This window comes from Syngnathus typhle, linkage group LG15 (assembly GCF_033458585.1).
Source record: "Syngnathus typhle isolate RoL2023-S1 ecotype Sweden linkage group LG15, RoL_Styp_1.0, whole genome shotgun sequence".
Classification (NCBI taxonomy): Eukaryota; Metazoa; Chordata; class Actinopteri; order Syngnathiformes; family Syngnathidae; genus Syngnathus; species Syngnathus typhle.
Window position 1 is genome coordinate 8,373,942 of NC_083752.1, and position 60,948 is coordinate 8,434,889.

Genomic DNA, 60,948 nt, shown 5'->3' on the forward strand with positions numbered 1-60,948 from the left:
GACAAATACTGACATCCAGCATGACTGCACAGATAAACCTTCTGAAAATGATGAAGACACCGTACAAGCCACATCGATGGTAACTAAGAGGATTACTTGACTTGAACTCCATTCATCACCACCACGGGCTTATTCTCAGGTCATATTTATTTTCCCTCTCTAATTTTGCTCTGTTTTTCTATTCTTGAGCGGGCATGCCCAATGGCACACATTTTTTAATTTTTCCCCTTTTCTTCTTGTTTCTAGTAAGCAATGGAGTCCTATTTTTCCATCTATTGTTCAGCAGTCTGACGTGAGCATGCATCTCATTTAAAACATAACTTTGGTATTCATCACTGGATGAATTTATTAAAATCTCATAAGCTTAAATGTTGTGACATGTTTTGGCACACCTTGGGATGTGAGTGCTGGTCTTTTCAATCACCTGCCAAAGATGAGACACGTGCTGGGAAAGCATCCTTAAAGATTTGTGCCCTCAGAGAGCCATACAGCAGCAGATGTTACATTCTCATTCATAGTGAATCGATCCCCTGTTTGTGGACAACTAGTCTTTTGTGTGTGTGTGTTTCTTTTCTATACACATTCTGTTGACTTTTCCCCTCTTTTTAAATTTGCCCTTAAATGCAATACTACATGTGCCCGATGTAAGTGTTTGTGGAGGTGGGGCAATGCGCTCCAGGTGCAGTGTGTGATAAGAGGTTTGAAAGATGCAAATGATCAGAGATCACAGCCATACCGTGTGTTACTCTGAACTCATATAAAAGAAAAAAAAACTCTCATGGGTGGGTGGAACCGCCATTCGACCTATGGTGTTTGTCAAATTGAATTATGTGAATCACCTAGACTGGAGAATTTCACAAAAAAAAACTTGGCAGCATATGCTTTGACCGTTTATCTGACATACAATAATCTGATAGTTGTAAGTAAGGGTTGGGAAAAAAAATAAAGACACATAGATATATAGATATATACATAAACATACATATATATATACACAGTATATGTCTATGTACATGAATGGAAAAATACTAATATGTAGAGACTAGGGGTGTAACGATTCATCGATACACATCGATTAATCGATTTAATGCTCTACGATTTATCGGCATCGATGCTAAACGTAAACATCGATTTGTATCGCCGTGTTTGACCTCGGACATTAGACGCAACTTTATTTTGAAATCCAGTTCATTGTTGCTTGCTTCCTCTTTCCGGGAGCAGTGAGCGGCGTGTTGTGTTGTGAGCAGAGCAGGCACGTGAAAGGGGAGTCGACAACTAGTACGCGGCTCCTGGGCTGGTGCTATGGCTAGTGTCTAAAAAGACGAGGAAATATGCTCCCCTTTAGGCTTCAAGTCATTCGTTTGGAAGCACTTTGGATGGATTCCAAAGAAAAGATGGCTCAACGGACAAGACACGTGCAGTTTGTAAATCCTGCCATGCGGTGATAAAGTATTCAGGGAGCACAAATCTCGCCGCACATTTAAAGAAAAAACACGACATCAAAGTTCAGTGTTAAAATAAGCACTTTGTATACTACAATACTCTTGTAATTTCCTAAATAAAGAGTTTGCAGTACCTTGTTGATTTTGCGTATGAATTGTTATAAATCAGGATGTTGTTCTATATTTTTTATTTAAAAAAAAAAAATCGATCGAAGAGCACTATATCGCGATGTATCGTGAATGAATCACAGCAGGCTTTAAGATATCGGCAAATATCGTATCGTGGTTCTGTGTATCGATATGATATCGTATCGTGACAAAACTCGCGATTTACACCCCTAGTAGAGACACTTCTTGAAACAGTGGCACCTGACTTCTGCGTGTACTCAAAGTAAATTTAATTACACGGAAACGCCACCTTGACAACCTGTTTTAATGAATGCTGCTGGAAACACTTGCATGACACAAAAGTGTTTACACAGCAGCAGTGTAATAATAATTAACGTCTTTTCACTGAAATGTCTCAGTTGAATGTCATTGTTGTTGGGCGTTGAGTTGATGAGATGCACGGACACACAAAAGATAGCTGTAGGCAGAGAGACAATATGTATTTTCTGATATGCATTTCTCTTTTGAGACATAGGCAAGGACCACCTGAGTCAAATGCTTTCATATTTTTAATACAGCTGGTTAGGAGCAGCTTTGCAGTAGTAGTGCTCTAATATGATTGGCTCAGGGACATGGTAAGCCTGAGTGGCAGCCCTTAATGGGTGCCCTGGAGAAGTAACCCAACATCTGTGTGTTTGCAGCTAATGAGAGATGGGGGGGGCGTAAAGAATTTGAAAGTCTATGATAAACTCAGAATGGGGGGTCCGACAGGAAATTTAATTTTCTCCAGAGGGCACCGCTCAAGGCTTCTGCATTGAGGCAAAACACTGTTTGTCTCATTTCAGTTCAATACTTATGACTAAGCATTTATGATCATTGCCATTAGTGTTTGAGAAGGAAGAAAGGAAGAGAGAGTATTGTGGTGTGGGGTGGCTTTCACTCCCTGTAGAGAGACATGCTGGTTTCTAGCCTTGAGCACAAGTTTTTATACTGGTGCCATTTTGCTCCGTGACAAACTTACGTTTATTTGTATTGCTCTTATCACAAAAGAGTCTCAAAAGGGCTTCACGAGTCCACAAATAATACCGATAGTCCCTGATCTAAACTCCCCAACATGGCACGGGAAAACGTAAATGTAATAAGAACCAAGTCCAGATTCAAAGACCTATTGGTAGTCAGTAACATGGTCATTGAGTATACTGAACCCACCCACGCTGCCAAGAGTGAGAAGAGCGGTGGAAAAGCTGGCATAGGGATCTAATGATAACATAGCCCATTGATAAATTATATATTAAAGTAATAACACTCAAAGTGTGTAAATTTATTTTGAAGATTGTTAAACTTTAAATTTTGCCAAAAATCCTAAATAGGTTCCCATTATATTGTAAAATAATTTTCAGTGAATGGCCTCGTTATAATAACCGCCTGAAGGTGGCGCCAAATGAATAAGGAGTAGCCTGTGCCAATGGCTTCCTTTTTCGGTCCTCTCACGTTCAACATGGAATGCATATCAACAAGTAAACTATCCGCGCTCGATACCTGTTGTTATTTCACATCCAAACAAGTGACATCATCATTTCCATCATACCTAGAACACTTGCGTGCGGGAATTGAATGGCGTGCAAGAGGCAATTGAATTAGTATGCTGATTTAAATGAAGTGCGTTTGACCATTTCAGGTGACCCAGTTTGATGGGATCCCGTTAAAGTGCAGGAATCAAACAATTTCGTGGTAGGCAGCCGCTTGCAGAACGTGATGTTGAGTGTGAAGTTGCTGCGTTATGCAGCTGATGGGAGCCCCACCTCCCCCTCCCACCTTCTGATGAGAGGAGAGAGCCAGCGAAGGGAGTAAGTCAGCCACAGCATCTCACCACCACTTGCTCTCTGGAACTGCTTCAGATGGGCTCTTTTATGTATTTTTGTTTTTTTAAGCTGTCCTTCCGTCCGAGTGACAAACGCGTTGATCTCATTTAACCTCTTGGTGCGCCTTTAGAGTGCGCTCCCGCACCTACTTTCTGGTGGACAAACTTGGACCGAAAAGGATGCGCCAGCCAGTGCATTTTGTCTGAGGACTGAAGATGGCCAAGAAGAACGCCGCCCCCAATGGAACGAGGCCACTCGTTTGCCAGTTTAATCGTCAAATAATTTAGAGCAATCCGCAAAGTTATATTTCTGCCGAGGGGGAAGAAAAATCAATATCCCTTGACCACTGTCGGGAGGGCAAACGAGGTTGCACGCTTCTGAATTTTAATGCGGTAAAGTTATACCCGGATTGAGTGACACCTGAAGTTATTTTCCTCCTCAAAATATTGGTTGGTGGACGTACCCGCTTTTGGACGGATTGTGACCAAGCTCTTTCAGGTACTGTACACTAAAAATAAATAAAAAGACAACTGTTTTTTTGCGTTGCTTTTTGTTATCATGCGCTGTAGCGTTTTGGGAACATTTTTTCCATCTCCATGGTCCAGTAACAAGTTGCCCGCACCAAACGCATCAGTCTCGTCTGAATGTGAATGATTAGTATAGCTACATTGCGAGTTAAAAAAAAAAAAAAAAAAGACCCGAGCTCCGAGCTCTTGCAGGAATGCATGCGCGCATACCGTTGCAGTTGCAGCCTCAAATCCACAAGTCAATTTCACCGAACGCTATGCGTAATTGCACTCTATAATAGCGTTATTATTCTATGAAGCAGAAAATCCGATCAATTTGAAACATTTCTCTGCGGTCCTTTCTTTTAAGCAACACATTTCACACTAATTGCGTGTATTAGTTAGGTGGGTTTCCTCGTGAGTAAAATTTGAGCCCAAAATAACAAATGATCAGGCTGTAAATGGCTGTGCGTCCATTCGAAGAAGAGAGCAAGTGTGCGCGTTCACATGGGAAATCTCCCCCCCTCGCGCTTCAAGTGAGAGTCTTGGGTGTTGTTTCTCCCCACTCCACAGAACACTAGGCTCATTTTAATAGTCTGCTAGACACATAGTGTACACACTACAAGGCCGTCAAAACAGTCCACAAACACAACAGGGTTGTAAAGCGTTCTAGCTCATATCCCACAAACTGCCTGTAACATGAGCCCTCTCAATGTGGTGATCTCATCTGTGAAGAGCTCAAGGCAGTGGGCATGTTGAGAGATGAGATTTGGCCGAGCTTTGATGATGGGGAAAAGTCCTTTGGCTTAATTTGATGTGCTACTGCAACTGCTTGAGATAATAATTAATTAAGATTTTGTCTTGCACACAAATGAGGGAAAAAAAAGGGGGACAAAAGTTTGTGTGTTGACTAGAAATGCTCTTGGCCGCATTTAACATGTTTTAGATGTGGCATTACATTGAGTAGCCTACATAAATAGCCAGCTGAAATATTGAGTGACACAATGTGCACCGTCTCTAAAAAAATATTTGGAATCAATTATTTGCAAAGATCAACCATTTGAGGTCACTCAATGTGATGCCAGCCATTATAAACTATGCATGGGGGAGGGTAATGGATTTTTAAAAAAGGCAGCCAATGTAGAAAATGACCCTATTTGAGAAAATCATAAAATCGTCCATTATCATTATGTCTTCCAACCTGGGAGGAGTGGACCCCCCACAAGAAACATGTGAGATTGGAACAAGTGAACCTTTCCAGATGTGGACAGAACTCATCATACTGTAGTGTGGCTGCTTTAAAGCAACAAAAAAGTACAAAATGATGAATCCATTATTTTAATTATATTTTCCAATGCTAGTCCACCCGTTTGCAACGGCTTATTGTTAATTCACCGTCATGTCTTGCTAGATTTTCCGCTTGAGTCATTTTGTCTGTACCTGTAGCACAGCAAATGTCAGCCAGTCAGTCACTGCGTTGACTCAGTCCACAGTCATAGATCATCTGTCTCTATGGTAACCAGGACAGGTGCACAGGGGCTGCAGCATAATTATCTTAGACTTTCTTTTTATTACCTCTGTTATGCTCTTAAACAAAACAAACTACACATTTATTTAGTATATGTGAAGGCGAATGGAACTGCGGAATGGACATAAAGATTTGGATTGTTTTAACAATTTAAACAAACAGTAATATATTATTGGGAAGACACACTGATACAAAATGTCAATACTACTAATAAAAAGGTGACATTTGTTAATATATTTTTACATAAGTGGAGGTTAAAGTATAATTTTGTAAGTAGGTCCCAAAGTGTTCCAGATCCCCAATTCATGCAGGGTTTGTACTGTTTACAAACTTGGCTGCTATATCCTTTTTAGAGGACCTTGTTAGCACAAGGTCAGCGCTGTCTGCACAATAAGGCTTGAAAGTGCACCTCTCTAGGGACTCAGACTGTGCAGAGTCTGATATATTGCTAAAAGTTGATAATAGACTTGTCGAAGTTGAAATTTGCTCCTGAACCTTGGGGTCACAAAGGTCACGCACTATGTGAGGGCTCCAGGTGAGAATCAATCACTTTGCAGTTAAACTGATGTTTTTCTGTTAGAAGCTTTGGCTTTTAGTCACGGAACTGAAGGCAATGAAGCCTTGAGGGAGCGCAGCCTAAATGAAGGCTTGCGGTCAGACGCTAAAAGCAATTGGAGGAGTTCACTGTCATTCAAAATGACATTGCAAGCAGCAGAAGTAAGAGGAAAGGAAAGAATCTTTCGTAAAGCATTTTCTACAAGGTACCATCTTGGTAACTCGACAAAGACCTCTTCATGGACTAACCGACAGTTCAATCAGTGACAAATAATGTGGATAATAATGAAAAATGAAATCAAATGACTGTATAATTTCCTATTATATCAGGACATTATTTTATGAGAGGAGCGGTGTTATATTCTTCCTATACACAATGTAAAACCTAATATGCTGTGTGCTCCAGCGATTGTTCAAAATATATAAGTTCTGATCATTTTTGGCACCTAATGTAGATCTTATCAGTGACACATAGGTGGGGAGTGAGAAAACACTTCTACTTTGAGTGATCCTTATCTATTGATCAGTGACTAAATGTATTTGGGTGACCCTCTCCAGGGCCTTGCTAGGTCAGCAGAGCGACGGCTGGGCTGCGCATGAATCATGCGACGGGACCTCATTTTCTCTTTAGGCTTGCCACCCTGATAGTCTTAATAAGTTGGCTTTTAGCCAGGTACGTTCTTTCTGCGTGACAAGCCTCTTCTTTTCTTTCCTAAACCCCAGTTTTTTTTTGTTTTTTTTTTAGCCTTGACCGCACTCTTTTCTTCAAAGCCTAACATCTTTGCAGAAGATAAAGGACCTAGCACACCGATTTGGCAGTTATAGATAGCCTTTAAAGGTCCACCAGCATGCTTCCACATTGTTTTTCTCTTTTTAAAAGGAATCGCCTGGACTATTGCATGATCACACCTTGAGATTATACAGTATGATGAATGTTAATCTGTTTTGGGATGTGTTGTTGTTTTTATTTATTGCTTAGTAGCACTTTCTCAAGAGAAGACAAACAGTTACAAGAAACTGTGCCAATTTGAGCAAGGGTAACAATTTTTAAATGTCAATATATCAACACTTGATGGTTAATAAATGCAGTCACATTTTAGTTCTTGTGGTAAAAGTAAATTGCATATTCCTATACATATATTAAATATTCAAATCATGTTCGACTGAAGTCAATCATCATTAATGAAGTACAGTATATAAAAATGGTGATTATCCACAGCCTTATGTAAGTCGCCGAACTTCTACAAACAATAAAAAAAAATCTTTTATGCTGAGTTATGTAGCATAATTTGCTTGAATCAGCTTGTTGCTGTTCAGGTCGACCATACCATCTGGGTCGGCAGATGATAATCACATTTTTAGGGAGAAAAAAGTGCTGAGTTGTATGAAATTGCAGTCCTTGCAGTTGTTGCAGTTTTAATGTTACCATTTTGCATTAGGTGTCATAATTTTACTGAAACAAAGTCCACATCTCCCAATTATATTCTCAAATCTACCTCAACTCTTAGGATGGGGGCAAATAGGATTTTGATCCTTTTAGAAAAAGATTTGTGAGATAAACGAGGCATGTTTTCGAAAAGCTAACACAGAACATACTACACAAACAACATGATGTTGAATTCAACTGTAAACAAAGGGGAAAAAAATAAGCTCAATTTGCTCTGACTGCAAGGCATGGTGCCATCTGGAAGACAGGCAAGAGGCCAACTGGAAGATATTAAGTCACGAGTGTCATCAACCATAACAATCATGTCACAATCAAGGCACGCCTATTAGTTACGTAAAGAGATGGAACAAAAACGGGCATGATTACGTCATTACTATAGTGAAAACCATAGCAAGACACAATTTTACAGCAAAGTGTTTAAGATACAATAATTATGGGTTTATAAAGAACAATAGAGCCACAGTTTAATAAACTATGAGAAAAAAACCCCACTAATCATGAATTTGCCACAACTTACATGTTTTTGTCTTATTATTTTCCTTTAATCTTTTATTTACACAGTATACAATAGGCCCATAGTGGTATTTTGTAAATGATCGGTTCTTTCCTTATTGATTATAGCCGTTCCTTATCTCATCCCCTTTCTAGCATATAAACACACTTAGAAACCACACTCCCTTTTATGGTACCTGTGTATTGACAAGAGCTCTCCCTCTAAAGAATAAAACGGGACATATCGATAGCGAAGCGTTTAGCCCATCAATACCTACAATTTCATGTTTTCAAAGGGACCTGGATTTCTTGGTCAATTTTGTATGTTTGTGTTTTGCTTTACAGCTATACAAATATGTCTCTAAAAAAAGGGAGTCGATTTGACAAGAGGTGCCGTTTACTTAGCACAATTCAATGAAATACCAGCACAATTCAATGAAATGCCTTTGGTCCCGTATTGCTGTCATATTAACAGAAATGCATTTTATTTTCATTGCCTGATTAATAATTTATTGTATTGTGTGGTTGATGATTCAAAATGGGGGGGGGGGGGGGGCAGCAGTGTTACAGCTTGGACAAATCATTGACAAAGAAGCTGTGCTTATTGTAGGCAGGTCGATTATTTCCCCCCCACAATCATTTAAAGGACTAATGCATCACTAACACAGAGTGCTCAACTCAAATGAGGTAAAATCAAGTGCAATGATCCGGTGATTAAACAGCTCACATGCACATCCAAATCTGGCGAAGTTTTCTTTCAGCACTGAAGTTCGACTCAACCCCAATATGTGCTCTTATTTAAATTTTACAAATAATTCACTCACACGGAAAATCATTGCAATTATTTTTTAGAAAAGAAGAATGCTGGGAGGGAAATGGATCAAAGACCGCCAAATAACATTCTGTAATTACTATTAATTTTGAAAGGTTAGAATTCAAACAAAATTATTCCAGTGTTTGAGTTTATCTGTAGCACTGGAGCATGGAAAGACATTTGAATTGTACTACGGGCTAAGACGTACTAATACGGTGGGGTGTAATCTGTAAAAGAGGAAGCTCTCACACCTCCACTGAGTTGAAATTGTCATGGGCCACACTCAAAATGAAATATATTACATGCAACTTTCTGTCATAACATGGAAGGTTAGCAAGGATGTCTGGATATATATCATCTCTACCTACCACATGTTTTCTATATGTGAAAGATGTGACTATTGACGATCTAGTTGGATATGTAAGACACAGCTATGCCTTTCCATTGAATGGACAGTAAACATTGACAGCAATGATCTTTGTTGTTTTACAGGAAGAGCTTCTCATGTCCCCATGGATCAAAATTTACAAGTGATGCTGTTTGGACTCGTAATGCTGCTCTGCAGCTCTGCTGAAGGCAGCATTCTGTACAGGGTCCAGGAGGAGCAGCCTCCCAACACTCTTATTGGTAGTCTGGCTGCAGATCAGGGGCTGCCAGATTCAGGCCATCTGTACAAGCTGGAGGTCGGTGCCCCTTATCTACGTGTCGATGGAAAGACTGGAGATATTTTCACCACTGAGATCCCCATCGATAGAGAGACGTTGAAAGACTGTCGGTCGCTTGTCAGGGGTAAGCCCTGCTACCTGGAATTTGAAGTATCCGTAACAGATCTGATACAGAATCAAAGCCCGAGACTCATTGAAGGACGCATTGAGGTGCAGGACATCAATGACAACACCCCTCAATTCCCTTCTTCGGTGCTGACCATATCCGTCCCTGAGAACACAATCATGGGAGCGCTGTTTGCCATACCTATTGCAACTGACAGGGACTCAGATAGGAACGGGGTGAGTGATTATGCCCTGACAGCGGGACAAGATGCAGCAACACTCTTTGGTTTACAAGTGGCCGATGACAGGGGTGGCAAGCTACCGCAACTTATTGTTCTGGGCAACTTAGATCGCGAGGTAAAGGATTCTTATGACCTCACCATCAAGGCAGTGGATGGAGGAAACCCGCAGCGCTACAGCAGTGCTTTGCTGCGAGTAGTCGTCACCGATGTCAATGACAATTCACCAAAGTTTGAAAAGTTAACGTATGAGGCAGAAGTCTTGGAGAATAGTCCAGTAGGACATTCTGTGCTGCAGGTAAGACTGTTTTTTATTTACCTGGCTTTTTTTAAAGTAAAAAAATCACAAATTCTGCTATAACGATATATGTAGTCAGATTACATAGGACTTCATTCTTTCTTTGTTAGAAATCCCGATTATTGTTGGAACGTTCTTGTAAAAAATTCACATAAACGAACCATTGCTTTGTTTTTTGTGTGTGTTCTTATTGTCGTTCTTGTAGGTCAAAGCAAATGACTCTGACATGGGCCCCAATGGAGAAATTGAATACACACTTCATCAAGCAGGAGACCCTGTGCCAAAACTCTTACGAATTGATCGGTCCACTGGTATCATCTATGTCAAAGGACCGCTGGACCGAGAGGAGATTGACAGCTTGTCCTTCTATGTGGTGGCAAGGGATAAGGGTCCACAGCCAAAGAGCTCAAAGACCTTTGTCACCATTGAGGTGACTGACCAGAATGACAATCCACCAGCTGTGGAGATACGTGGGATTGGTCTTGTGACACACAGTGAAGGAATCGCTAACATTTCAGAAGACATGCCGGTGGGAACAGCTGTTGCTTTGGTCCAAGTCTCTGACAAGGATGAGGGAGAGAATGCCGTGGTCACGTGTGTGGTTGCAGGGGATGTGCCCTTCCAGCTTCGTTCTATCAGTGACTCATCCAGTGACAGCAAAAGGAAATATTTCCTGCAAACCACCACTCCCCTCGACTATGAAAGGGTGAAGGATTATCGAGTGGAGATAGTGGCTGTAGATTCTGGAAATCCAGCGCTCTCCGGTACCAACTCATTGAAAGTACAGGTAACTGATGTGAACGATAACTCTCCAATATTCTCCCCAACGTTGTTTGAGGTAGAGTTTGCTGAAGAGAACCAAGCTGGAGAAAAAGTTTTGGATGTGATCGCTTCAGATGCAGACAGCGGCACAAATGCAGATCTTATTTATAACATTGTGGCAGACACATCCATCAAGGGTCTCTTTGAGATAGATCCAAATACCGGGGAAGTCAGAGCCCGGAACCCGCTTGATCGTGAGCACAAAGAACACTATGAGTTTAGGGTCACCGCAGCTGATAAAGGCTCACCTGTCCATAAAGGAACCGCAAATGTTGTAATCAAAGTCCTCGACCGCAATGACAATGACCCCAAATTCATGCTGAGTGGCTACAGTTTCTCAGTTTTAGAAAACATGCCTCCCCTCAGCCCAGTTGGCATGGTAACAGTCATGGATGTTGACAAAGGTGAAAATGCTCACGTTCACCTATCTGTGGAGTCAGATGGAGGAAAATTTGTTGTTCAAAATGGAACCGGCACCATTCTATCAAGCATATCTTTTGATAGAGAAAAAGAGAGCAGCTACACTTTCCGTCTAAAAGCTGTGGATGGAGGACAACCACCTCGCTCTTCTTATGTGGGTGTAACCATCAATGTACTGGATGAAAACGACAATGACCCCGTTGTTACAAAGCCCTCCAATTCTTCCTTCAGACTTTTGTCACCCCTTGCTTCCCCCGATAGCCATGTGGAGATGGTGGAAGCTGAAGATTTGGACAGTGGGCTCAATGCAGAGATGGTTTTCAGCATTGCGGGCGGTAACCCTCACCAGTTATTTCGTATCTCTCAATCCAGTGGAGAGATTACGCTAGCAAAGGAAATGGTCCCAAAATATGGCGGACTACATCGCTTGGTGGTTAAAGTGAGTGATAGAGGGAAGCCAGCACGTCATGCCACTGCCTTGGTCCATATTTATGTCAATGAAACCATTTCAAATGTCAGTTTAGTTGAAGCTCTGGTTGGACACAGTCTTTACACCCCGCTAGACCGGGATATCGCCGGTGATCCTGACAACGGCTTTGCTGCACAACGGAGCAACATTTTGTTCGGAAGCCTCGCTGGAATAGCAGGCGTCGTTATGCTCATCTTGGTGGTAGTTTTTATACGACACCGCATTCAAAGAGAAACAAAGAGTGGATATCAACCCGGCAAGAAAGAAACAAAGGACTTATATGCACCCAAACAGGCACCAAAAAATGCCAAAGGGAAGCGAGGTAGGCGAGGAAAACCTCCAAAATCTCCCAAACCACTTGGGGAAGAAGAGGAGGTCGGCCTCCAAAAAAGCCTCAAGTTCAACCTTGATGCAGTCAATGATAGCCCAAGGATACATCTGCCCCTGACTTACTCACCAGAAAGCCCTGATATAGGTCGGCACTACCGCTCCAACTCCCCGTTGCCCTCCATTCAGCTGCAAGCACAATCTCCCTCAGGCTCGCAAAAACATCAGGCAGTCCAGGACCTTCCGGCTACCAATACCTTTGTAGGGACCGGAGGAGATGACAACTCTACTGGGTCAGACCAATACTCTGATTACAGCTACAAGACCAGTCAACCCAAGTACAACAAACAGGTAAGGTCACAGAAAAATATTGATACATGTTATAGAAATAAGTTGGTGTGATTCTCAAAAGCATAGCATAGTAAATACATTTTATACGACTGTATTACTTGCTTAATCCTGTACATTGTTAAGAATTTAAAAACCTGTTTAACGACCAATTTGTATTCGTTGGCTTTGTTGTTGCAGTCTCACTGTTAGGTAGTTTGATACCTTCAGCAGACCTATCTGACATGTTAGGTGATCACAAGCCATTGTGGATTGTGTCAGTTCAGCGAGCAATCACCATGTTCACCTTGAATGACAATATAAGGGAACAAAAGCCACATGGAGTGTCAGCCTTTGTGCGTAATCTCTCTCTTAGCAAAATTGTGTAAAATGAAATTGCAGCTCAAATATAAACGCTAAGCACGACATTACTTTTTTAATATGATAACAAAGGCATAGGAAAATATGGCCAATGATTGACAGGCTGTAAAATTTCAACAGATGTTGAAGCTCTGTGACATAACTCTACAGATGTTGTTTCATGTAAGGCATCTCATCTCCCATCAGGAAGAACAGATTGACCAAAATATATAATTAAGTAATGCCAAGTAATGTGACAGATGTAGCCTGGTGCCCTTTCACCTTAATTTTTAACATTGTTGTTCTCGATAGTGGCTTTTGCTATAGTGAATTTGCTATTGTGCTTGTGTGTGTGTACGTGTGTGTGTGTGTATATATATATATATATATATATATATATATATATATATATATATATATATATATATATATATATATATATATATATATATATATATACATATATATATATATATATACATATATATATATATATATATACATATATATATATTTATATTAGGGGTGTAACGATACATCGATACACATCGATTAATCGATACAATGCTCTACGATTTATTGGCATCGATGCTAAACGTAAACATCGATTTATATCGCCGTGTTTGACCTCGGACATTAGACGCGACTTTATTTTGAAATCCAGTTCATTGTTGCTTGCTTCCTCTTTCCGGGAGCAGTGCGCCCGGCGTTGTTGTGTTGTGAGCAGAGCAGGCACGTGAAAGGGGAGTCGACAACTAGTACGCGGCTCCTGGGCTGGTGCTATGGCTAGTGTCTAAAAAGACGAGGAAATTTGCTCCCCTTTAGGCTTCAAGTCATTCGTTTGGAAGCACTTTGGATTCCAAAGAAAAGATGGCTCAACGGAAAAGACACGTGCAGTTTGTAAATCCTGCCACGCGGTGATCAAATATTCAGGGAGCACAAATCTCGCCGCACATTTAAAGAAAAAACACGACATCAAAGTTCAGTGTTAAAATAAGCACTTTGTATACTGCAATACTCTTTTAATTTCCTAAATAAAGAGTTTGCAGTACCTTGTTGATTTTGCGTATGAATTGTTATAAATCAGGATATTGTTCTATATTTTTTATTAAAAAAATATATATATCGATCGTAGAGCACTATATCGCGATATATCGTGAATGAATCGCAGCAGGCTTTAAGATATCGGCAAATATCGTATCGCAGTTCTTTGTATCGATATTATATCGTATCGTGACAAAACCCGCGATTTACACCCCTAATATATATATATATATACCGTAATTTTCGGACTAAAAGTCGCACCGGAGTATAAGTCGCACCAGCCATAAAATGCCCAAAAAAGCAAAGAAAAACACATATAAGTCGCTCCGGAGTATAAGTCGCATTTTGAGTCGCACCAAGAACAGTCACGAACGAGCAACAACAGGCTACGATAGCTACCGTTTTTTTCCGTGTATAGTGCGCCCCCATGTATAATACGCACCTTAAAAATGGCATGCTGATGCTGGAAAAAAGCCTGTACCCATGTATAATACGCACCCAATTTTTATGAATTTTCTTTTATGAATTTTTTTAATTTTTTAATTTTTTTTTTTAAGTCCCAATGATCGTCACACACGCAGGGAGGCAATGGGTCCCATTTTTATAGTCTTTGGTATGGTCTTAACTAGGCTGGATGTATTTTTTTTTGTTGGCGTTGATTTCTCCGACTGCCCATAAACGCACCACCGCGCTCCGTGCGCGCACGGGAAAGAGGCGTGCGGACGTGAAAAAGGCGGCTCTGTATGGGAGAGACGTTGAAGAGGAATAAAAACACCCTTGAAAACCAAAACTTGGTGATTTCAAGTTTCATTTCGAGGGACATTTGTCACGTCTCGTCCCCAGTTTTGCTATGTGTCTAGGTTGCCATAGTTTCTGTTCGCGTCGCCCCTCTCTTCCTGTGTCACCTCAATCGATGTAACGTGTTTTGTATTTAAGTCCTGTCTGCCCCTCGCTCACCGTCGGATCATTGCATGTGTTACTGTCATGATGTCTGTTTGCTTTCTGTTCCTGTCTTTGGTAATGTCACCCTGTCTTTTTGTTCCACGACTTTGTCGGTCAGTCCTGTTGTTGGTTTTGTTTTCTAAAAAATAAATAAATAAAAAAATAAAAAATTAAAAAAAAACTTTTTTATTTTTTTTTTACCCATGTATAATGCGCACCCCAGATTTTAGGACAATAAATTCGTTAAATTTTGCGCACTATACACGGAAAAAAACGGTATGCTAACGTGACATAAACACAAACTAAGAGCTGAGAACGGCCCTGACGTAAAATTCAGAGTTATTCAAAAAACTATTACATAAATAACACGTTAATAAAACCATCTGCGTCACTCCAATTCATTAAATCCATCAATTGTCCTTTGTCAACAATGCGTGCGCGCCGCTGACGGCTCTTGCACTTCAAAATATTCCACAGGCCCATATAACGATATATAAATTATATATCAAATAACTTTTATATAAGCAATAATGTTATCAAACCATCTGTACACTCTAAATCATTAAATCCATAGATCAAATTCCTCGTCCTTTGTCAACATCGCCGCGCAGATGGTTTTATTAACGTGTTATTTATGTAATAGTTTAGTGCTAATCGGACGTCAAACGCTGCGCGTTCGCTTCTCTTCTGGGGGGGGAGGGGGGCGCTGCTAATCGGACGTCAAACGCTGCGCGTTCGCTTCTCTTCGGGGGGCGGTGCTAATGGGACGTCAAACGCTTTGTGTGGCGGGCTCCATCTAGTGTGAGCTCAAGCTTCTTGTGCGGGCCATATTCAATTATGTTTTCAGAATTTGCTGCGGGCCAATAAAAACTGGACCGCGGGCCGCAGTTGGCCCGTAGTTTGGACACCCCTATTGTAGCCGATAAATTGACCTCTTAAAATATGATAGCATGAAACCTTAGGGCATATTTTAAAACTTAATCCGTGACTCATTTTATGTGACATTTTTTTTCAACTGCAGTTTCTTCTTAGTCATCATGGAAAATAATGTCACCTGAGGTGATCACACCATTGCTGTGTCGTCATATCCAAAACACCAAAGATTTAACGACCATGCTTATGGCAAACATCCTCTTATCGTTGTGCAACTTCATTTTTTTCCTTTTGTCACATTTGAACGTGTGATATTGTAAGATGGTTGCTGCAGGAACCCATGACTCACATCAACAATTAGAACCCGATAATTAGCCCTGTCGGGCCCAAGCGCTCACACCTTTTTTCACGTGTCTAATGAGAGTTTGTGTAAAGCATGTGTTCCGTGTGACGTCATTAAAATCAGAAGTCAAAGCTTTACGTTTCACTTTGGATGTTCATTTAATATCCTTTCTGCTCGTCCCCAAAGCTAATCCAGAGGATTCAGAGAGCCTTAGAGGGTAAAGAACGAGTCTTAATTAATCTGTCCTATAATTAACAAGGTTCATCCTTTATGAAACTTGGGCAGTCCTAAAAAATGATATTATATAAAATTTAGACCAACGGCTAAAGGTGGCTTGAATAGTAAGAGCAAGATCGAGTAATAAGGTATAAGTGTCTTTTTGTGACATGAGAAATACAAGATTAAAAAACATCAATTCGAAAAGTATAGATTTCTCTTGTCTCTTGGATTTATTTTGCAAACAGTATGAAAATAACAGTATATTCAGTTGAAAATAAAATATCGCCAGTGGTGCTCTGTTAGAACGTCATGCCATTTTAATTCAATTTTAACAAATATTTTTTTTACATATCTGTTTAATCATTCAATCATTTTATGGCAAGTTGCTGCACCACAGAGCGGGGGTGTAACTCTGCCCTCTCTGAACATCTGAGTTCACTTTGGCAAAGAGCTAGGAGTTCCTCAAAGAGTCCATCATAAAATTTGTTGGCAACACTTTTGATGATTATTATTTTTTATCAATTTTATCGATTTGATGTTGCAGCCATTCGTCATAGTAAGTAGATTTAAATGAAGTATTCGTGACACATTATTGATGTGGTGTCATCTTTATTTGCTTTCTCCAAGAAAGGATGGCATTGAGGAACAATCATTTATTTTCTCCCAACATTTGTTCCTCCTCAATCCTCTCCTGATACAAACCTTTTGGGATTTTAATCTAATAACTCTGAGCCCAAATTTAACCAAACAATGGTGTTGCTGCAATTTATTAGTTGAAGTGGTGAACACCCCCCATTGAGACGATAGAATAAGTTATCCGCAAGAAGACAGACTAAAAAAAATGTAGGCAAGCTCGTTTTCTTCCGACGAAATCCTATACGCCTTCTGGAATTGAAAGGAAAATTACAAGGTTTTAATGTGATACCATTGACTTCTATCAGCATCTACCTTTCAAAACGTTCTATCAAGCCCGATGGAAAATCAGAAATCTCAAATGGGCTTCACTCCCAGAATCATATGCACTTATATAATTGCCACATGTCAGATCCCCTTTATTTATGTTAAAATATATCTCCACTGAGCAACTCCTTTTGGTAACGCTGTGTGAAGGCTCATCTTTCTGATGGCGTTTTTCTCAGCCGCGATATTATATCACCACACATCCCAGCCTCCTTACCTTCTGCCAGGCAGATTACTGCTTTTATCAATAAGCAGCTTAGCACCAAAGTGTCCCTCAATAATACGCCGTGGTATTTTTTTCTTCCTCTGGCAGCTTTAATGTCTCTTTAGGTGCCCCCTCCCCTCATCTAGCCCATCCGCCCCACCACCCAAGTATTACAAATTCTCATAACCTTCCATTTCTGTGTTTTCACTCCCACAACACTTTCCACTTTATTTAACCCTCTCACCGAGAGAGAACCTACTGATACATTATGTATCCTTCTCTTCAGGTCACATTAGGAACCTAGAAAAGGCTCAGGAGGGCCAGAAAGGAGCATCCCCATCAGACATACTGCCCCATTAGAAGTCTGCACCGCACTATAAAACCCATTAAGGTCCATTAGGGAAGCGTTCTGGTCCGCAGACACCTGTAAGGCCAGTCAGCCTCAAAGGTGCACGGCTACAGATGGTATAAAACCTATTTGATTTGTCATTAAAATGCCATGTATTATCTTTATACCAAACGATGTGTCAGTAGTATTTTATCAAAAAGGATTTTAGTTTCAGAAATTCGACTGTTGGGACATAATCAAGCCCAAATCAAAGATGTTTGGAGGCAGCTGTTTTAACGATACTCATTAAATTATGTTTCTCATTTGAAAGGCAGTACATAATGCACGATATCATAAAATGTAAATCAGCGCAAGAATCATTGCGCTTAAATAGATCCCATGTGAGATTTCACACACTTATAGTTTCCGAGCTTTCTCTTCAGCAAATGCCAGCTCGGTCACTTCCTCTATTGGGAACAACTGCATGCAGCTGTGAGCTTTCAGCACCGTGACTGGCACACTGCTTATCATTGCTTGATGAGTTTGACCCAAATTTTCCACAGACCGACACATTTTTCAAAGCCACTTTTAAAATCTAAACCCTAGATCAGCTCAAGAGTGAAAACCTAGCTTGGCTACAATTCAGATTTGAATGTTTTTTATATTGGGGGGTGGGGCATATTTTGATGTTTGGTCTACCATTGCGGTATTTTTCTGACGTAAAATTATTAAATATTGTCCGAACAGCTACAAAAATGCATCTATTGTTTTGAAGCTATCCAATATGCCTCATGCTGACAGAAAAACAAGTCTTGGAATATTGCCTAACAAAATGAGTTTTTATGAGATCAAGGGAAAGGTTTTTGACAAACAATTCTGCACTAATGACGACCAAGTGTGTGTGAGTTATTAGGCGGGTAGAATTGTGCTGGAAAGTAACGGGGAGGCAAGCTAATGAATGCTGTCCTAGTCAATGAAATAATCAACAAATAAGAATCTCAACATAGTGTGGTGTAATTTGATGTTGAGCTGCTAAATAATGTGCCACACTGTCACTTCAAAATTCATCTCCGAGCTGTTGCTTTCAATAAACGAGCTTGTGTTACCAAGTAATAGTGAATCTGTAACTGTGTTATTGACATTTGGTGGAAAATAAAAGATAAGCAGTGAATAAATCACCGGCAGAAGAGATGAATGGCAACATACATACGTATATGAAATGATGGTAGAAAGAAATGAAAGTTTATTGAATGAATAGTCCCGCTGTCAAAATGGTAAAGATAGCTCCGGATTGCACGCGCTATTTGGAAAGTGCTCACTGCAGGAGCAGCAAATATATACATATACATACGTACATATATATATATATATATATATATATATATATATATATACACTTGGGTGTAGCGATTGCGGGCTTACCTGCGCAGTGCAGACATATGTTAATTACACAAGCATACACAGACTTTCCACAGGGGAACAAACATGCAAAATAACTGCCAACCGCTTCATGCTTCTTAAGCCAAAGAGCATTTTAAAACCTTTGAGTGTTTTTTAACAGAGGAAGCACCACCATAGTACGCATTACATCCCCCTGGTTGGACTATACAGACATCCGGCCCATAAAAGCTTTTCTCCAACATGCTAATGCCTCTGTGGAAAGGTTTGTGTATAATTTGATGCTGTATTTATGTGCAACACAAAATTATATCTGTTTTGATCACCGTATTTTGACCGGCATGTGAATTTATCCTATCAAGAGAAATGTTAGCATCATTCAGGCATGCCATTGTATGGATAATTTAGCTTAAGGCTATATTTTACGACTACTGCCGGGACATGGATTTGAAGAAGCTCAATGAGCATGTCCACACAGGCAGAGAAAATTGTGAGTGCAGTGTTGCATGGGGTTATCCCCAGTGATGGGACACAGGGCAGGTGCTGGGAGAGGTTGGAGGATGGAAGATGATGGGGCGGCTCGAGGCCCGGGTCGTGGGGCCACATCCCGTCCTTGCTGTTATGAAGGAGAAACTAACTGATGTGACAGTGACAAATGAAGCAACTCCACATCCCCAACTGCCACTTTTATGCCTCTCAAACTCAAGGAATCGTTTCCCAACCCACCCACTATTTTCTTCTCGGCGCTCTCAACCTTTCAAGTCGTCTTTATTCTTACCTACTGAGAGCTTTTCAGCTTTCAGTCTCCACTTTGTGCTACGTATTTTTAACTTTTACTTTGTACATCTTCTGGCGCTCTTTCACATCTCTCCCTTCAATCGTCCCTCCTTCTCTTTCTGCTTGTGAAGTATTGGAATACCTTGCTGGATCCCCTCCAATGAAAAACTTTTATTGTTTTGTGTTCTCCTGTACGCACTGTTAACATATTGAACTTGCCAATGGGTTTCTATAAAATAAAATAAAATAAAATAAAATAAAATAAAATAAAATAAAATAAAATAAAATAAAATAAAATAAAATAAAATAAAATAAAATAAAATAAAATAAAATAAAATAAAATAAAATAAAATAAAATAAAATAAAATAAAATAAAATAAAATAAAATAAAATACTTCTTTATTGCCCTTGAAATTCATTGGACAGCATCAGCACTCAGTCAAGTGTTTAGCTCTCCCCAGCTTCTGTTCTATGGAACCGACGCGACATGGCATTTACATCCTATAAATTGATTCCCTGTATCAAAACTTGTGTTGGTGAGTAGAATTGACACAGTAGAGTGTCATTAAACGAGAGATGGTGAAGTAGCACAAAGGATGAAGGAATAGCTCAGCAGTGATTATTGTTGAGGTTTAATGACTGTCTTGCTCCTGTAATAGACCTTCTCGGCTGTTGAAATGAGATGCCAAGCAGAGAAGACAATTAATTGCTTGGCTTCCTTTTGTCCCTGCCCCCATCCCCGTGTGTATTGAGCTGAAACTTGATAAGATAAAGGCTTGCGGCCACCCTAATACCTTCAGACATTCATCTCTCAATCTTAAATTTATTGTTTGAGTCAGGTGGCCCACTGCTGCTGTGTGATACACAGGGGGAAACAACAAATACTTTGGAGGTCCACAATGGCACCTAGAGCTTTATTAAAAGTATACCATAGAGTATATATGTAGATTAAAAAACACCACGTTTCTTTCCAGCATCAATATTTTGTCATATTGCCCTAAACAAATCTGACGTAAAATTGATGAAACTGGCTCCGTCCTTCCCTGTGCAATATTGAGAGGTTTAGTGACAAGTTATTAATAACTACAGTGGATTATCATATGAAAGGCTTAAGCTCCCCCTATGGGCCGATCTGCATCTAAAATGCTCATTGCATTGTTAATGTGCATCGCATGCCTGATTGCTGGTGTGTGCAATTAATTTGTGTGTTGCTTGCAGGAAACAACTAATCAGTGTGATTTAGAAAATGCTTAAAAAGACATCAGTCAAGTTCTTTCAAAAGCCTCACGATAAGATACACTATTAATTATAGCTGGATATTCTTATCGATTAATTACCAGTAATTTCAAGCTGTTAACAGGTGGCAGAGCTAAACTTCAACTCAACATCCATCTTTGTGATGTAGTGTCTTATGACAGTGATATCCTACCAAAGATTTGCTCCAATTATGGCAATGCCAATGTAACACTCCACACATTCCTGTTTATGAACATTAAAAATGCATCGCTCTTCAAAATCATTATGATGCAAATGTGAGTCTGTTAAGCAGCAGTATATAGCACACATTAAATGAGTGCAAATCTGTCAGGCAGTGCTGAGAAATATAGTGTGCCAAATGTAATTGGAATAATGAGCGGCCAATACTATTCAACATATTCAACATACGGTCAACACAATACACAGTGGTGTTGAGTTGAAAACAAAATAAAATAAAAAAGCCAAAAAAATGCTTAGCACACCATATTCATCTTTGCACACATAATGTAGCAGTGTTATCAAGAGGACAGCATGCAGCCGGTAATGGAAAGTGTGATAAATAATACAATCTCAAATACTTCCATTCAGTTAAATATGCAGGCATCAGACTCGTATAATGCCCGCAGAGTTTCAATATTTTCCCTCGTATTATTTCAATACTTTATACTCACATAATTGATTTAAAATCTGATCAGATTTTTCATTCTCCTTTAATATGAATGTTAAAGCGGCGCAGTGTGAAATTTCAGCCCTCAACATAATGACTCCGGAGCTGCAGCGACTCTCATAGCAAAAAGGGTTGTTTCTGGTCTGCAGCCATATGAAATGTCATCAGAAATTGGACAAGATATGAAGGAGCTATCCCCTTTGAGAGCTCCATTGAGCTGCACATTTTCTTATATTGTTCCCGCATTATAATTGAGCCCCTTACGGGTGACCCGTGTCCTTCTGAGATAAAACTAATTATTTGCTAGAAGAATTACTTTCAGCATCTGTCTTCAGGTCAAAACTGTTATGCTTTGTTACTATAACGATGTAGCCATCTGTCACATGGTCTTGTGTTTTGAAGCTTTATTGTAACAGATTTTATTTCACAAAGTCAAATGTCAGGTTTGTTTATTTTAATTGTTCATTTCAAGGTATGATTGCAGCAGGATTGTGTCTTAGTTGTGCACCACAAGTAACCAGTGTACTCTCCTGCAGTTTTTCCACTCACTTCTTCATTCTGCATGTCAGCCGTAAAAACCTATATAATCAACCAATCTTCTTTGTTGTCGGCCATCGGCATTTTATTCTGGCGCATTCAAAACATTCCTCGGAAATTCAATGTGGACTCAGAGAATTTGAACGGGCTCTGCAGTTCCAGGCACAAGGCCTGTGTAAATTAGCCTTGGATTTGAATTAATTGAAAAAAATCCAACAGAATATCTCAGGCAGAACTGATTGCAAAGCACATTTCACACTGAAGGCTCATTTTACCAATTACAGTTGAAGCCATTCATGTTGGCTGCACCAAGAACAATGGTAATATCGGTTACACTAAACTCACGAAGGCATCGCCGCTTATCAGCACATTTTTAGTAATTAAGTTATAGTGGCCCAACATGGGCAGTTTCATTCCTTCATTATATATAAAAAAAAGGTTATTGGAAGGTTCCCCCATGTCTCAAGGGTACACACTTAGGTATTACTGTTCTTCCCTAAGCAACAAAAGAAACAACCATTACAGAGTAAATATTATCTGATGGAGAAAGTGCATGCCGTTACGTTAACTCTCCACTCTCTTAGTTCGTTAAAGACCGAAACTAAACAGTTCAACAGGTTTTGCAAAAAAAAGCCTGTCCAGGAAAAGGTTTAAATAAATCCATGCGTTTATAAGTGTTTCTGCATGTGCTTGATAAGCATATTGTATGTGTTTGATCAATGTGCTGCAAATGTGTGATAAGACCCGCATTTGATTACAGTTCTACATAACGCGTCTGATTGTGCCATTTTTTCCCCCCGTCCCTTAAAGCCGATGGATTATTGTCTCTTACTGTGCGTCTTTTATCATGTTAAGCTGATTTGCTTGCGTTTTATGTCACACATTACATTTATGTTGTAGCACCTTTATTAAATCAACTTTTCTAATATATGTTCTGAGGTTGACTTAGATTATACACGTTGCGTTTTATTGCAATAGCTGACTTTACGTTGCATAAGATATAATTACACAAGTCTACTGGTTGACAGTTCTACACCAATCGTCTTGGAGGTATCATATTTCTGTATGGAGGATAAACCTTTTTTTTAATATCTGACGATGGATTATTAGTTTAGCATAGCACAAACGCCATTATTAGAAAAAGGTGCATACAATGTGTGTTTATTGGACATACTGTTGCCTTTCTTCCTCTCTCTTAATCGTCTTTCTAATTTTTTTTTTAATCATAGCTGTTATAGCTGTTGGCTTCCTTTTCTAAAGTTTACATTTTTGTCTGTTACTCTCCAGCTGGGAGCTCTCTTGTTTTTCAGATTTTCTGCCTCAGGAACAATTACTCTTATGACACGAAAATAATGAAATTACTTTCTTTCATTTCACAAGCAATAACCTAGAAGTGTTTATTCAGTTGTATAAAAGCCATGTAGTGTTCAGTGTCCGTAGATATATGTCCATTTGTGCATCGAACAACAAAACATTAAAAGACTTAAAAAGCAAGGTTTTATGTTTGTCCATCTTGGAATCTTGGCTACTCACTGGGTCTTTACCAGATTGTTCTTTTGGTGCAAGGCTGGAAGTGGCAGAATTAATCAATTGCAAACCATTTCTTCCTCAAATTAATCAACAATAGTTTTGATAATTAATGCAATCATTAAAAGCTTTGGTAAACCCAAAAAGTTTAATTCAAAGATATTATCCAATTGTACCTTCCGAAATCATTTACATATTCACATGAAGTTAAATATTATGGCATGATTACTGCATAATTATATCACTGACATATTTATTCAAATGAGTAGAGAAATTAAATTGCTATGCGGGAGTATTAGAAATAAGTATATGAATAATACAATTATATTTTTTTGTAGTGACCAACTGAACCCGACTGACTCTCCCTCGAATCTTCTTGATCAAAATGCCGTTCGAGTCTGTCAATAGACTTTTATACGCGCCATTGTACGCCTACTAACCAGCATGTTTTGTGTTTCTTTCATCACTTGATAAAAGCAGGGTCTTGATATTTGTGAGTTCTTGAAAGGAAGAAAGAAATGATCATCGTCTTGTGTATGAATGTTACTAAATGTTTGTTTCCACTATGTGGTAGCCGAGGTAGCTACGGGGATTGTCAACATGCTCACGGTATAAAGATGGTGCCCAACACTGGAAGAGAGGTGAGACAGAAACAGAGGTGGGGGGCAAGCAACACAACACACTACGTTTTCACCATCAAAAAGAAAAGAACAGCAGTGAGTGGGTTGAGGTGAAGAAAAAGTGTAGTCAGAGATTGGCGGTAGTGGTTCACCTGGGGATTAGGGCAGGTGCACAGAGCATCAAGACATGAGTGGGCTCACAGAGTGGGTGGGTGGATGGATTGTGTGTGAATGTTGTTCTTGTTACCTCTAGTGTTTAAAGTGCAGACGGTGTTGCTAGGATACAGCGAATTAGATCAAATGCTTGATTGAAATCATACAAATATTAAGAATTAGAATGACATGATCAGGTGATGTTGCCGCAGTGTCTTGCTCAAGTGCACACTGTCAGGAAGCAGCGGAGTATTTTTCTAACATTTAGTAGCTGTTTTTTAGTAGCTTGCAGTAGGGATTTGAGCTTTTACCCTCCGGTTCCACACAAAATTTCACTTGGGTATCAAATGAGCCAATAAAAGCAAGATGTCAAAAGGAGAACTTGATCAGATCTCTGAGATGGCATTCGGAATTAGCAAGGTTTTGATATTACGAGTTACAGTAATTGAATAGTCTTCGCACTAATCGGAATGTGTCAAGACATCCGTTCTTGCACCCAGCAGTCTGCAGACAGTGAGTGATGGAGTCATTGAAAGTAGAAGAAAGGAAATCCAGACTTATTATTTTTACCGTGGAGAAGATGTCATGATGAGAAAGAGTAGCGAGGTCATGCTGTCCCTTCTTTTTGATCTAATATCTATCTTGTGATAAACTTAGAGCTAGCCTCAGGGCTATCCGAGTCCTGTTGGTTTTGTTCTCATTAAAGCCCTCCGGGGTTAGCTCTGCTGGCAGACTGAGGAAACATTTTGTTTTCTCGTGAGTAAAACGACATGTAGTACGTAGTGGAGTTTTTATAGATGACTTGCTAATGTGAGGAATTATAGAAAAGATCAAGATATGAAATTTGAATTAGATGGATGACAACCTTCAAGCAAATAATTGTGTAGTCTGGATTGTATATTTGTGGTACCTGCTGCACGTGTAACACTAATCAGACCTTGTTGACACATTATGAAACACATCTTTGTTTATGATTGTCTACCCTATGACAATGCTTTAATACAATAATGTGTACAGAACAAGAGTGCTAAGTCCTTCCCACACTGGAGGGGATAACAATTCATAGCTCTCCATTGACTATCAATTGCGCCGTGTCTCATCCCCCTGTGTGCAAAAACAATGCTCTAAAAGCTCCTGTGTGTTGGAATGAAGAATCATCAACCGGAGAACAGAAAAGAAAAACAAAAATGTGAATTTGCTCAACCTTTATCCTTCGTCAAGACTAACCCGCATGAATTAAGATTTTTGTGGTCAAATTATAACTACAAGCAACATATTTGATGATATGGATTTCCAATCGGCATCGTTGCCCGACAGTTTAAAAGTGATTTATTTTCTGTTGCTCTCAAATATGCCTGCTATGTTGTGCCAAGGCTAGATTACATTTAACCAAAGAGGCAAGGCTAGCTGTAAAGACATCACTCTTAATTATGAACGCGTGTGTTTGAATTCACATTAGTGAAAGGCACATTGTCTGTCTTATTTGTTACCAAGCTGCTTTTTTTTTTTATTGAATAAATGGCCATTTCAATGCATTACTATACAGGGAGCCATTGCAAATTTAGTGAGGCAAAACATGGCGCCTGCAAGATAAATAATGAAAGTTCAGAAACTGCTTTTTTTGTTTAACCCAATCCAGTGAACCAAATTAAAGTGATTTCTTGTATTTTACCTTTTTTCTTCGGATGGAAATGGGAGAAATATTATTATGCTAAGAGATCAGACAAACATGGATGAGATCAGAATTCACATATCTGCATTCAGAGCACTGATGGAGCATAACTGCGTGAAAAAAAAGGATAAAAAAAAAAAGATTGACACTGCACCAAATACATGCAATTTGCATAGAAAGGTGTAAGATGAGAGTTGCATGTGTAAAGTAGCAGTAGCTTTTGACATTTTTAAGTGTCCTCTGCCCCTAGTTCCCTGTGAGTCCCAAATATAAGCACAAAGTAGTCAAATCTTAATGTTAAATGCTTTTCAGTAGTGAAATTGAGAATTGACAGATTAAACACACTCCATTTAGCTCTGTTAATGGCAAATGATTATACCAGTCATTTGATAAATTGGGAGCAAATGTTCTGTTCTTGTTGCAGCGATAGTCTTATCACTTCTGCCTTTGGCATTTTTCTATCATGGCGATGATTGTTCACCCCTCTCATGGGTGGAGTTTTTAGAGAGTGACGTGTTGGGTGGTCTGTTTCTCCTTTTGAGCAACGCAACACTCAAGCAGAATGTCGACAGTTGACAGGCCCTCTTGAATTCCATTTTCACCGTGACAGCATAAGAGGCACATAATGTGTTGTTTGGAGGGTTGTTAGCTCTACAACTGCATCTTATAAAAGTGAGAATGGCTGAAATGTTTATCTGAATATTGCATTTTATATGTTCTCTTTGCTGACAGTTCAATAATAAGATGCAGAGGTTAACAATATTAATTTGTTTCAACATTGTGATTTAGTGACTACCAAAACCTATATAATTATTAAATATTGGTTTAAGAGAACACACAGTACGGTTTTGTCAACAGAGATTTTTGAGGGTGTGCTCAGAGCATCTCTGCAGTGATTTTGTTCAAGCCTTGGTAATTACAAAATTCAATACCTCTTGTTCTTTATAAATCAAGTTAGCACATTGATCTACCAAGAAGCCTGTCCGAGAACAACAGTGAGTGGGCCAGGAGAAAATAGCATCATCAGTCTTTTGAAGTTAGCAGCACTTTGCTGCATTTACAGTTATTGCAAAGCCCATTTTTGTCCACTGGGATTTTTTTTTCTTGGACTGCTGGATTTTATTAGCATCATAATATAGATACCTGTACACAAAACTATACTTAGTACTGCTTTTATTTTGAAAGAAACTCATTGAACTGATGCCATTCAACTGATGTCATTCCAACCCTGCCGTTTGTTGGATGTTACCAAACCACAATGCAACAGGCAAAGATAAATGAATCCGAGCTAGAGATCTCTCCAAAGCAAACTATCTTTTGGAAGGTGAAATGCAAAATGTCAGCGCTCGTTCCCAGCAGACAGCAGGGGATGTTTCAGATGTTGTATGGTTCAGACTATTTCTGTAGTGATTGACTGGCATGTCAGCAACAAAGCAACCGTCAACAGCTGCTGAAATAACCCCATTTGGGGTTATAGCTGTTTGTTTTATGGTTTGATTTTTGTGGGTCAGGATGCAGAAGGAACATCACTTAGAAAGGAATATTTAACAATGTGCCAAAACGGAATATCTAGGGACATAGTCTGTTGAAACCAGGACATATTCATCTATTTCAAAGAGCTCTCTGGACTCCTACTGTGTCACTGAAACTAGAGGCGCAGGCTACATTTGAAGTTAGCTCTCAAACAATTCCTATTATGACAGATTGCAGAAGGATTTGGCTCTTTAAGTCAATCGAGTGAGTGGGCAAGGTAATGCCGTTTCAGTGATGGCTTAGTCACAACATGATGATGATCTTCGAATTCTTCACCAGATGCTCAGTTTCGGTTTTTCTTTAAACCATCAATCTGCATCACGATGCTCAACAATATATGTGTCTTCATCCACTATGCAGGTAATGAAATTCTGTCCGGCTTAGTACCTTCAATTGAGTGCTAGCATCAAAATCATTACCTCGCAACAACCAAATATCTCCTGCAGAATGTCAGAGGGAAACATAATGCTCAGACCATTAGTCAGGCAGTGGACAAATAATTATGCCTTGCACTATTAACCCAAGAAATGAGAAACGCATAGTAGATAGGGTGCAAGAGAGCGATGGATTTGATGGTCGGGGGGGGGGGGGGGGTGCAAATAACAGTATGACACAAAAGAAATTAATCCTGAATATCCACCGCTCCCTGTGCACCTCTACAATTGAAGGCTTAGTCGGTCTCGTCCATTCATGAATCACTGGGCCTTGGAGACACACCGGCGCAAAACCACCAGCTCTCATAAATAAAGCAGCAACTTACTGCTCTCGTGCCAATGAGTCATACAGGTCTTGCATTCACGGGAAAGCATTTTAAACCACCCAAATTTCTTCTGTTAACTAGCTCGCTTTTTATGAATAATATGTTTTCCAAACATTTGTACCAGTAGTACGTAAACTTGATGTTGTGTTTATAATTGGACTCGTTTCCAGCAATGTCAGTGTCTGCACCGGCACAAAAACAAACAAACAAACAAACAAACAAACAAACAAACAAACAAAAACATCATTGTAACAAAACATCAGAACAAAATTGCAGGTGTGAAAAAATATATTTGACAAAAATTTTTACTATCCTACATGGTAGGGACGTTGGGGGGCATATCAATAGATGGATGGATGGATAAGGAATTGGATGCAGATAATAATAAAAAAAGCATAATTATATGCATATTCATACAAAGTGTGGAAGTAAAATTTGAATGGATGTATAGTGAGTACAATAAAACATAATCGGCAGCTGTGTGCTGAAGTAATTTTTGATGGGCGATTCGCCCAAAAACGGGTTGTTAGGAGTTAAGTTGGATAAACAGCCTTGGTGGAAAGCTGATTTTTCTTTATAATCTCAACACTGCTTCCATTATACCAGTGCTTCTCAATTATTTTCTGTTACGCCCCCCCTTAGCAAGAAGAAAACTATTCGCGCCCCCCCTTAGCAAGAAGAAAACTATTCGCGCCCCCCCGTGACTATCCTAACTTGTCTTGTAAGTCGTAAAATGTTGCACTGTCGCAAACGTCACAGAAGTAACAATGAGAGCGCCACTGCCCCCTGCTGGGAAGATGCGCAATTACACTTTATTCTAGTACTGCAAAAAAAAAGCCTGTTCCCCAGGGTCACACGCGCCCCCCCAGGTATAGCACGGCGCCCCCCAAGGGGGGCGCGCCCCACTATTTGAGAAGCACTGCATTATACCAAGAACAGAGGCAGTCACCATTACACACACACACACACACACACACACACAGACACACGCACACAGGCAGACACACACACATTCGCGCGCGATCCTCTTTGCTTAGGGGAAAACCTGGTTTAAAGATTAGATAAGAGGCATGCATTTAATTTCATTTTATTGATTTAGAGTGGCCATCTGGAATTTGGCTCTTGCCATCGATCTGAGATAGATGATACAAGATGGTTATCAGCCCCCAACAACATTGTGTTTGAAGATGTAAAAATACTGTAGCAGATTTCAGATCAAATCACCGGAGAGGCTTCACATCAAAATGTCACTAAAATGCCACTGGGGAAATTGAGCAGTTTCTTTCCCATAAGCCTCTAATGTTTGGAGCGGGGAGCACAGTAGAAACAAATCCTGCGGCGGTTGTTCATTATCTTTGTCAAATAACACTGCTATCAAACCAGGCATATCTGGTGATTGCTTTTTGGTCACTTTAGATTTCTAATATGAACAATGCAGCTTAAAGTGGCGTATGTAGCACGATTCATACGTGTTCAAGGTTCTAGCAATTGTTTTCTTTCAATGTATATTGTGTGAAAAATGAGTGCAAGACAATAGGATAATTTTTCTGCCAAGGCTGTGTCGGAAACGATTACTGAGAAGTTAAGCTTGTTCTTTCTTTAGCATTATAATGGTTATGATAACTTCCACCTGTGCTCTCGAGTCATTGGTGCCCTGTGCATGCGGTTGATCCCGGCCGGCTACTTTGAGATCCTGTTCGAGTAGCAACGAGCCTTTCGGTATGCTGATGGACAGGGTCAAACGCCACAATCTGTATTTATCAGCAAGATACTGTTCCTGTGCTGTAAATGCGATTCTAAAGCCTCTTTATCCTCTTTCTGAGGATTTGCAGTATAGCAGATGACATGTGAGTCTCCCTGCACTTAAGCCTCACTATCAGCAGCCCAGTGGGCTGGCAACATGTGAAAGGGACATAGTTTCATTTTTTTTTGTAGGTATTTAATTTGAGCTTACGTTCTGGAAATCTATGTGGCTTTATGCTGCTTTGTAAAAGCTTGTCTGCCTTGTTATGAGTGAGGCATCTAGTTGATAACTAAAATCACAGTGAATTAAAATGTCTATGGAATTTCAACTATATTACATCACAGTCAAATAGGGTTGTGCTTTAATTTCCACAAACAAGTACGGTTCAGATTTCTACTCAAGGTTAATTCGAAGCAAAAAAAAAAGCACAGTCAAACCAATGGAACATCATCGTGACTTGCTTTGGGAGAAATTACCAAGGCCTTTCGAAGGTAGTAAATACAAATATGAATGACCATTTTATGACCTTACTATGTCATCCTTGGGAAGTCTGCTTAAATGGTTGATTAACAGAATTTAGGACCTTCACATCAAAGGTTGACACAGGAAGCCAGTGTACTGATTTGTTTGGCACGGTTTGTACACCGCATCCCCTTCCCGAGGCCATTTATTAGCGTTTGTGTGACACAGACAGGAAATCGAACCAACAAATGCTCAACATGGTCTCAGAAGCAAGTTTCATTTCATTTCATTCAAATATAAATGTCAAAAATATACATACACATAACTTATATTGTATAACAAACAACAAGATATAAAGAATTTTGGCTGTAAATCTTCTAACTACCTAAAAGAGACTTCATTGGGAATAGAGTTTGAAGATGCTGTAGCGACCAGGCAGCAAGTCGTGTTGAATGGTTTGCTGTCAGAATCATGTCTGTCTAAGCTTCAGGAATCTCGGGAGCTAATTCTGTTTGATGTATTAACCATGATGAAGGGGGGCAGGGGCTGTTCGTTCGCAGTAGTGTGAGGATTTGGGTACATTTGGTCTAGTGCATGATGAGAATGCAAGTTTGTCCACATACTTTTTCATAATGCTTGTGCCCACTGATAAATTACTAAAAGAGAAACTACAATTTATGTTGTTTGATGATTTAATGATGCATATGTGGGATCGGGAGACTTGCTCGCTCCTAATTCTGCCATTCTTTTAGATGCTTATTTGGGCTCCTTGGTGTAAATCTTAAGTTTGTTTAGCAGAAAATAACAAAAGCAGATTCTTCCTCTCGTCTACACATAAATCAATCTCGACTCAATAGATCTAAGCCATTTTAAAGCCATATTTATCAACCCGGGTCTTGGTTGTCGTACGTAAACAGGAAATGTGTTTTCAAACAGCAGCCAAATAAATCAATAATTCAGAGGACTAAGGTATGGTATTGATCTATATATCCTATCATAGTGCGTCACCTCGCCGTCCACGCCTTTCATATATTCAATTCCATATGTGTATACCACATTCATTAAAGCTACTGCGCATTTACTTAGTTGGCCTTCATAAAAGCTTGTATTATTGTCTAATAAGAATCCAAGATAAAACCAAGTGTTTAATTTGACACTTTAATTCACTGCCGAGCTCTACTTCTGTTGCCAAGCAACCATGTTAAAGTGCACACAAAAGGGTCATTATAGATTTGAGATTTCTTTAGCGCAACCCTTAACCTGTATTCATTTCTCCATGAAAGATTGCACAATTATGCTTTCAGCTGATTATTTAGAATGTGTATACTTGTATGTGTTGTCACTAATGCAATAGATGTCTGCATAAAATAATTTCCCGGCAGTAAATTCAACGACATTACTCTCTGATTTCTTTCTGGAACACAATCAGAGGAATCAAGTTGAGCTCCTCTTCTTATGCATCTTTTAGACATATGTTACTAACAGGATCTGACAGCATCGCCCTGAGTATTTAAATGGTTCATGGTGCTTGTACTGTGATGTCTACGATACGGCACAATGAGCCATAAATATGTCAGTTTTGACTCAAATGAAGAGAGAAGGCAACGGAGTATTCATGCTAGATGCTTTTGCTTTGGGGCTTTGTCTAAAGCCCATTTTGAAAGACTCTGCCAAAAATTCATCAGAAGATTAATCAGATCTGTCATCAATATCATATCAAATCTATATCAACTGTATTTAGTATACCCCCTCTCGCAGTAGCACAGCGAAAGATGCTCTGTGATCGGCTCACGTTTCTTTCCCCATCATTTCAAAATGGGAGCGCCTTCTTTTAACACGCTCTAGGCAGTCAACTTAGATAATAGATTTCTTTTTTTTTGGTGGCATTCATAATAGTGTCTGTTTTGCTGAGGCTGAGAATCTAAGGCAATATGGGGCATATATCAAATATGTGTTCATTAAGTCCCTAAACACGAGGGATGGAGGCTGCAAGTTGTTGTTGGCTGCTGTTGTATTTGATGAGAAGCAAGCTTGTTGGATCCAAAAGCGGGAAATGATTTGAGGCAGGAACGGAGAGATGCAGTAGCATTTAATTTGCATGAAGACAGTGAGGCAGAGGCCATGACTCTGGTTTTAGATTCCATAGCTTTTCTGAGATGATTTCAGATTGCAGTGTAGTTAGATTACACATCTCAAGCTCCTAAAGGCCACAAACTCAACATACAAAGCAGCTCACTCAAACAGCTTAGTGTCTTTATCTGATAATTGACAAGTTGTTTTTCTGCCTGGATTCTTCTTGACTGTTGGAATTTTCCAGAACATATCCGGCTTCTGCACTGACTGGACAGCCAGACATGAAAAAGGTCATTGTGAATCTAATTAAGCATGACTTTTTCCTCTCTCACTCTCTCTACAGCGTCTTGGTAACATTGCGGAGCATGAGACCACTCCATCTAGTTGCATCCAAATAATCACTCAGAATGCAAGAATGAGATGCACACACATTCTTTGGAAATAATCCCACGTTGAAATTGTATTGCCAATCGAATCGCAAGGTAGCAAATCTTGACAAGCAAGATGCTATTATTAGCACGGCATATACGTAGGCATGCACATGTACTGGGAAACAGTGACTCACATGCAGACAATATTAGAAGAGGGGGTGAAATTTTAAGCATGGTTGAAGGATTTTTATCCCTTTTGCCCAATCCAATTATGTTCAACTTCAAACAAAACCTAAGTGCACGCACGCTTCTCATCCAGATGCTGCAGCAATACTGTAGACATTAGCTCTGACGATGGGAACTTTGAGACGCAATAAAGTATCCAGCGGGGAGAGGACATCCAGGATTAATTTTTCTTATGTCTGAATCTTTACATACTAATTTCTCTTTTGTTTATATCTCCCTTCTGGCATGATTGACTTTTTCCACAGTCTGTGTGGAAGATGTGTTTCACAGGATAGCAAACGATATGTGATATATTAGAGGCTAAGTGGCAAGCTCATACTTACTTCAGGTAACACCTTGAAACCAGCCTTGTTGGATTCATTAGTTGATGACATACCTGACACAACGACAAAGAGCTGTTGTTATGGCAATCTACGTATATATAACGTCTGCTTACAAATACTGATAGGATTCACAACTGAGATTCTTTTAAATCGCAGAGGGTATTCAGATATTTTGTAATTTTGTTTAGTGCTGGCAAGCCTGCCTTTGCTTATAGGAATCGTTCTGCACCTGTTCGATTTAGAAATGTGAGCTATTGTGGTGTCTCTGCAATGCAGTTATTCTATAAAAACAGCTTGGCTTTTTCACTTGGTGTATATGAATCGAAATAATAGGCGACTTTTGTGTTCAAATTCAAAGGCAAATACAAAGCAAAACGTTCTGTATTCATCTGGACATCTTCAGAACATCTCTGGAGTCTGGAAGAATAGTTTCTCACTTTCTGTCACCATGGCAATCTGTCAACTTCTCCTGAGTTTTCTTGCGCTTCCTTTTTTGCTATTTTTCCCCTTTTCTGTTTATCTTCTGCATCATGTTATTTATTTCACGGCCCTCTTATCATTTGTTTCTCTGCATTGAGGACTTATCCTTTTTTAGAATGTAGTAGCATGATTCCTACAAACCTCAAGCAATGGCAAGTGATGACTTTTCTTGTCCTTTGGGCTCAGATAGCATATTTGGTCCCTGCTGTTTAAGAAAATGAGGGTCACTCTAAAAAAGAATTCATTTTCTTAACCCAAAAACTAATCAAAATGTTAATCCGGTGCTCTTCCCAATTAAGTTTTCCCACTGATCCCTTTCTATATTTTCCAAAAGCTGACGGCACCAATCTCCCGCGACGCCAAAGCATATTATATTTGTCTACCCCTTTCCTTCATCTCATTCCATTTTGCCAGAGGATATATTAATTAATGTATTTAGTGTGTTGTTAATTGACTCTCAACCACAATGTGTCTTTACCTAAACAGAAAAATAATTTGAATCTAATTTTGGGAAAAAACTGTATGTAATTTTGCAACTTTGTGTAACCAAGCATATCATACGGAATAGCACTTAGATATCCTTTCTACTACCACAATTACATCTTTAAAATCATTTGTAGTTTTTTGGAAAAAGAAGTTTCCCGTAAATGGTGGGGAGTGTGTATAATGTAGATCAACAATTTAAATGGAATACCAGAGTTGTCAAATCCAGGTCCAGAAAGTCTGCCACAGTTTAGCGATAGCCGCAGGTATTTCTAATTTCTGGGAGCTCATTTACCTGCCAGCCCGGATAATGAAAAGCACCGGTGGTGAGTTTCTTCTATTGCGACCTGGATTTGACACCTTAGCGGAAAACAAGGTACAGTTTTTTTCCATGTATAATGCGCAAAATTTAACTAATTTATTGTCCTAAAATCTGGGGTGCGCATTATACATGGGTACATAAAAAAAAAAAAAAAATTATTATTTTTTTTTTTGTTTTTAATCCGGATATGATACGGAGGCCGCCATTACAGATGCGCTTTCTTCTCTGCTGTTCACTTCAAACACGCTCCATACGAATACAATGCTCTCGTATCAGACGCTTGCTAGATCACCTGCTCGTTTGCTGTCACAATGTACCCTACACAAATCCGAAACATTTCTTCGCTATCGAGTATGCTAGCGCATGCGCAGTGATACTGACCGGCAGAATAACATCCGGTTGTTCCCAAAGATGATCTTTTTTCTGAAATAATTTTATGTTTAAGGACTTAAGTAGGAGTCAAAATTTGGGTGCGTATTATACATGGGTACAGGCTTTTTTCCAGCATCAACATGCCATTTTTAGGGTGCGTATTATACATGGGGGCGCATTATACATGGAAATCAACGGTAGGCATTTTAGTTTTATATGAATCTATCAACTGGTGAAATTAAATTAGTTATAGTGACGTGGTTGGGTATTCAAGTGCTTTTTCAACCTTATTCTGACTCACTGAATTGCTTTTAAATTTATACCAAAGTCTGGATGAGCATCCCATTTTTCTCATGCATTGTATATTGAAAGACAATTAAAATTGTTCAATTTGATGGCCCAGGTTTTGGGTCCTTTTTGGTTTCCTTTACTGTTACCACGGAACGGCACAAAAACATCTCATGGGCTTACACGTGTTGCAGTCGAAACAAACAATATCATGGCATTCCTCTCCATTACCAAATGGTGCAGGCAGGAGGATGTGTTTGCTCTTGCAGAAAACCACTGTGTTTTTGATTCTTGTCGACCAGTACTGTTTTACCAATGGATTTTTTTTTCAGGCATTTAATATGTATTATGAGTTTGTTCAAAGCGAGCTGCCATTGTTGGGAGGTTTCTACGATTTTGCTGTTGCAGGGGAGCGGGAATCATTACTAGATGATGGCCCGCAGCTCACCACGGTGAACCAAGCTGAATATTTTCACTGGCTCGAAACGTGTTCCACAGTCAGACGTGTCCTTGTAATGGAGAATAGACATCCATAGCTCATCGCAGGACAGAGGGGCTGACGAAGAGCTTTTTGTCAATGGGTGATGCATTCACGGCAGCACTCCCACATCCTGTCATATGGAATGGCGTGAACACGCCGATTTGTCATTAGATATGGCAGCTATATTCACACTTGGTGGGTCCCGCTGCAGTAATACTTGATTTTACTGTAACAACATTATGGTATTTCAAGGCCAATGCTTCCAGTGAGATGAAATTCTCTTTGGAGGTGGGAGAGGGGCGTAGTGGAAAAGAAGCACTCCAGAATAGGTGACACAGACAGTGAAGGATGTGAATTCAGTCTTGCCTATCAAGACCATTAGGGCCTGTGTGATTGTTTTTTAATGCATTCACTCTGGTCGTTTTTTCTCTCCATTAACAGTATGTGAACAAAGGGACTTCTGGTCTTTATCCACCTCCCTTTCCTCATCCCCTTGTCTGATCACTTCATCCTCCAGCCAAACCCATGCTGACTCCCGTGCACTCTTCTCCCCTCCCCGCCTCTCGCTTATGTTCCTTCCCTCCCCCCTCCGTAGCGTGTCCCCTAGTTTTCTGGTAGCTGTGTCTCTTTGATAATCCAAGACTCTTTGAAGACTCCAATTCCACACTGCTTGCCTCCGAGCTATGGCACCTACAAAAAAAACAACAACTGTGTGTTTGTGTGTGTGTGTATGTGTGTGTGTGTACGTGTGTGTGTCTAAAGAGAGACAAGAGAGCAGTGGAAGGGATGTGAACATGATGGTGGAATTAAAAAGAAAAAGTATACACATTTTCTGAATAATGCCCTCTGTCTATCTGGGCTTATATGCTTGCTGGATACACTAAGAGGTGCACTTCTTCTTTGTCAACTTTGTCGGTTGGGCCAATTTTTCTGGGGCTTTGCAGGTGGGACCTCATTGATGCCAGCATACATTACATACAGTAAATGCCAGAGCCTGTGAACTCCTCTAGGTATTTTTCTACCATGTGTCTACCATTTCTCGATCTACATGTAACTGATTCACATAGATACTGTCAGATGGGTCACAGATGTAATTAGTTTGGGCATTCTAGAATTGTCAATAGTTATCTTTGCTAAAGTAATTTCCTCTATCCGCTTTGTGTCACCAGCCTCTTTTTACCTTTTCGGTGGAAGTGGCTTTGTGACTCGGCTGCTATGTTCACCTTTGTTTCAATCTTTAGTCCCTCTTCTTCCGTCTTTGTCTGCAGCCCTCCCTGTTTGACTCCATCATGCCGCCTCACTTTGGCAGAGGAGCTTGCCACTGGGATTTTGAAGAAATTGAATTGAATTATGAAAGAATTCCTCCGCAGTACGATTGGCATCACTCCCTCCACACAATATAACATCATTGCCATATCTCTCAGTGTGGGACGAATGAAAATAGGCCTTGCACCATTTTTTGGCTCATCCTTTTAAATTGAATTTTTCATATCACGGGGGGCACTGAGACATCAGCCGTTTCCTTTAACATGGGCAGGAAACCCATTTCATAATATCTTAGTGACACATAACTATTCAGTAGGAAATGGCTGGCTTCCAGCTTCAGTACACATTGGCTATACCGCAACGAAAGGTAGATAAACGGGACCACAAAGGTTTTCTTCAGTTTGAAATTTTAAGAGTGTTAAAGGAGAGCATACTATATATTTTTTTTTTTGCTGTGGAAAAAAGGAACAAGTCCTCTTTCGCACAGTCATACCAACTCAAAACATTCAACCTCTAAAGCTCCCAGTTTTATTTTATCCGAAGAAAATCAGTTTTTTGCTGTTTTTTTTCCCAGTGGCAAATTTCACCCTGCAGAGTTGGTGATTATTCAGAGTTAGGAAATGTTATGCTTTGAGCGTGTTCCTGAAATTGTGTTTTCAGCATACACTTAAGTCTGCATCGCATTTGTTAAAACTCTAAAAAGGAATTGGGCAGGCAAAAAATGCATGACAAAAATGTATTATACTTTCCATAAGAGAACACAAATAAAAATAATAATAATAATAAGCGTGAATACAACTAAACAAGTTGACTGTCATTTCTAATCTTGAAGTTGAATTGTTCACTTATGGGAGGTGACACAGACCATTGAGCAGTCTGACAACATGTGGGAAGATTCAGCTTGCTGCTGGGTTTGGAGCTCATGCTGCCTTCTGAGCAGGCCGTCTAGGATTTTTGCTGGCTGTCCAAACTATTCTACTTGGCTAATATTTACATTTAACACTATCCAAACCAGGAAGTTATACTGAGCGTTGGAGTGCTTGCTATTCTTGAGGGAAAGTGATCAAGAATGTGTACTCGCAGATACTTCACACTGCTGACTCTCTCTGCGGCAGCCGCATTGACAGGAGAGTTGCAAATGCTAAGTCTACCTCACCAACCACTCTGCAGAAAGTAAAAAGGTGATGGAGTTGATGAAAAAGCTATAGCATCTGCATAAGAACCGGCGGCTCAGTACTGGCAATCAGTGAGGCTTGGCTGAGTGACAGGGCGCGTGGTGGCAGAGTGGTGTCAGATAGCTTTCAAGAGTGGACTGAATAGTTGGTGCAGTTGGAAAGCACGGCAGCAGTCGGGTCCTATGTCCCACTAGGGAGCAGTGGTGCAAATCAGCAGACACTGCACTGATTCTGTGGCCCCTTTCATTGACACTGCAGTCTAGACGATAGTTTACACCTAATAGATAGAACAATAATAATACTACCCAATAGATAGAACCATAATACTTATGCGTATACAGCTATATGGATGGATATGGATGGCGGGATGGATGGATGGATGGATGGATGGATGGATGGATGGATGGATGGATGGATGGATGGATGGATGGATGGATGGATGGATGGATAGATAGATAGATAGATAGATAGATAGATAGATAGATAGATAGATAGATAGATAGATAGATAGATAGATAGATAGATAGATAGATAGATAGATAGATAGATAGATAGATAGATAGATAGATAGATAGATAGATAGATAGATAGATAGATAGATAGATAGATAGATAGATAGATAGATAGATAGATAGATAGATAGATAGATAGATAGATAGATAGATAGATAGATAGATAGATAGATAGATAGATAGATAGATAGATAGATAGATAGATAGATAGATAGATAGATAGATAGATAGATAGATAGATAGATAGATAGATAGATAGATAGATAGATAGATAGATAGATAGGATAGAATTCAAATTCATTGTTCCAATATGTTTTGTGGAGGTTGGAATGTAGACATCATAAATGTTCAGTCTTTCAGTCTTTGCCCCGTAGCTAGCCGCAATGCATGATGTAGTCATCATAAATGTTCCTTTTTTCAGTCTTAGTCCCGTAGCTAGCCACAATGCCTAACCGATCCCCTACGACTGTCTCCAGTTTCCCAGAATCCAATCCTTCTGCTAGTCCCCTCCAGCCAAAGTGTTGTCTTTGTCTGCCTGACCAACTCTCCACTCCTGACCGGCTTCTCCTTCCAATCCTTCTGTCTTGCCACATCCCTGCAGCCCCGAGGCCTGGCAAAGGATTTGCTTTCAGTCTAAAAAGAGAATCTATTTCCCATCTCGGCAGCCTTTGCTAGTTATCATACCCTGGAAACATGCTGAGTCTTTGGAGTGAAGCCTTGAGGATAAGTTTAAGTAAGAACCCATACTTGAACAAATAAATGCTACATTCACATTTAAATGATAGATTAGATGATGGCGGCAGTTTGATGCGCAAACGGAACTGGAATTTAGCAGTTTGGGACAAATAAAGGATTATACTTTATCTTATCTTATCGTCACTGAGCCGAATACACCACCGATATATAGTGCATGGGATGTTTGATTAAATATCACAAAAAGCATACCACCATAGGGAGATTTATATGTTATCGGAATATTGATCATGTGATTCTTTTATACAAGATATCCTTTGAAATAAACTGCTCAAACACAAACAAGGAATGTTGTTAGAAATTTTTGCTCTTCACTATTAATTTGAAGGAATCCAAATAGCTTATTCTTATCGGTCCATATTAACCGAGGCTGTCTTTTCTTGATGTTGCACCGTGCATACAAATCGTAAGGACTATAAGGACCCATTGTTGGGTCAAAATTCATTCGCTTCTATTTGGAAGCCCACCTTCATTTCCATTAAACCCTAACGGATATACCCAAGACATTTTTATCTTGCATACTGTATTTGATGTATGGACATACTATCAGCACTACTTGCGGAGAAAATATGATGCACACTAAAACTCAAATAAAATGAAAGATGAGGAGATTCAGCAGTGCAACACAGAAAAAAAAGTGTTTGAGGACGCCAGAGATGAACACGAAACCTTTGGAAGCCCTTTAACTGTATTAAGGAAACATTGCTCCGATCACTTCTCTAAAAGCATTTTCTCCAAAGTCTTGCATGTATGCACTAAAAGGATGATAATTTGTGTGATTTCCAGCAGGGGCTTTTGTTTGCCAGAAAAGTGGTTGAGACGGTGAAAAGCAGAGACTGGTAGTATCGATCCAGGCTGACGGGTCCGGCCGAGGCGGACCTGTTCTGCTGTCTCAGTGCTTTCCCGACTTTAACAAGAGAAGCACGTGTGGGGGTGGGGGTGGGGGAGTTCCATTACATGTGCATCGTACAGAGTCATCTTTCTGTTGTCGATCGGCGGTAAGTCACCATTAGTAATCTGATCTTTAGAAGAAAGAATTTAATGGTCCCCTAACTGTATTTACAATCCATTCAATTTGATAAAGGGTGTGATCTTGAGTGATTTATTATTTGCCGCCCCTTTCCTCCCCAAGCCATTGATTTCAAGATTCCATCGGCACTCTCTTTCATGCATTTGCCCCTTTAATCTTTCATCAAATCTCATCAGCATGTAACAAGGAAATAGTGACTGTCAAAGTGTAATTGCGATGCTCCTTTTTATTCTCTTTTTCTCCCCAGCGTAGGAGACCTTAAGGATTAATTTTCCGCTAAATCATATTTCCTGCCTTTTCTGCTTTGTTAAACTTCAACATCTGTGGAAAAGTATGCTAATATGGGGATTTAGAATCTCATTGAGGATTGTGGGCTGATCATTGGCATCTGGATTTTATTTTGAAGTAGTAAGATATACAAATAAAAAACACACAGAAACATGAATAATATTGCAAGAATTTGAGCTGTTCTGAGCAGAAGCACGCGCAATTATCAGGAGAGTAAATCAATAATGAATAAATGATAACGTTGTAAACACTATGTCAATACAGGGAGGATGAATTATCACTTTACTTGCCAGACTTTGGCCAGTGCTTTTCTGTCTCCAGCAAATTCAGAATACAAATTTTGTTGTCAAAGAGTAGATCTGCTTAGTTACCCAAGTTATGACCTCCTACAACTTGTAGTATATTCAAAGTGGAAATATGATCATCCAGTACGTTTAAATACAAAGACATCTATATTTCATATGATAGTTTGTGGTGAATAATTTCTACTGCTGTTCACACAATACAGCAAGCCATACTTTTAAAGTCCTGTTACAGTCTAATAAAACAGAATCCCTTAGAGAGAGTAACTTTCAGCAATATTCCCAAATACATCTTGTGGTCAAACGTATCGCCACACACTCCTTCAGTTTGCTAAATTAACTAATCAATCATAAGTTGAGACAGACTTCTTAGTTTCAACCAAGAAAATCTTGCAGAAAGTCATCTCAAAAGAATATGAGTTGTTATAGCTGCCAAGGGTACAACAACTTGATATTGTCTTCCGTTTTCAGTTCCTGCAGGTGCAATATCAAGGTGTACCAATACTTTCCTCGATACACTATTTCATCTCTAACTGCAAGCACACAACTTGTTGTGTCTCTCAGTGGAGCACACAAACAAAAGGATAAGTGTAGCTGTGGAGAAAAAAAACGTGTCTACTGTATGTCTGTGTTTTGTAGCATCCCCATCGGAGAGTGACCTTCTCCACCGCCAACCCTGTCCAGGACCTGCAGGATGCCTCCCAGCACAGTTACTATGACAGCGGCTTAGAAGAATCAGAGACACCCAGCAGCAAGTCATCTTCTGGCCCTCGCATCGGACCCTTGACCCTGCCTGAAGATCACTTTGAGCGAACCACTCCAGATGGCAGCATTGGCGAGAGCGAACACCCTGAAAACGGTACATTGATAATCGCACCCCCTTCAATCTTACCCTGATGAATATGGATTTAAATGCAAATTGCTCCATTAGGGGTTCTGCTGGTGTATGTTTTAAAAATATCTGTGTGGTTTATTTTTGTTCTTTGGCAATTCAAAGAGTTTATATATATATATATATATATATATATATATATATATATATATATATATATATATATATATATATATATATATATATATATATATATATATATATATATATATATATATATATATATATATATATATATATATATATATAGAGAGAGAGAGAGAGAGAGAGAGAGAGAGATATCGATAGATAGATAGATAGATAGATAGATAGATAGATAGATAGATAGATAGATAGATAGATAGATAGATAGATAGATAGATAGATAGATAGATAGATAGATAGATAGATAGATAGATAGATAGATAGATAGATAGATAGATAGATAGATAGATAGATAGATAGATAGATAGATAGATAGATAGATAGATAGACACTGATTTATTATGGTGGGTTTGCATTACCTATTTTTCTAACCTTATTGTAATTTATCTTGAGAGTTCCACTAAATAAGAATTGAAGACCACTATGAAGTTAAACTTAATGGATACCTCTTTATATAGCTAGAATCTGCGTTTCCATCCTAATTCCAAATCCTTTCCATATGATCGTTTTGCCCATTTGCAGAATGCAAGTTTTAGTCAGACAGGGCACGCTTTGTTGTCAGCAGCAGGAGGATAGGGAGATGTGATGATGAACCACAAACCAAGTATAGACCTAATTAAAATGTGATTCCCACTTCAGGGAGATAAGCTAGAGCCCAGATAAAAGGGTGGTTTAGACAGAAAAATCAAACGAGACATCTGAAAATCTCCCCAGCTCCACCTGAATAGTGACATGAAGTTCTTTTAAGCATTTGAGTGACAGAGTGACAGGCTGCACTGGTGCAGGCTTGTGTTCATCACAGTGGAGATGACTGGCAGGCATAAAATGAGGCGGGGAGCATGATGTGTCACTCTATTAAAGTAAAATCAAACACAGTATGAACCTCAGATTCCTCGCCTTTGCATCTCTATGCCCCGCTAATATGGACAGGTATGTCTATTCTGTTACATAAGTTGAACTATAACAGCAGTGAGTCTATTTTTGTGGAGTGCCTTTGGCCTTGAGAGTGATATGTGATGCAAATGCGTGGCATTAGTCACAGTTAAAGCTTCTACATCTTGGAATTGTGTGCAATTAGTATCACTGAAAACCCAAAATGCTGGATTGTCCATAATGTTGAAGCAGATGAAGGTCCATATGTTTACTTGTCACCAGGACATTCATGGCCAAAGTTCAATGTGTTCAGGTCACTTGTGGTTGCATTCGGGTGAAGATAGGGGTGGCGCTGTCAACTGATCGCCACCTTGTTGAGTGTTGGCTCCAATGGTCGGGGAGAATGTCAGTCCGGCCTGACAGACCCAAACGTATCGTGGGGGGCTCTTCTGGGAACGTCTGTCATACTCCCATTTCTGGCACAACGTTGACCATGTCCCGAAGCGGGCAAGGACCATGTTCCACCCGGCAGCCAACCTGAGCTTTGCCCTCAAAGTAATTGGTGCCTATTGTGATAGTAACCCCTGAACCCATTTGTAGACACCCATAGTGAAGGATTGTGTTAATCTTAAAAATAAATCTTATCAGGCTTTTTGGCCTGTGTGACTCTGGAAGCAGCTGATGGAGATCGGTAGGTCAAGTGCAGTGAGTTGAGGCAAAAATCAGACTGGAGAAGAGTTCAGTGAGGTCATTGACGGCTTCGAGGTAACTCTGTTCACCCCCCGGTGTCTCGGAAGTGGTGCACAATTAACTCGGTGTATAGGAGATAGCAAAACCCAAATATGTTCAGTGCTATACAAGAAAAACTGAAAATATGTCACTTATTGTTCCTAAAACATGATTATACAGTTGACTCTAGATACAATCAGGTACCTTTTATTACTTTTAATCCCAGTGTTTCTCTACCCTTGAAAGCAACTGCATTTTCGAAACATGCCAGCTGAATCTGGCCAACCTTCAAACTGATAGGATGGATGTTGAACAGACCATTCAGTGTCCTTTGAGTAGAACGCGAAGCAGTTACAAATTTGCTTTGAATGCTACACACAACATAGAAGCAGTTTTATCAGGACAAGTATAAATTCCTCACTTGAAAGCACAGCAATTGTATTATTTTTTAAGCACATGATTTATTGACCTTTTATACTCTCAATTGTCAACAATTGTAAGTAGATTTGCTGCTCAGAAGCTGATTCAAAATTGAGCTTAGTACACAGTTATTGAACCACCAGTTCTGTCATGCCTACTCCAAAAAAGAACCCAGCATCTTTCCTGCTGGTCATTGGTTACAACAACAACAACCAAACAAACTAATATCCGCAGATGGAAGAATTTTGATATGGACGCTTGCCTCGCGAGCGTGCGTGCGGTGTCACTGTCGCTTCCTCTGTGTGGACTCATTGCCATGTGGGATACCAAGCAGGGTGAGATTAAATGGCATGAATGCCATTTGCATGATAATGAGCTTCTTTAGAAATGCTGTCTGATTTTCCAGCCTTAGATCTCCCAGAGGATGCATGTAGTGTCAAATGTTTGTTCTTTTTGAACCCCTGTCAGGGATTTTCTGCTTTTAATAACTACCATACCACTATCACTCAGGGATCAACCTTTTCAGCCTTTATTACCTCTTCCTGGCAACAATCTGTTCTGTGTTTATACGAAAATAATGAGCAAAGCATGTACGCATCTTACGGCATTTCGGAGAAAGACTGTGCAGTGAGAGAATGTCACCTTAATAGGGCTTTTGGGCCCGTGAGTCACAGCTTGGGTCTCTGCCTAGTGTCATAATATTCCACTCATGCACAAGTGCAGGTGTCCTCATACAGGTATCTTGTCGTTTTTCTAGCTAATACTGCAATGGACTACGTCTGTCTGGATCTGCTACCAGAAAGGGAAAGTCATCCGATTTTTTTGTTTTGTAAGAGGCCTCTGTAGGGGGGGAGCCCCATCAAGTGGTCGCCCGCGGCAAGTTGTCTTGAGCAATACGGCAAAAATTGTGAGATCATTCTTGCACATGTATTGTGCTGCTGCTGTTTGTTACCCCCCGCTTGTTTGTAATTTTATTGCAGAGCAAATAGGTTGGTGGAAGAGCCTAACTGGAGCAGAATTCAACTTTCTAACCTGGATTTGGCTTTGAAACCACAGATAGACAATGTCTCATCATCCCCCTATTTTAGCGGTAGCCTTAAGGAAGACTGCATCTAGATCAAATATAGAAGCAATTATACGTCGAGTCATCGCAAAATTCAGATATTTACATTTGAAAAGTAATTCTCCGGCTTGTGTGATCGCAAACAGCATGACCAGACTGAAAATTTGGGCCCGACTGTAGGTAACCGTAATTATCAAACGGCAGCAGAATGGCCAAACCTTTGAATGAGGATAATACAAGACTATTAACTGAAGCAAATTATAAAATTGACTGATTTTAAATATGAGCTGACATATAATAGAGTAGCGGAGATTGCAGCCACATGTGAAATCCAGAAGGAACCAGAATAGAAACCCCATTATCTCAATAAATCTACGCCCTCCTATTTCATTTCACCTTCTTTTGCGCATTAAAGTGATTTCTCTGTAGTTTCATCACAGTGTCCTGCTGACATGAATAACAATAGTGCTGATCACATTTTTTCAGTTGGATGTTATTCCACTTTCTATTAAGTTTCTGAGAAAACACGTGTATCATATATGAATGCAATATTGTATTAAAAAAAAAAGAGAGAAACAAATGTGTCAATTCGAAGACATGCAGGACTTTCTAAAACGTCCTCTTGGGGCAGAGTTGAAGCACCCTCACCTTTCTCAGTCTGCTAGAATGTCCAGCATGGAGCAGCGCGCTTTGCCAAACCGACTACCTGAGGTGGGGTCCTTTTAAGTATCACCGCATATGTGATTTGCTGATGAGGTTAGAGTGCTGTGCATCTTGGAGGCAATGCTGGTGAGGGGGCCAGACCCAATGCAACCTCAGTTTGTCAAGCGCTTCAGGCAGTCATCAGAGAAACGTCCTGTGAGGTCATCCCGCCACGCTGCCTTGTTGGCTACCAAGAGCTGCTGAAACCCCTTCTCTCTAGTGTTCTGACCCTTAATGATGGATACAACTGGAGGGAGTGGGTTCACACTGTAATTCTCTTGACATGAATTTCCTGATTTCCAGAAAGTTACAGAAGAATGGGGTGTCTTTTAGATGCCCACAGGCAATTGATGGTATTGCCACATTTATTATTATTATTATATTCATTTCCTCTGCGATGAAAAGAACCTCACTGTGAAAATATCAATTCCTAATTTACTGTATAGTGTTAATCTATAGTCAACATGCCTTAAGCAACAGAGGATATGAGTTTGTATTTCATGCCATGGTGCCGCAACATTTGTTCTACTGTGCAGTTAGAACAAAAGACCACAATTCTTTTTATGAACTGTGTCAAACCTCACTAATCCCTTTGCCTGTTGTTTGAAACTTCTGGCTTCCAAAGCATACTTTTTCACTTGAGTTGTCCCTAAAGACTTCACGTTCTTCAAGAATTCTGACAGACATTTTCTATAATGAAACTTTCCAGTGTGCAACTCAATGTCTGCGTTAATTAGGCAGTCACTCCACACCACCGGAATATTGTCACTGATTTGTGAGGGTTCCCGTCAGAGGAAGATTCTCGTAGCACTTGCAATTCATCGGTGAAAACCTGTCGGCCTATTGCTCTTGAAGCGATATATTGCACGGCATCTACACTTGTCACTTATGTTGATGAGCTATCTACTTTGAAACTGTGTCTGGCAACAAAATGAGGTAGCCATCATACACGGGCCCAGAAGAACAGATGGCAAGTATAGCCATAAAAAAGACAGATGTTTGCTCATGGGAATCTTTTTTTATTTTTTTGGGGGTGGAAATTTTACTTTCGAACCTTTTTATTCCATATATTTGAATACGAATATCTAACACATGGATACATTATTTCAAACGCCGCCACAATGTCAAGTTGCCAGGTGGGTTAAAACACTCATGTTTGGGTTATATGTGGGCTGATTGGTTTAAGATGATTGTTGTCAGATACTTTTTTTCTCCCTCCAATGCATGGCTTAGGTCAGTCACCAATCAGCGGCTATTTAAGACCTCTGTGAAGTTGGCCCCTGACCCCACGCAAACTTTAAGCGAAATAGTCTGTTTCGTTTGTGCTGGTTTGTGTCGTAAAGAAAATGTTTGTGCAGCTACGTTTTTTTAGCGGTGAGAGATTATTTTTTAGGTCATCCAGAGTTCAGGTAAGGGCAGCTGCAGCAATGTGCTGGTGCCAAATTATTTCATTGCTTTGTGAGTTTTGTATTGGATTTGGACTGGATGCTAACCTTCTTCATCTTGTATTTCTTTCAGACTGCTAGGTCATTTGGTAGATCCAACAGTGTCTCACACTGCTGCGATCAAAGATCCAATTAACCAAGGGATACATTAGGATCGATATGCGGGTGGGGGGGACAAACGGCTCATGGAAGACATCTGTTTTACATGTCAACACGATCAATGATTGAATGAAAAGCAGAGCAGGAGACCGCTTTTTCTGCCGAGAGGGAACATTTTTGACAGCATAGTCACTGATATCTATTTTTTTCTTCTCAATGAAAAAAGACCATGTGGGAGGAAATAAACATGAAGCTAAATCTATTTCTATATACGGTAGGTGGGACACTTGGTTCAAAGAAAAAGAAAAGTACAGTGGTCTTAAATGTATGTGAGGTTACTTGACTGTAGTTGCACATTAAAGCATCATGGATCTGCTGGAGCCATAGGGTGCTGCCTCGATGGCACACAGGTCAATAGAGTGAAAACATAAAACGCCTGAAAGCTTTTAAAGGCTTCAGATGCAGGAACACTGCACGAAAAAAAAATCCTTAGTTAGAGATAGGAATAGACGCTCGCCAAGTGAATGTCACATTCATCAGCAAAGGTCTGGGTGATTAAACACTCCATTGAATAGTCATGGCAGTGTTTTCCCGGGATGAATCTCTCAAAAGTTTATTTTTACGCTGGTTATTTTATTCAGATGCACCTTGAGGTCCAATATTAGCTAAGTGACGCTTCATTTAATATAGAACAACTCGAAGCTGTGCTCACATTTAGCTTGCTCAACCCCGATATTGCACACATCACATATCGACTCCTCAATTGGAGGAGCCAGTGCATAGCGTGATCTGTCAGAAGGTGCTAAGACTTTGTCAAACGCAACCCCTCACAAAGCACTCTTCAAAATTAAGGTCTTCTTTGGCAAAATCGCCCATGTCGGAAAAACTGACAGGAATTGTACAGTCACTCGGTGAAGCATCCACAGCCGCTCTTCCTGACGTGCCGCTGGCCGTCATGTCCGCTCATCAGGCGCTGTCAGCATGTGGTCTTACCTGCTCAGGAAGACTTCAAAGTTACATCCATGAAGTGAAGAAAAATCTTTGTATGAATCCCCCAAGAAGTGTTACTCGAGCCAGAAACAAGCGCCATTCAATGATGCAATGTTAGAAGTGGTATTTAATCCTAATTTGAATTGTAAATCAACACTAACAATTTAAGAGCTCACATTATGCAAACTGACTGAGAGTCATGATTTGATTGCTTGGGCTGTACGTCCGGGCGGTAGAGCGGCAATTGTCCAAATGAATCAAGAAGACATTTCAGTGGACTCAGAGTTTCTTTTTCCTTCACCTGTGTGGTTAAGAATGCCAGGGGAGACTTGATGTGAAAAACGAAACGTGGACTTGTTTCTACCAAAACATTGAATCATTTACATTGTAGTTTGCATTTATATTGTTAAATTGTATTTTTTGTTTGTGATACAAAATGCACAAGACTACCACCAACGAAAGCTGCTAATGTGCAGGCAGGCACACGTTAGAGGCTTTAAAAATAGAATCCACTGCGAAAAAATTGTCAAAGGCAGATGATGCTTTGTTTGAGCCGCTGTATACGAAACATGTTTTGGAATAAATTGTCAGCAGCCTAACAGTACAATGTTATAACAAATAGGGAAATGGCTGACTGCCTCGCAAGTTCAAGTGACAATCTCTTTGACTGAAAACATTCTAATCATGTCTGTGAGATGTAAAAGTGCAAGTGTCACTTTCCTAACTATATCTCCCATCTTTGTGTGTTTTCTGCAAGGAGAATGTGTACGTCAACACCGTGTGTGTGCTTGCAGTGCTTGTGTACCCCTCTGGAGAACAAAAAGCTGTTTTTGGTTCTTTCGGCTTGCTGTGAGAAACTGTTTTGAGCGGTTGTGTGGGAAAAAAAAAAAGCTTGACATGTCATAGCTAAAGATATACAAAACCCTGTTTTTTCTTTCAAGGATGACAGAGTATATATTCACAGCCAGTTGTTATACTGACAGCCCAAACCAGTCGCTAATGTCTACTCAGATGTGGAGTATTTTACTTTTTACTTTTTTTTTTGCCTTTGCCACATAAACTGTTTGCAGGGGCTACAAACACACCCATTAATATCACCCACACACTCCCAACCGATAGTGGCTGTTATCCCTCTATGAGCTGTGGCTCTCATATTTTTTCCACCATCGATCATAGCCGTGTGCCACACGCACTAGAAAGCAGCCGGTGGGGAGACGCAGCATTTGCAATCAAACGGAGAGCGGCAGTGTGAAATCTCAGGAAGAGGCAGCTTCCCCACCGCCACCTCCCAATGCCTTTGGGCAGGGGATCAGACGATGAGGAAGCCTGCCTCAGACACTCGACACCTCCCACTGGCACCCTGATGCAAGCGGCATGCAAACCCACCCTTCACATGTATCAGTCAGCCGAGGGATGGCGTGGTGTGGGGCTGGTGGGGGCTAAACTGTGCGGCTACCCTTACCCCTGTGACTACTCTGCAGAGTGCCACTGCATTCGAGGTGCTTTTAGAAGCTTTGCAGAGGTCCACACTGAGGATAAAGAAATGTGAGGATGATCACTTTCTTTTTGTGATCCGTGATTTCAGATTGCACATGAGTCATATGTAACGTTAATGCAGAATAATACAGGTAAATTTGTTTCTAATGGCGGATACAGGACGTTAATTCCAGTATGTACATACTGGAAGAAATACTCCTCCTCGTTAAAGCTAAATTACAAAACCCTCCGGAATCAGACTGACAATTCCACTTGCAAAATATAGAAGCAATTATTTCCTATTATCATTTTTCTTAAAATGCTCCTTCCATTCAATAATTCAGGGACTCACCAGTCACAACATTAGGTACCTGCACAATCTAATGAGATTCATTACAAAGTCTGTATCAAATTTACAGTCCGAGTCCCACAGTGTAAAACTAAATTGCAAGTTGTTAGTCAGGGATGCCTGTCGCCTTCCTGACTACCGTCACCACTGACGCCATTATGCCGTGATATTTTTCTTTCAAAGGCAAAGGACATGAGTCACTCGTGATTCAAACCACAAAAGAGGAAAAGAAATCTAATAAAAGTAAACACATGCCTTATTTGTATTTGTTAATTCTTTCTTGATGTATGCACTAGTGATAGGTTAATGGCACCCAACATAATGATGCTAATTAATCTGTTTGTGTTTTTAAAATAATTTGTGTTATACCTACAGTCAAGAAATAGACAGTTGTCTATAAATAAATATAATTCATAGCTTGTTGTTTGTGATGGTTTTTAAATTAACAAAATTATCTCGCAACACAGTGCAGCGTAGTTGTACGTACATCACGGCAAACTAAATCCATCCATCATTTTCTGTACAGAACTGCATTTTTCATGAAGGGTCACATGGTGCGAAAGAGTTGCTATCCCAGCTGACATTGTGTGATACGGGGGGGGGTAAACCCTAGACATTTCTATAAGAGGACATGTGTATTATCATTTCATTGAGATGAACAGTTGACACATTTTGTAGGTATCCTTCACTATGCATGAGGAAGTTACTCCTTTATATTTCCCTGTGTGGGACAAATAAGGAATATCTTATCTTTGGAAGAGCGAAGCAGATCAAGTTCTTTTGTGTATTTCAGCTTCAGTCAACATCCATCCATTTAAATTATTCATTTCTTATGGTGTATTAAAGAGAGGGGGGGGGGAGTCATATGAGCATGTTTGTTAGTGTCATTGCATGTTGACAACTGCTGTAAAATGACTTTCTTAAGCTTGAAATGATATGCATACTCATGACGGCAACAAATCTGACACGCCAGACTGTAGTTCCCGAATTTTGAGCTCTTGCTTGTTTAATTATCAACACTATTTCACGAATAATGTGAAAATTTAGATGAAACACAAACAGAGATGAGACTTTTGGGACTTAAAATAGCTGCTCTTTGACCATTGACGTTGTCTCCTGGCACAGTGGAAGATGCGCTTTGACATTGTGAGAAGAAAATGTCAAACTTTGGCAGGCTATGAGCTGTCTGCTTAATTTATGGCTGTTGCTGTTGATGTTGTTGATGCACACCCAGTGGTCGTTGGCATCAGGATGCATTACATGCTTTCTTTGGGTTTCATTAAACATGGTCAGTGCCTTTAAAACTTCAGTCGTTTAGTAAAACTGACAACCAGTAAAGATTTGTCAATGCTTTGACCCTCTTTGCAGTTCACGAGTACATTAAAAATAAATGTGTTTATATTTACATGACATTATAGTTCATCCTTAGTTGCAGCATAAAAACTGGGTTTCAATAAAGATGCGTGAATGATTTTTTTTGGGTCTTGCAGCTATGCAGAATTTGACACGAGGCGGCTTGGTGTGGAGTAAACCTCCTGGAAGCTGTGGAGAGGCTTTAATCAAGTGTGAAATCCTTTTGGAGTCTTTGCCTACACAAGTGTGCTCACGCTCAGACGCTCAACAATTCGCCCAACTCTTCTCCCTTGAACATATTTTGTAGCAGGGGTCCATTTCACCAAAGTGATGCATACACACAATATTCTCGGAAGAGATGAGAAATAAACTCCCGTCATCATGCTTGAGATATACACACGTATTGTTTTTCTGTCTCCTGTTGAAGATTTGCATTTAAGCATTTTGTGTTTATGCCGGCATGTATTTGGGGTTGGCTCCATTTCAAAAGTATCATTTTACTGAATATAATTGTAAGTGAATGATATAATTAAGAGAGAATATAAAAAGCATAGCTCAGTTGAGACGCTGTAAAAGCAGCAATTAGGATTAGGGGGAACAATGAGATTAAGGGCAACAAAAGATAGAGCAACAGCCTATTTGAACAGAAATTATTATTGTGACAAACAATTGGCCGTGCAATATGGGTGATTTTTTTATCTGTATACATGTGGGATTGTTCTGTCTTCAAATACCAGCTTCAAAATCTAAGAGGTATGCTGGCACGTTATATCAGCAATTTTGCCATGGCAACCCTCTATCACCTGCAGCCTTGGTCTATAATATACGTAAACAGCGGTGGACCAGCTGGGACACGTCAAATTAGCATTCTTGTTCAGAACATTCTTGTTCAGAATATGTGTACCCATCTTGAGCAAACTTTACCACCCAGTTTGTGTAATGTCTAAATGTAAACAACTGACATTGTTCGTGTTTATTTCAAAACGGGACGTTATGATTGAGGAACTTTCGATCAGTGTTTAGCATGTGCATTAGTCTGCTTGTCTTTTTCATTTTATTCCCATTCCCTGCAGTTTAAAATCAGTTGGATACTGGGTATTCAACAGATGTTTCCATCCAAGAGATTGACTAAGGAATTAAAAAAACAATTATGCAACACGCCGTTTTTTTGCCCTCTGCAAAGAGTTTATTACTCATGCCAGAGAAGAATTTGAACCAAATAGTCAAATCATTTTGGGGTTGTTTAGAAGCAAATCCCTTTCAAGCTATTGTCAAATTTCCCCAAGGTCCGATAAACAAAATGTCTGGGACCTGTATCGACAAGGAATCTTTTAAATGTATTTTCATAAGCGCTATCTCTACTTCAAATAATAGATGTGTGGACATAGCTTTGAAAAATGATTTTAAAAGCATTCAAAATCTTGCTGTTTGATTGATTTAAAGCCTCAGAGCTCTGCCATTTTGTGAGATAATTATCTTGTTGGTCAACAATACAATACTGATGTCCAATGTCGATTAAGACGCCATTTCCTTCATGGGCTGCCCGAACTGCCTGTGGTTTATCATCTCATGTGCTTGCATCAGTCCAATCCAGCAACCACAAAGCTCTATGCATTCCCCACAAACACATTCACTCCGATACCGCTGTGTTTCTGCAAGAACAGACAAGGCATCAGTGATGAGCATGCTCTTTGATTTTATGTGCAATGTTGACATGACATAACACTAATGTATTTATCAGAGCGATCAGAACGTTCTATGAGGCGAGTGTCAGAGTGATATTGTCTATTCTTTGCTTTACAGACATTGATTGCCTGTCCTTGTCAGAGTATGAAAGGATAACAAAGACAAATTCCAAATGGTTTCCATCAAAGCACGACCAAAAATGTAGTCTGGCAACAGGTAGGCTGTATGACAAGTCAGCCGGCTGCCTGCTGCACTTAAAATGACATTCTTTGTGCAGAAAACTAGCTACAGGGTATTTTTCTCATTGTAGTTAGTTGGTTGGTTAGTTAGTTAGTTAGTTAGTTAGTTAGTTAGTTAGTTAGTTAGTTAGTTAGTTAGTTAGTTAGTTGGTTGGTTGGTTGGTTGGTTGGTTAGAATAATGGGTTAATAAAGTGATTGAAATACACTCGTTATTTTGTGATCAGGAGTTATTTTGTAGTTTCTTTGCACAACGGAATTAGGTCACTGCTTTATCGTCTTGTTTATTTAATTAGGACTCGCTGAGTAAATATATCATTAAATAAAACATTATTGATTGACAGCACAGAAATTCTCCACACTTCATCACACCCATATTTATTTATTTGAAAGCAGATATATTTTGGTGCATACTTTTTTTTATGATACAAAAGGCATGTTGTAGAATCAATCAATACGCTGCTGTTAAAACTGTTGATGTTGAATTTCAAGCATGCTCGACTAACTGCTGTCGGAAACTCCTAAATGACACAGACACAGCACGCCATCTCCTGAATGTATCCCATCAGCTAGTGGACTACACAGAGTCGTGCTCATTACACAGCCATAGCAACAGCTACATAGCAACTGCTGCTCACTGCATAGCAACAGCTGCAAAGACCTCAAAAGAGGAGAGGGAGGGGGGATTCTTTGTGTTCAGATGACACTGTTTCTGATCGGAGATAGATTGTAAAGACGTTTATCAATGTTTGTTTTTTATTAATAAGATGTTTCAACGCACACTAACAATCCCTTATTCATTCTTCTGCCTGCAGACATTCGCTCACTGCCTGATGTGGCAATGACCGGAAACTGTACAACTGAGTGCAGTGAATTGGGCCATTCAGATGCGTGTTGGATGCCCGGGCATCCCTCTCCCGTACGCAGGACCAGGAACCCCCCGAAACTCTCCACCTTTGTGCCTTACCAGGAAAGAGGGAGTCTGGGACGCCTGGCAAATGGCAGCGCCATTCTGGGTGGCGAAGAGCACCGGTCACGCCTTCCACCCTCTCGCAGTGCCTATACTAGCAGCGGTCACGATGCCAGTCAGGACTGCCCCTTGGAGGAGATGCCGCTCAGTGTAACATCTGAGTTCCCACCCACCTCGCCACCTGCCCACACTCCAAAAAGAGAAATCTATCTGTGAATATTGGCCGGTGCACAAATGAAGAAAAGATCAACCATGGCAGTGGAACAAATACGGCTGCCCACCTACCAATGCCAATGCCCAGTTGAAATTAACACGAGACAGTCATGCATTCTATTAGCGGCGTGATCACTCGGGTCATTTGCCATCTTCACCTTTTAATTTATTAGCATATTTATTACAAATTCCACAAGGTTAATTGATATGCGCTATAATTTATTTATTCATGAAGTTCAAAACAAGTCTGGTCAGTACTACTTTTAGTAGTAACAAATAATTGTTGTAGTTAGCCAAGTCCAACGGTGTCTGCAGTGATCTTTTGAATTTGAAACTTGTGAACAGTGCTTTTGTGCCATTGGTAGATATGGATAGAGCCAATAAGGCCATTCAGACAACATTATTCTTTTGACTACCAATCAAATGAAATGTTCTCTTGTTGTACAGTGCTGTAAATACATTTTGAACAGTGTGCTATACGTATAATTTTGTCTGGCAGAAGCTGATAAAAAAAAAGTAATTTGGCTCAGAATTTCGGCGTAGTGAAGGCTTTCTTTGCTGCTGCTGTTTAAAACTTGATTGAAAACATATCTGGGAAAGAAGCTCAATTTTGTGGAAAGCATTTATCCGCGCCATATAATCACAAACACCTTCAACCCCTAATCATAGCAAAATGGCCTTTACCTCTGCTCCCTGCCAAGTTTCACCGTGGGTGGAGAAAGCTCTGCAGTAACATTTCAACAAGCATTATGTTCCATTGACTCTCAGCACTGTGACCTATAGTTTATCATCAAAACGCTTGACTTGGCCATAGTCCCCCGGAGTCACATGGACCAAACGACAAATTGGGACTGTTTTTTTTTTTTTTTTTTTTGCCTCAACTCCTTGTGACTCACTCACAATATACCAGTGTGTCATTTTTCTCTTCTGTTTTCAAGCTCTCCTCTATCCAGACAATCGACTTACTAGAGCTTTCCCTTCACAAGGTATGATGACGCCTCTCGAATTAATGAATATGTAATGTGCTAGAAAAAACAAAAACAAAAAAAAAACCACTTATAGATCTTAAGTGGGAAATTGGAGTTCATACCGCACTTAATGTAGTCCTCTTCATTCTAAGCACTGTTCTTGTTTTTTTTCAAAGCATCCCATTTTATCACTCACTGTTTTAAGAGGTAAATTCAGTGCCCTGTGTATCTACTTATTGGAGAAAGGTGCATGGTCCTTGAAAAGCATCGTGCAGGTAAATCATCATTAACGTAATGTAAACAGACTTGTATTCAAGCCAGCGTTCTCAATACATCAATGATTCCCCCCCCCTCCCTTTGGCTCCAAAAATGTAGGGATTTGTTTCCCCTAATGGAAATTTTCCAAGTCAACCTGAAGGATATGCCTGAAGGACACTTTGTATTAGTCAGTAATTGGAAGCTAGTAATGACTACATTAGCCCGTCTTGCAATATGGTACAGTGCCAGGCGATGTCTTTGATTCAAACATTGATTTGATTAGACTTGTAGATACCTTTCACCTCTGCAGCAAAATTTCCACGGTGAGATTGTCTCTAAGTAAAGAAGAAAGATCCCCGAATAGACCCATCCTAATGAGGGAAAGTAATGAGTCCTGAGCTGTGGCGTGTGTGTGTGTGTGTGTGTGTGTGTGTGTGTGTGTGTGTGTGTGTGTGTGTGTGTGTGAAGCACCTCCCCAGGACAAGGCGCCTACCAAATAATGCACATCTACCCGCCAGCACTACAATCAGTTAAAAGGATCAGCACTTACCTCATCACGCCGCCATTGAAAACTGCATTTAGAGTAATTGAACTGAATACATATGGAAATTACTGGACATGGCCATGATTAAATAATGTGGGCGATTATCCTGCCTTGAGGGGGAGAAAAAGCGCATTATGCTATTTTCAAAGCCATTTAGTGACTGAAATAAAATTCAAAACAACAGCCATGATGCACTGTGATTAAAGCCCCACGAGTAGCCGCTTCATGGCCCGGAAGCAGCGGGTGCGATCACTGACCTGGAATTGACGACAAACTGAAAGACGGCAAGGAGTGATAAAGCCAATGCTACATCGCCTCAGTCACAACTTTTATCCGTTTAGGTCTTCTTGACTCATGTATTTCGGACCTGCAACTGCTTTGCATCTATCCTTTTTATCTCCAGGGATTAATCCACACCTGATACCAGCTTAAGTAGACGCTTATCTGAAATGTATCTCCTCCTCGATCGGCAGATTGGGGCAGGGATGATAGCCGGTGTACTGTGTTCGCCACAAAATAATGCTTCTGTTTTTATTCAGATCCTCAAATTGATACCAACACAATCAAAGAGAATTTACCCACGTTACCTTTTGATTTGACGTCTTACTAAATGACCCCTCTGAAATAGAGAGAGGATGACACTGATCAAAATAAAGGACGTCACAAAGCACTGAAATAGATTTAAAGTATGTTGAATAATGTTTAATTTGTACTTTGCATTGATTTAATGTTGAATTCACTTGAGTATATTTTGCCTCTCTGTAGTCTGTATTGTAAAGTGATCATTTCTGTGGACAGCTGGACAAATTACTGCGCTGAAATTGGCAAGCGGTTTTGTTTTTGTGTCAGTCAAAGACTCTTAGCAAAGCGGTTGTGTGAATTTTTTTTTTAAATATCTGTTGGTGGTGTTAGTGTACATAGACCTCCACAACTCTCCGTCTGCTCGCAAAGCAGGCTGGGATTTCGCATGAATTCCAAAGATAATTGGTAGAAACTGTTTACTATTTCTTTTCTTTCAGTTTCTGAAATGTCAGTGCTGGTTTATATTAAAAAAGGCCCCAGAAATTTAACTGCGCACATATTTTCATCCTTTTCACCGCCCATGGAAAACAAAGACGATTGCCTTGAGAATATGTCTTTGCAAGAGAGAATCTAGTTGTTATCCTAATTATTGGTATATTTATATGGGAAAAAATGCTTGTGATGCCATGTTTTTGTACAGTTTTATGTACATACAGTGACGCTTTCTAAAATTTCAGAGAAAAGCCGATGGCACATAAAAATTGTAACTTGTTTTATTGAGCTGTGCACATCTTTGCCTTGGTTGGATTGACCTTTGCTGAGTCGGTGTGAATGTGGCCGTTCTATGCCTGCACTGTAGTCATTCACTGGCTCTCACCTCCTGAAGACTTAATCGAGTTATGTTTGTTGTGAACAGTGGATTGTCTTATCTTACCAGTTTGTTCAACTCCTGTGTTCAACTTTGTTCTGTTTTAGCATGTTGACAACTTCTCTTGTAATACTGTCCTCATGAACTTTGTAATAAAATAACTTCAGGGAAAAAAAAAGGCTCTGATTAGTCTTGTGTCACCATTTCCTGCTTTCACTCTGGATGTCCCATTGTCACCGGTTGATGATAAATAAATACCGTAATTTTCGGACTATAAATCGCTCCGGAGTATAAATCGCATCAGCCATAAAATGCCCAAAAAAGTGAAAAAAAAAACCTGTATAAGTTGCTCCGAAGTATAAGTCGCATTTTGGGGGACAATTTATTCGACAAAATCCAACACCAAGAACAGTCATGAACGAGCAACAACAGGCTAAACCAGGGGTGGGCAAACTACGGCCCGCGGGCCACATCCGGCCCACGGGACCGTTTAATCCGGCCCGCCAACCCTGAACAAATTGTATTATTAAAACCTTTATTTTTGGGTCATTTTGCCTGCAATGACTGTGTTTCCCCAGTAGATGGGGAAGCGCTCGCCTGCGCATTTACTACCGGAAGCCGTGTCAGAAAGCTCGGTGCACACTCACAAGTGCGTGTACGTACTCAGTAGTACGGACATGGCGCACTCGCGCTCTATTTGTATCAGTCCCGAATTTAGAGGGCTGTGACGACAGCATTCTTGTAATTCGCGCGCTGAGCTTTCAGATGCAGTTTTGCGCTAAAGCCACCCACAAACCTTCCCCTGGAATCCTTCCATTAAAATGAGTCGCCCAAGGAAAAGCAAGGTGGACACAGTGCCGAGTGTTTAAAAGAGAGTGGCCAATTTGGCTCGACGTACGCGACGTGACGTTCAGCCACATGAACGTCAACATCAACCCGTCACAGATCGAGGTAAACGGACCAACACTTCGGATCTCTCCTAAGAATTGCCACAACAAATTTTACTCCAGACTATGACGCACTAGCAAAAAAGGGAGACCAACATATTGTTCCCACTGAAAATGAAGGGGAGGCTCTCAAGTTTGTTGTAAAAAAATGCATTTTGAATATGATTTGTACGCATAGCAGGGATTGAAACTAACGACCATTCTCATTTTCAAACAATGCAGGATGCTCAAGGACATTGATGCACCACCTGTTTGCGACTAATCTTAACCTGTAAAGTTCTTAAGGCTTACTTTAAGGAAGTGTTTCCCGTTTCCTCACCTCTGTTACCAGGTGTTTGCGAGTTAAAACTCTGCTCTGATTTTCAGATACCCCTCACCGTGTTGCCGTTTTGATTACTTTATTTGGGTGTATGCTTTCACCGATTCTTCAAGATGATATAGTTGGTCAGAATGTTTGCCGTTTGATGTGATCTCATAAGATAAACATCTTTCATTAATCTGACCTGCAGCCACTGAAGTGATGGAGACTGTTATTCATAATAACAGTGTCGTATTTTATGAGAATCACTGATAGCAGTTTTTTAGTGAATTATTATTATTTTTTTAATGCTGTTAATAAATGCATTTGTTTTCAAAAAACGTCTTTGGAATATCCTAATAAAGGCCAAGATCTTTTATGCAATGACCTTTACAGGTCGCGTATATTACTTCACACAAACACTACGTCCATTTGCTCCTGATTCGGCCCTCCGGTCCAAATTTAGAACCCAGTTCGTCCCGCGAGTCAAAAGGTTTGCCCACCCCTGGGCTAAACGATAGGTATGCTAACGTGACATAAACACAAACTAAGAGCTGAGAACGGCCCTGACGTAAAATTCAGTTATTAAAAGAACTATTACATAAATAACACGTTAATAAAACCATCTGTGTCACTCCAATTCATTAAATCCATCAATCGTCCTTTGTCAACAATGCGTGCGCGCCGCTGACGGCGCTTGCACTTCAAAATTTTCCACAGGCCCATATAACGATATATAGATTATATATCAAATAACTATTATATAAGCAATAATGTTATCAAACCATCTGTGTCACTCCAAATCATTAAATCCATCGATCGTCCTTTGTCAACAATGGGTGCGCGCAGCTGACGGCGCTTGCACTTCAAAATATTCCACAGGCCCATATAACGATAAATAAATTAGATATCAAATAACTATTATATAAGCAATAGTATTATCAAACCATCTGTGCACTCTAAATCATTAAATCCATCGATCAAACTCCTCGTCCTTTGTCAACTACGCCGCGCGTGCGCCCTGACGTCAGCCTCGTCATTATTCCACAGATCTACTATATGACTATATTGTAGCGTTAAAAACGTGGGTTTGGTAAACGGCTCTTTATTTAACAAAACAAACTTCCAGGCTTGTGGCGGTGTGGACTTCCAGCCACGGAAGTGGAAGAGAGCTCCATAGAATAGGACCGGGCGTGCGTAAAAGCCATGACCGAGTCCCATCCACCGTCCCCGGACATCCACCCGGCCGAGCACCGGCCCTCGACTTCCATCCACGGAGGTGAAAGACAGCTCGGTAGAGTAGGACCGGGCGTGCGTAAAAGCATTGTCC

General features: G+C 40.0%; 1 protein-coding gene across 1 annotated transcript; it reads left to right on the plus strand.

Moving 5' to 3' along the window:
- The first annotated feature begins 9,260 nt into the window (after positions 1–9,260).
- On the plus strand, positions 9,261–58,529 carry pcdh1a (protocadherin 1a). Its single transcript, XM_061300310.1, has 4 exons — positions 9,261–10,061; positions 10,267–12,450; positions 42,212–42,431; positions 54,846–58,529. The coding sequence occupies exons 1-4, from the start codon at positions 9,267–9,269 to the stop codon at positions 55,214–55,216; spliced, it is 3,570 nt and encodes a 1,189-aa protein (XP_061156294.1). The 5' UTR covers positions 9,261–9,266; the 3' UTR covers positions 55,217–58,529.
- The last annotated feature ends 2,419 nt before the right edge of the window (positions 58,530–60,948 follow it).

Excerpts from the sequence above, each read along its gene's own strand:
- pcdh1a (XM_061300310.1), top strand. The coding sequence starts at position 9,267 with ATGGATCAAAATTTACAAGTGATGCTGTTTGGACTCGTAATGCTGCTC. Across the intron at positions 12,451-42,211 it reads AACCCAAGTACAACAAACAG|CATCCCCATCGGAGAGTGAC; the intron begins GTAAGGTCACAG and ends TGTGTTTTGTAG. Across the intron at positions 42,432-54,845 it reads GAGCGAACACCCTGAAAACG|ACATTCGCTCACTGCCTGAT; the intron begins GTACATTGATAA and ends TTCTGCCTGCAG.